Below are 58,634 nucleotides of genomic sequence, written 5' to 3'. Positions count from 1 at the left end.
TTTTCCTAGCTTGAACTAATATCTTCAAAGTTCTTAAAGAACAGTAAGACCCTTAATGGATACTTGTCAGCGGTTGTGTGGAGGCGAGGAAGAGATGACCCCAACGCAGGACTCACTGTGCAGGGTGATGATGATTTATTGGAATGAGTGGATAGACAGAGCAGGAACAAAAGGACCAACAGACTGAAAGACTGAATGGCTGGCTGAACTGAACACAGGCGGGAACGACAACATAACATCAACAATGACACGACAAGGAACAGGTGGAAACTGAGGGTTTAAATACACTGGCTAATGATAACGATTAGGGACCAGTGAGAACACAGCTGATCATAATAGAACTAATAACACACAGGAACCAAACATGAAAACAGGAAATGTGAACAGGTGAATAAACTGAACATGAAACAACTGAAAACACTGACTGGGTGAACACCCAGGAACCCTGACAATACTTTAAAAGAGAAGTTTCAATCCCCAACCAGATAGAGTGTGAGTTATTTGTGACCCAGTCATGAATATAGCACATGTGAGTACTCAATTGATATGTTCTAATATTTGGTAAATCTAGACCCCATACTGAACCTGGGAGTTGTAGTGTAGCCATCATACGTTTGGTCTGCGTTTGCTCCATATAAAAGACCTTAGCCAGCCGTTCAGATCCTTCATCACCGTATTTGAAAATATAACTGGAATCATTTGAACAGGACATAACAGTCGAGGCAAAATATTCATCTTAACCAAAGCTATACATCCTAGCCAGGAAAAGGGTAGGGAATTCCATCTCTTATTATAAATATCCCTAAGTATACAAAACCTGTGGGCGACCACTTGAAGGGGAAAGAAAACAGTCCAGTTGGCACTGAATTAAGGCTGCCAATTGGCATAGCCTTCTACTTAGTCAAATTTACTTTATAACCAGAAAATTGACTAAATGTATCAATAATGTTAAGTAAAGCCGGTATTGATGTCTCTGGATCAGAAATAAATATTAAAACATTATCTGCATATAAACTGATCTTATGCTCATAATCAATTTGCAAGCCCCGTTGTTACGCCCCAGTCTAGGGGTACAGGAACGTAGCATAAGAGTTAAAAAAGGAAGTGACCCCGCCCTGGTCCCCAAAACCATACACAGAAAAAACAATTTCTTAAGTAAATGGTGGTTTATTTATCTACACTGAAAACTAAGCTCCGGGGTAAGCAAAGGCCAAAATAACAAACAAAACAAGCTAAGTCAGGAGAAGAGGTGCCATCTAAAACCCTATGTGAAACAAAAACCAAACAAAAGACAAATTTTGTCTGTTCTTTGTCTGTTGTCTGTAACTCCCTAACTGAAATAAACAGGAGAAAACAGTAGTGATGTATCTTGTGTCTCGAAGCTTCGAAGCGTGTGTCGGGTAATCTCGGGGGAGTTTTTGAGGCTCGCTTTGATTACGTATGCAATGACGTTCGAGGCCTCGCGGGCAGTCCGTACCACGTGACTGATTCAGGAACTGGCTCGCCGGTTCGCGCCAGATTCGAAATAAAATGGGCAGCAAAACACAGCTGATTCCCTCATCACGCTGTGTTGTGGAATTGGATTACCTACGTGCTACATAATAGTTACTTGAGCATTTCTTCTTCGATGGAACCAGCAAGGAAGAGATTTTTTTTTTATCTCATCTCTCCTAATATAGTATGCACACAGTAATAAATATCACAAGTACCATAATATAAATAAACAACACTACAGATCCTATAATCTGATTTCTTTCTTTTAGTTTATTAAAAAGTGAAGCGCCACACACTACTTTGTGTCATTATCCTGATGTACATAAGCATGATTACACAGTTACACAATCATACCAAAACTCCGTGTTGATAGTTTCCACTTTGTCTTTTGTATCAGACATACTGAGACGATATTCGTGATAAATAACCATGAAAACAATTTATTTATTCAGTTTAGCGGTTTACACATCACATCATTATAATCAAAGAGCCTGTTTCACTTGAATCGTCCACTTGATGGCGGAATAGAGCAAATGAAATCACAATGTTTCAAACCATGAGTCGACCAGATGGATGGAAAGCTTCAGTTCATCAAGAGGCTTCATCTCACTATCACTAGAAAACAGTACAAGAAAAATAATAAGGCAGCTCACCCCTTCTGTTTCAGTGTCTATTTACAATGTGCTAGTTACAATTGAAGACTAATTTACACACTATATACAAGCTCAGTAATTCACGAGAATCACAAGCATGAGGCCAGGGTCAGGTCTGCTGCTGCTGTCAGTGGCTGGCCCTACAACAACTGCTGGTGAGGGATTTTGAAAAGAGCCACATGATCAGGGACCAATCAGCCGCCGCCAGCTCTCCAATCGGGAAGGACCTGTGGAGTCTTAAAGACACAGCACAACAAAAGTACAAAGCCGGCCCAGGGCCGTAACACTGTACATCAGGTGCCCTCCCTATAGCCTTGGCTAACGATTCGATGGCAATAGCAAAAAAAATAGGTGACAGGGGGCAGCCTTGCCTCGTTCCTCTAAACAATGGGAAACTATCTGATTTCAGTCCATTAGTCAAAATGGACACCAGAGGAGTATCATACAGAATATTTACCCACTTAATGAAATCATTAACAAGACTGAATTTATTTGAAGTGTAAAATAAGTATGTCCATTCTATCCGGTCAAAAGCTTTTTCAGCTTCCAGAGAAACAACCAAACCACTCATGTTCCTTTGCTGAGAAGGTGCCTGACATTATTACGGGAATTACGGCCTTTTATAAAGCCTGTTTGATCTTCTTTAATAATTATAGGCAAGAGAATTTTGAGTCGAGTAGCTATTTTAGAAAGTATCTTCTGGTCCACATTTAGAAGAGCTATCGGTCTATAAGAGGAACAAGACTCTGCACACTATTAGCTTCCCTTAGAGTCTGAGGTAAACTATTATTCAAGAATGAATAATTAAACATATTGACTAATGGATCTATTAACAGCTCACTGAATTCTTTATAAAATTTACTATTAAATAATGGATTGCAATGAATAATAATGGATTGCATTTATACAGCGCTTTTCGGGGCCCTGAAAGCACCATCAGGTCTTCGGGCATTTCTGTTTTTATAGCGTTTAGTACTTCCTCTTGTTAAGATTCAAAAATTGAGGAAGGGTACAAGAGGTGATCGAAAAATAACCACACTGGTCCGGCCGGGTGAAGTCAAACGAAGATTTTAATTCACATGTGGGAAGATCAAAGGAAACAGCAATTGATCTTCAACTTACTCAAAACATTAAACAGATATTTATACCGTCAGGGCTTAAATTTAATGACGCCCCTTCAACGTCACAGATACATTTTATACATAGATCAAATCAAAACCACAACGACTTTTGACACCGTTTTAAAGAACAATTGTCTCCTATCTTCAACAGGTGCTTCCTGTCACTGCCGGATGCTCGCTTGTCATCTTAACACCTCAGCAGCAGTTCTGCGACAAACTGCTCTTTGCAACATCAGCAAAACATGATTAAACTTTCACCTATAAACCACACACTTAGTTAGAGAATCATCCCTAGGTGAAAGTTCAATCAAGTGTGTGTCTGTGTGCTAACCACAATTGCACCCTGTTTCACCTCGCGACTAGCTCCTGACCTCTAACCAGACAGAGAGACAGAAGCCACTCTGATATGCAACAACTGAAACTATGTATGTGTCCTCTACTAAATAAATGTTTTAATCAAGAACCCCTACTTAAAGCTTAATACAAGAATATGAACATATAAAAGATATTAAAATGAACTGTTGTGTAAGCATGTACTGCAATTCCTTCTATGTTCTAGTTTTCCCTCAACATGGATCATCTAGACACTCTCACTCGATGAAGCTCACAACCATTAATGAACCTGAACATCAACTCAAATAAGCACAGATATGCAATATGTATAAAATAGTTATAACTGCACCTGAAATACAAAGTTAACATCATCATAAACATCTTAAGGCCATCTTAAAACTATCTGTTACATTGTTAAAGCAATGATCATACTGCAGATTATATTATGCTGGTAAAATACTTTTTGTTCATCCCCACACTCTCTAGAAATGGGAGCATTGGGGGTGGTCTGTTGTTTTGTTGGTATGGTAGGCAGATCGAGTCGGGAGAAGAAATCCTCCATTAATTCCAGTGCGTCAACTGGTTGTTCAGATGCATGAATCGGTCTTTCTGACTTCTCTAATTGTATTGTCTCAATTTTGACAACTGCAATGCCTGAAACATGTTTTTGCTTAATATCCTTTGTAGCATGAGTTGTACAGCCATAATTTATGGCTCAGTGTGGAGAGCACATTTGCAGTCTGCTGGCAGTCTGGGAACGGCCCATCTACCTGCCTAGAGCTCTGGTGTTGATAAAGGCAGCGTACAGCGTATGTGGTCCAGCTGGTCTGTGGACATGACCACTGACAGTCCAGGGCATTGTTGTTTGTAGACATGTGCAGTGTAATTTTTCTTTTATAGATTTAAAACTTCAACAGTATCAATATATAGGACCACTATAACAGCAGGTGTTTCAAAGATTTTTCCATGTCACCTTTTGTTTTAAGTCTCAGACAGAAAGGTAATTGTTGTGTTTAAATGCCTCGTGAGTGTTTATTTTATTTTTTATTTTTAGGCCTGCTCACACTTTAGTTTGGCCGCTGTGTTTGGAACACAGCTGAGCCTGAGTATGTGTGTGAGAGAGAGATGGAGCTTCATCTCTAAGTTCTCATTCTTCTTTGTTTCTGTGCGAGGTTTGTTAATACCAGTTTTTGGCCTCATAGTACTCGTTGGATTGATCTCACTGCCCATATGGAAAAGAAATGGAAAAAATGTATAAAAGACTTCATATAGTGAATCATATAAGGCTTATATGATTTACTCATGAAAGTGGCCACTTTCTCATTACTTTCATATATTGTTTTAGTAAGTATCCAAAACATACAAAGTTTCATTTATATAATTTTTCAAGGGATCTTAAATCTGTTTTCACTCTTGTATGCTTTTCATACAAGTTCCACACAAGACAGATACAAACTTTATAAGATTTATATATATCTTTTCCATATGGGTGAGAACGACAGGAAAATCAGGGGAATGCATTGTATATTTACAATATTCTAGAATGACTTGTGAAGCTGTTTATAAGAAAGTGTGACGTCAAAGGTTCAAACAATTGCACTTAAAGACAAATTCTTTAAATTCTTTAAATGTGTCATTCATTTGCTTTAAGAGGAAATTAATTAGGATGATAAGGAACAACCCAGAAATCACCAGGGCTCAAATCTGCCAATCTACAGTGAGGAACCACAGCCAGTACTGAAGATGTCCAGGTAAAGAGTAGAGCTAATGTAGAGCCTTGAAATTGCCATATTTCTAATGGCCACCAGAGGGCAAACCATCTGGTTGACAAAAGTCTTCCTGTTGTATAGACGTTCCTAATTTAATACTGAGTAGAACAAAAAATCAATTTTTGTAAACTGTGTAAACACTCAGAGTCAGAAATGACGATTCCCCATCGAAGCTTTCTGGCTAATGACTTCACTTATCACAGCCTGTTTCAACACACCACGATGGCTGAAGTGATGATGCTTCATAATGAGTCTCGAAACGAGTAGATGACATCACAGTCATGGCCTCTATCTATTAATACTGTCTATGGCCCTTCCACCTGCTTTTTAAAAACATACCTTTTCCCTGAGTTCAAACACTCAATAAAGTTTGGAAATAAATCATCACAGGATGATCAGTGTGGTAGTGAAGATTACTAAATGGTAATCTTAAGCGTGTAATTTAAGGTCTGTACCTGTTGACAGTTACTAAAAGCAGTTTCTGTGAAGCCCACTCATTAAACGCTATTAAAGACAAAGTCACAGGGAAAGTCCTCTTAAATGTGGCCACAGAAGCTGGTCACCAGTAATGTCACTGTTTTATTCTGAGATGTCTTTGAAAGGAAACCACCATGAATTTAGATGTGGGCGGTGCAAACCACTAATAAAACCGACACCCACAGGTCAACAGGAACGAAACTGGTGGAAGATCACGTCACAGAGAGTCCCCGTGCTCAGCCAATGGAAATCCTTTCCACACACCGAGGGAGCATTTATCAATAAAACATATTAAAATACTTCTCTGTATGTAATAAACTAACTAACTTTACCTTTCCTGTCACTATTAAACAAAGTAGTGCAAGTTTCCAACAAGTCAACAAAAGAGTGAAACAAAAACATTCATTCAAACAGATGCATTTAATTCTCCATGTGTTTATTAGAGATGTGCAACAATCCATTTGAACACTGCTGCCCTCAGCTCTGGAAATATCGCTTCCCATAATACACAAAACTGTGTTATTGGAAAACTGTGAAAAAATATCAAAAATAAAAATAATAATTAGTAAAATGTTTCCCTTCAGTGTTAAATGGATTGATTTTACAGCAGCTTATGTTTACGGTTAAACTCGTATACTTGTGTTTCATGTCCAACATTGTATTTAATAAATAATCTGTTTGTACTGGCTGTCGTCTGAAGATCTACGATTCTACTACCACTACTACTGCTGTTAGTAATGTTAATACTACTACTATACATATTAGCATGTTTAAACAAATTACAGACACATTAAGCTGTTCAACAAATTTCAACAAAGTTTGTTGAAACAAACATGAGGAAGGAAGCTGCTCACCACAGCAGTTTATGGTTGGTGTGTTTCCATCAGTGTTTATTTTTGTGTAAATACATCACCAAACAGCCCCTAATTCAGTGACAAGCTACAGTATATAAGATGAGCTGCTGTCACACTTTGACAAGTTCATCAGCTGGTAACAAACCTGTTCACGGCTCAGATCCAGACTCAGATTTGGTGCCTTTCAGCGTCTCAACATGTGTTCGAGTCTCTCCACCAGCCGCCTGATTCTTCTGATCTCCCTGAGTGTGATGATGCTCATCTCTGTATCAGGTACAGTTTTTATTTCTTTGTTGTCAAAGTTCAGTAACACCAGCTAACAGATCAGTAAATTATTTATACAACATCTGAGAGTTCAGCTTATTTCATTGTCCATGATATCTGAAAGGCTCTGAAGAATAATGACAATGTGTGTGATGATGTGCTGCAGGGGCTGACCACGTGGGGAAAACCTGCTATAAAACACATTCTAACAGACTTGTAATAAACATGTCTACACCTAAATGGGCAAAAAACATCATCAGCTGCTTTGAAGACGACAGACATGGCTGCCTTCATGGCTATGTGTAAGTAGAACTTCTTCTAAATACACTTAAACCAAATAAAATGTAGAAATTAATTCTTGATTAAAAATCCACAAACACAACAATGAAAATGAGATTTGCACTGAAACCTTGATGTAGCAGATAAATGTTCCCCTCTCTAACATACAGCACTACTGTTTGCTCTGTGATTGTTTCTAATGTGGTGACGTTGGGGAATCTGTGAGTTTGTGCTTATGAGCTTGGAGGAAACCTGAGCTGTTCTCTCACAGCATAATGCAAAATGGACCCTGCACATGTTCAGTTAACAATAAAGTGAAAATGTCTAATCCTTTGATTTGTCTTCTTCGCTCTAAACTTCTTTCTTTATCCTTCTGTTTTTTTCTTCCAGGGTCAAAACAAGTGGAAATAGAACATTTTTCCTCAGACCAAACACCGAGTGGCTTAAAAGGAAAATAAATGAGGTGAGAAACGAAATATTAATAAAAATGTGGACACAAAGTTTAGAAAAACCAGCAGTGACTTTCTAGCAAATATGTGAAGATTATAATATAGGTAATAAAAAGACACTGTGTGTATCTGTCTAATGGTGCTTCTTCTTTTCATGTCACCTTCATTCTTTTACCACCACAGGGAGCTCTGCTGTGTCCTCCAGTGATTTCTAAATGAAGATGATGGAAACGATGAAACAAAAGCTGTAGGAAACAAGACCCTAGTATTTTTTGCTTGTTAATTCACACTTTAACAGAAATATTTATTAAGAAATGTTGACTTTTCTCAGTAATTACTGATAGCGCTTTAAAAAACAGTTTTGTTTATAATTGTTACAAATTTTATTAAGTATGAATGTTTGAAGTTTTCTTATTCTGTCTTCAATCTGAGAACAAAGATAAATGAATAAAAAAGTTTTTGCAATCAGATTGTTTAATGGTCTGTGTGATTAATTATTATTTGCTGTAGGTGTTATAACTGACAACAAAATACTTATTGTTGTGATTATTTCATGATGACGTCATGATCACAGGACACCAGGAGGCAGCATTTAACCGATATGGCAGAAGTAAAAGTGAACATTCAGAAATAACTTGAAAAGTTATTCACAAATACATATTTTATTCATACTGATTAAGACACCCATACCTCCCTCTCCTCAGCCACCTCCTCCAGCTCCTTTAGGGAAACACTGAGGCGTTCCCAAGTCAGCCAAGAAACATACGTCCTTCCTTAGATTGCAGATAATTAACTCCACTCCTCACATCTTAGTCCCTCCCACTGCAGATGGCAGCAGAGGAGGTATAACTATAGATTTAACAGGATCTTAACAGTCATCTTTGAAACTTTTGTGAAAGTGGTGTCAGTGTAAGAAAGAATAATGTGATGTCAAACCTATTTGTTTGAGTCACAGGAACAGAAATAGTGAGATCAGCTTAAATAACTGAAGCTATTGATCTTTAAAGAGTCCTCCTTCTATTATTGTTTGTATATCTAGCAGAGCCAAAGAGCCTAATATTTTAGGCCATGTATTGTGTCTCTGCTTTTAGGATAACAAACAGGTATGATTCAGTGATTTTGAATCACTGAGAGACAAAATATAAAAATGTAATTACTGTAATTACCTCCCTGCTAATTAATCTTTTTTTTTTTTTTTTTTTTTTTTGGAAGTGACATCAGAAACAGCAGCATGTGACATCACGTGATGGCGGAGCTTCAGTTCATCCTTTGTCATCCTTTTTTTTTTTTTTTTTTTTTTAGGACAGGGGGAAAGAATGAAAGAAACAGGGGGAGAGAAAGAAAGAAAACCAAAGGGGAGAAGAGACGGTGAGAAGGGGGGGAAGAGAGAGAGAGAAAAAAAAAAAAACAAACAAAAAAAAAAAAAAACAACTCCTGGGTCACCTGTATGGAGAGAGAGAAAACAAAAAAAAAAACAGGGGAGACAGCAAACAACAAAGAGCAACATAATAATAGAAAAAAAAAAAAAAAAAAGCACCATCACAATAAACTAGCTAGCAGTAGATATCAATAGTTACTAAATAATAAACGATATTGTGCAGCACGCAAGATAGACAGCGCACAGTGTGCTTTGAGGCAGCAGCCAAGAAAGCTGTAGTCCGCATCTGTGAATACCCATGTGTACACCTGTGTGCATACCTGTGTGGATCAGCATGCTTGTATTCTCCATGTAAGGTTTCTCCATGTAATGATCTGCTATAGAGTGTGGGGAGCCACAGCCCTGTCCTCTATGGTATCAAGCAGGTATGGAGGAGATCAAAACTCCAGACATCCAGAGGCCCCCAGAACACAAGAGACCAAGGAAGACCCACAGAGGGGCAGCTGCGCCACTGTCCCAGTAAGAGCTGAGGAGAGTCCCAGATGAGGGCTCATTCAGCAGCCGCGGAGCAGAAGCCAGGGGGAGTTGCAGTGACGCGCCCTTGAGCTCCGCCGGCAGCCAGCTGTGCCTGAGTGACCGAGCCCCAGGCCGAGAGGCCGGGGGCACCCCACCTCCGAAGTGGCCCGAGCGAGCCCCAATAAGCGGCCACCAAGGAGTGAGCCGGTGTGTACCCGGACGCCCACCCCCAGATACAAAGAACCACCAACGCACCGATACCTGAGGGAGTCCGCCACCGGCAGGGGAAGTGCTAATTAATCTTGCTAGTGTCGTTCTTCAGTTGTTTCAAATCTCTCATCTCCTGCTTGAACGGACTCAAACTATATATATATATATATATATATATATATATATATATATATATATATATATATATATATATATATATATATATATATTTCTCTCTATCTATATATCTATATATATATATATATATATATATATATATATATATATATATATATATATGGAGAGAGAAAGAGAGATGTTCCCTTGGTCTGTGGAAGGGCTTTCCACAGACCGAGCACAGGGACTCTCTGTGACGTGATCAGTTTCGTTCATGTTAACCTGCGGGTGTTGATTTTATTAGTGGTTTGCACCTCCTACATGTAACTTTATGGGGGTTTCCTTTCAACAACCATCTGCAATTAATGGGTGACCCAGTTTTGTGGTCAAATCTGAAAGTACTTTCCTCTATGACTTTTGTTTTTAACAGCTTTTAATGAGTGGTCACCACAAAAACCACCTCTATTCTTTGTCATTTTCAACAAATATACACCATAATTTAGCTTAAGATTACTGTTTTGTTTTTTTTTAGTAATCTTTAATACTCCACTGATCACATACAAAATACATGATTATCCATTTCAAAACTGTATTAATAAATCATTTGAACTCAGGGGAAAATGTATGTTTAAAAAGCAGGTGGAAGGGTCATAAAGAGTATTAAATGACAGAGGAAGCCATGACCATGATGTCTCCAGAGGATGCAGCCGACGTTTTGGGCCACAGCTGAAGAGTCATGAGAGGGGAGAGGAGATGTAACAGACTGGGACATCCTAAATTTGGAAACTTGTCTTAAGGTGATGCCAGTTAAAAGTGACCTTTTCTGAATCATACCCACTGAATGAAACCAGTTATACTTCAAGAGGGCCTCACTTTCCCACTTTCTCAGTCTATTAAAGGTGTTAGGAACTGTGACATCTTTCAACATGGAGCACTGTTGCTAATACCCTTTCTTGGTCTGTGATTTCATGTTGCTGTAGTGTTCTCTGTTTATGATTTGCTATATTCTGAGTTTTCCTATTCATGGCCAGAAACACCTTACCAAGGAGGTGTCTTAGTCAGCTGCTCAAACAACCTCAGTTCTTTCTGTTAGATGTGGGCACTATCAGTTTTGCTGTGAACACCTCCTGAATGATCTGAGGATGAGTCCAGACACCTATTAGACAAAGCTCCTTTCTTCTGCTTTAAACTATGATCTACTCTTTCTAGTCCTCCTTGTCCTCCAGGTGTTGATCTCTGCCATCCCTCTCTATCAAGTGTGTCTGTGTATGATTAATACATTTGAGTTTTAGAGAGTTTTACATTTGCAACACATTCCAAGAGGATTTGGACTTTATAAAGGAGCTTTGGATGAGCTTATCTTGGAGAACTGGGAAAAGTATGCAGTTGAATAAATGAACCATCTGTCTGTGAGTCCTTGCATCAGGAAACACTGAATCTGTCTCCTGAGGGACAATCCTTTACGTTCCCTTTCTCAGTTTCATTAGTTACAATAAGACTTATTGACATTTAACCGTTTTAGTTTGTCAGTTCTAAATCTCTTGGAAACCCCCCGAATAACAGATCTCACACTCAATCACTACCCACAACATGTGGCCAAACGTGAGGGTAGGAACATAAATCAGCCAGTAAATTAATAGCTTTGCTGTCAGACTCTGCTCTGTTACCCACAAACAGAGTAGCACACACAGTCTAACTCAGCACTTCCTTCTTGCTTGCTCTCTCTTCTCTTGCAGAGTCTGATTTGTGATGTTATACACTTTAAGGCTGAAACTGATTTTTAGAAGCTGTGACACACTGACCTCTCACATGAAGTCAGGAAGACTGCTCTCAGACCCACCTCTGCTAGCTGTACACGTAACCCAAGTAGACCTTAGTGGTTCCGGTCAAACAGATGATGTGAGTTAATCTTTATTTTTTCAAATCTTGATTTGTCCCAGGTGAATGTCTTCAGAAGAAAGAGCCAATTTGGTAAGAATATTTTAGAGGATTTATTTTCCATATTTTGTTTTTCTTACTTTAATATAAGCAATCAGAGTAAGCGGTCACACGCTGGTGGTTATCAAACTGAAAAGTCAACCCACAGTTTATCAATCTGGCTATGAATGTGATGACATGTAAGAGGTAATGTTGGCAGCGTGTGACACAGGGCTGAGTTTAAATTTGATGCAACAAACCTGAACATAGTGTAAATGGAAAGGCTTTAGGACCCAGGGGATTTTAGGGAGGGTATAAAGCAGAGGTGGTAGTGGGTGCTCACTGTTTCTCCCTACAGAAGTGACACAGATGTGGTTTGTGGGGACGCTACAAAGTTTTTGATAAACAATATCAGTGTCACGTCTGCACCTCTGTGTTATACTTCTTGTTTTACTTTGACAGTCTGTCATTTGTTAAAGTATTCTGCTTTGCTTCCTTTGTCTAGGTCTGATCACTCCCAGCTTTGCTCTCCTGCTGTGTCGCATTCCCGCGTCACTCTCAACTCAGTTGTTGTGTTGAACCCTCACTGGACTGTGTGTTTCTGCTGTCCTTCTGGTATTATTCAGGTTCTGTTTCCTGGTTTTGTTTTATTTTTTACTTTTATGTTTGTGTTTCTAGTTTAGCTTTATTGTATTTCATGTTAAAGCTTGTCTGATGAACTTGCTTAAAGAAACATATTTAACATATTTAAACGATGCCTTCTCTGTGCAGTTAATGAGTTGTGAAATAAAATATGTCACATTGGCTTTTACATGTCAACACGTGCAAGAAAAAAATAACTTAAAAACCTCTGGAATTAAACAATGGTACAGAAATAATGCCTCATCTGCATAAGAAAAAATACCAGTACTGGGTCTGTATGGATCTGTCGGTAAAAAAAATTGACCATGGCGTTTTGAGTAGAGACCGGCCTACCAGGTATTATAGGAAAAGCCATAAAGCCTTTGAATGAAAACAAACGTTGTTGTGACAGTGATGTGCACTGTCTTGTTGGAATATATGATTTCTATACATTTTACATCAGATAAAAACTTTGTTTATACGATTTAGATAATTAATAAAAGCGTGATATTTTAAATGAGAATCAGAAAGAAAAGGTTTTTTTCGTGCTACACCTAAACTTGTTTTATATCTGACCCAGATAGACTGCAGGTCATAACTTCTTACCTAAAGTTTAGTTCACCTGACACCTGCCTCGAGTCTCTCCTCCTCCTGCCTCACCTTTCCCTCATTCACCCGCTGGCCTCTGTGGAAGCTTCGCCACAGACACCACCAAACAATTCGGTAATTTTTACACATCGGCCACAATCTGGCCAATCCACCACCTTTCATTGTTTATGCCGTTACAAAAACAACAAAACCATCGGCTTGTAAATAACCATTGGGCTCACCGGGCAAATGCACAGAACAAGAGCTCACAAAACAGCAGTTTGGGGATGATACATGGGTCCTCTGTCGGAATACAGGAAAACCCAGATCCATGAAATCCATGAATCATTGATCTTACTCCTTCAGTCAATACTCAATACTATGGCCCCAACTTGTGGCCATAGGTTAGGGTAGGAACATAGAACTCCGCTCTCTCCTTTGGATCAATTGGATCCCAACTACATTTCACTTTCCTCTCTCCCTATCTTGCTCTTTTTCTGGTGTAGTGTGCACTCTGGTAAATGATTTTATGTTTTTAAGGCTTTAATTGGCTGGAAAGGCATGACACACTGTGCTCTTACATGCTTAATAGATTTTTAAAATTCATTTTAAACAGCAGTTTTCATGGCAGCTCTGTGCAGTTAGTGATGTCTTACGGACAGAAAACTGTCGGCCTGATTTACTCTGTAAATGTATACTTTTAAATGAGCTCTGTCTGTAGTCAAAAAGTTACAAAAATGTCCACTGAACATGTAACTTTAACTGTAGGGTGGTGTACTGAAAGGAACAAACCTAAAAAAGGATAGACAATAAGAAAATCCCTTTCATTGGAGGCTTTGCTACAACCACACAGTCAAGCTTTGGATTCTGCTGTTCAAAGCTAAAAATGTGGATCTGAAAAACCCTTCGATGATAACTCCTATTTGGTGAAGAAATAGGTCAAAGTTCAAGGTCCGGCATGAGTACATGCATGGATTGCACATCAGCCACAATTTATCAATCTAGCTATGAGCGTGATGACGAGTAAGAGGTGATGATGGCAGCATGTGGCCAGTTTGAAGAAAGGAGAAGAAAACAACAAACGTGAACATATAAAGACATGAAGAACACACAGTGGGAGTGTTTGTTGCTGTACATCATTTCCTCAGAATACCTGCTCAATTTCCACATTTCCTCTTTTTGTGACAAACTACAGTATATAAGATCACACAAGCGTCAGCCTAACAAACTTGCTTAGAGCACTGATCCAGAGTCAGATTTGGCGCCTTTCAGCTCGTGAAGATGTGTCCGACTCTCTCCATCAGCCGCTGGATTTTCCTGCGCTGTCTGCCTGTCGTGATGCTCGTCTCTGTGCAGAAAGGTACAGCTCTTCTTTTAATGGTGTTTGCAGTGTTTTCACTATATAGAAGGAAACACTATCTTTATTGTATCTCAAACTTTAATGCAACCAGAGAGATGTTTAATATTGTTTTGAAAATGATCAATGTCTTTCAGGAACATTTAATAATCATGAATAATAGCAGTATTCCTAATATTTGTTGAGTTCATTTCATACTTACAATAACACTCGTGTCATGTCATGCTGATTAAGCTCATTGTTGTTCTCTTTTCATGCAGCCCATTCCTCAGCTCAGAGTTTGGATTTGCCGTGCTGCCACAAGGTCATCACCCAGGAAGTAAAGACAATCCAAAGTTGCTTTGAACAAAAACCACGCTATCGCTGCAGGCAACACGCCTTCCTGTGAGCAAGCCTAGATTTAAACACAACTCTGAATTTTCCATGTTAATAACGAGTACATTATACATGTTGCACTGAGACACTGATGTAACAACTTGTTTCAATTGTTTGTGTTTCTGCTTTTAGCATCATCAACAAGCGGCATAAAAATAAGATATGGTGCATTGATCCAAATTCTGAGTGGCTCAAAGACAAAATAGAGAAGGTGAGTCAAAGGTGACATCGCTCAAAGTGACTCTTCTGCAAACAAGATTACTGGATTGAGTTCCACTAAAGGAAACACCCGACTAAACTAAGTTGCCAAACGTCCATCTTCCATCATAGTCAGCACGATACGTTGACTACAGTGAATTTATCACTGGAAAATCCCCTCCCGTCTAGTTTAGTCGCTGCGTCTTTCAGCTGCCTCAAATCTCTCATCTCGCGGTTGAATGAACTCCAGCTCCATCATCTCAAACTGTGCCTGGTGACAGCAGACGTTCTTTTCTGGAAATCCACTGGGAGCTACTGGTTTGGGCCGCTCTAACCAGGACCTGCAGGAGAGCTGGTGTCACTATGCACACGAGGTTGGCGACTGTCACCAACTGTATCCCAGCATGGTGGAGGTGGAGTTCAACTATGGAATTAGGAACTAACTAACAAGGCAGCTGATTACTGCTGTTACGTCTTGTCACAAAATGTTTACAACATTATTGGTTAATTTATAAGAGGATTTTTTATATTAAAGTACATATTTTCAAGTTAAAGCTTTTATTACCCACTTGACTGTGGGTCAGTAAAAGCACTCCACTTATGTAAAAGAGTACGTAGTGACTGTTGTGCTGAGCAATCATCGGGTGTCATTAGCTGCAGCCATTTCATAATAAATCTGCACACCCACACTTTCCAACACACTGTTTCTTTCTCTAAGAAAAATGAGCTATTTTTAGATTTGGCCACAACTGCTGTGGCTCATCCAGTGAAGTCAGTGTTTTATAAAGAGATATGGGATGAAAGGAAACCTCCTCTAAAAATGTAGGAGGGGGAAGCCACTGATTAGCCTCTGCTGGTGTGAAACTGATGGATGATAATGTCAGACTCCCACTGTGAAGTAACATAGAAAGACAAAACTATAGATCAGCCTAACAGACAGTAATAATAAAATATTTCTAACTGTAAATATTTCTCTGTTTTCTTCTCCACAGGGAGAACTGAAATGTCCTCCGGTGATAAGTGTATGAAGCAACAATGAGACCACAAAACATCAGAGCAAAGACAACATTTTGTACTTATTTAATTGTAATTCTTTTTGCAGATGTATTTATTTATTTATTATGTAAGTTATTATTTTAGCCTTTAAGCGATCAACATCATTCCTAATTTGTTGTAGATGACAGTAATAAAAGTTGTTCTTTGTGACTCTAAATAAATATGGATCATGTTTAAAGTAAAATCTAATGCAGTTTGGTGATTCTTTTCTGGGCGGCAGTGCAGAGAAATTTCTGTTCTGACTCAGTGTCACATTTCTTTCAAATTGTTAACATGTAAAATATAACAGGTAGAAATCAGTTCATAACAGAGCTGAGGCAAAACCATTATTTTTATTAATCCTTACAAATAATATTAACGAAAAGCTGATAATGAAAGAAAACTTTCACGTAAGAGGAAACTGAGGAAAAGTGTTGCTTTGGATCATGTACATTATGTGCATTTATGAGGACACTGGGCCATGAAACCTGTATCTGTATAGGGTGACCTGATGTCCCTCTTTAAGCGCAGCTGCACAACATTTTATGTCCCCCTGTCCCACATTTTGACCGACTCTGCAGGACATGCACTTTCATAAGGTCTGGCTTTAGTCAGTGCAACTGAATGGAAACATTTCTTATACTTAAATTAAGTTTAGCCTGTCTAATTCTATACCCACGGAGACTCACAGGGAAAGTCACGAAAGTTACACGCTGTGCAGATTTTGGTAAATATGATGGAAATGAACACAAAGAAAATGATGCAGTAATATAATCTGAGAAACTGAGGGAAAATATGATGTGATGTGACATTATTTGTAAGTCATACTTGGCTAAAAATTGCTAAAATATTCAGAAATGGCTAAAAAAGGCATGTTGATCTATGGACACATCATTACTGAAACCCAAAGACTGTTACCAGGCAGAACAGCTGAATAAAATACAACCTATTGTGTGAGATCATAACAACAAAGTTTAGCCTCCTTTTCTTCCTGTTGTATTGACTTAGCAAGAGAATTTAAAACATTGCATTAAAATATAAGATATTTGACAGCCTCCCTGCTTTGGTAATGTGCTGTTGTCCCACACAAACACTGTGTTTGTCCCACATTTAGTTTATTCATCATAATCTGAAGGCTGAACATAGAAATCCAACAGAGTCAAAATGAAACTGTATGAAGGATTCATTTTACATGCCTTCATTAAATTGTATATACAATAAGTAAATAAGTCAATAACTAAAAACTTTGAAGAGGTCAGATGGGAAGCTGTTGTCAGATTTATCCAGTTTGATGTTGAATGATGGAGGCGTTATGATACCAGAGGTGTCTGTGGCTCTAAAGCTGAGGTAACATCCCGTCTTGCCAAAACGAGTCTAAAATATTAGAATAAAATATGTGATTTTACAGTGACATCACAACAGAAGCTACATTTTCTTGCTGACCAGTCAGGTTATGGTTTTAATCTGTGTTATGCTGTCGACAAAATACACCAACATGTGATGTCCATAACTCGCATTAGAAATTAAATTTGTTTCTTCACTCGTTCATATGTTTTTCATCACCACTAACGTTACCATGGCGCTCATTGTTGACTGTGCAAAGTCATTTCTTGTGGAAATTCAGACACATTTGGTCCTGTGTGTATTCAAGCTGTGTCATGAGATGTTTCAGAGGTGAAACATGCAAAGCTTTACAAGCTCAGGTCTGCAATGACTCTATTTATAACATGTGTATTAGTAAAACCGCTGTCAGTCGCACACCTCTGATGTCAGAGCTGACATGGTCTCTGAGGTCAGTGAACTAGCTGATCAGTTATTTATAACTCCGGTGTTTCTGTCACTGCTGCAGACAGTAAGCATAGAAATACAGTGAATCATCAATACAAAGGAAAAAGAGACTCACCTTTCTAAATTGATCATTTATTCTCAGTAACAACTTTTAACATGAGCCTGAAAATCAGCATTTTTTATTCTATTGATGCTTCTCTGTGGTCGCAGTTTCATCTTCATCCAGGAATTCATATCTGTGTTTGTAGGAGATGCCTTTAGGACACTGTAGTTCTCCCTGTGGTGTAGAGAGTGAGAGAGGAAAGCAAAAGTGGAGAGAGAGGAGAAGTTGTAGTTAGATAAACTGAAGCACTTGGTTCATTTATTCCAAGCAAACACTGTTATCTATCTGCCTGCACTACTTCTTGGTTGGTTTTTCTTACAGACCAAGAAATTTCATATTTTTAATTCTATCACAACTTGTTTTTAACAGTAAAAGAAGAACTTCACTATGTTGGAAAGCGAGGTAACATTTCAGACATGTGCACAGCTTTTAATAACTACTTCTCTACAGTGCTTGATGTCAGTAAGGGTCTTGCAGTGGCGTGGTGGTTAGTACTGTTGCTTTATAGCAAGAAGGTCCTGGCCTCAAATCCAGGACTGTCTTTCTGTGTGGAGTTTGCATGATCCTGGTACTCCTGCTTCCTCCCAAAGACATATATATGGTGCATGTTTGTGGTGACCATAAAAATGTGTGGCAGGATGAATGTTATCCCTCGGTCCAACCCACTTTCAGCCTGGCCCATTAGGGGGCGCTGGTATAAATAGTGGCCATTTGAGTGTCTCTGCATCGTTTGCCTGTGATCTCCTTTTTGGTCACCTGACTTCCTCGGTGTGGTAGAGATCGTTTGTGGGTTACTCCTCTAAAGTCTCCATCGCGGCTGGTCGTAGCTATAGAAGCCTCCTCTGAGCTATTCTGCTTACGTTCTGTGACCCGGCTACTTGGTACGTAATCAACTTTTGTTACGCTCTCTGCCTTCTATTGTTCTTTTATAGTAATTATTTATTATGTTTCGCAGGAAGTGTGGACCTTAGTTTTGCGCCAAGCTACGCGAACTGAAGTGCTGCTGTTTTGCCTTGCTGTGCTTTTACCGTCTGTTCCCGTTGTGAGAATTCTTTCTCTGCTGCTGTCAGCTTTTACAGTGGACGTCGGCGTGGACAACGGCCATATGCATGCCGGTTATCGGAGTCAGCCGGCGTGCATATTGATTGACTGTTAACTTATCGTCGTGTGGACGGCAAGTTGGAGCAGTACGGCGATTCCGTTTGCTCCAGATTTTAGAGTTTTATTCAGATTGTATGTTGTTTTATTGCTTTTTGATTTGTAGTTTGGATTCTCTGTTACACCACTGGTGGGAGGCCCTTTTTCTAGCTGTGGATCACCAGTGTGGTCCTGCAGTTGGGTTATCCCCCGGTGCTACACATTAGTTTGTTGTAATATATTAAAATTTTCTTTGTTTCTTTTATTCAGATGCGGAGTGCCGACGTGGAGGAGACTAGGGTGCCTTGGTGGTGGGATCCCTTGAGTGTACACACCTGCCTTGTCTAGTTTATTAGTGTGAGTGTGTGATAGTGTGTTGCACTTGTGTTTTGGTGTGTTTTCTTTCTTTAGTTGTGTGTGGCATCCCTGCCCCTCCACTGGTAAGCCTCAGCTCTGAGTACCTTTTTAAGCATATTTGTATTTGAATATTTATGATTATGTTTTTATTCGGTGTTTTAAATAATTACCAATAAATTGTCAATTTGTTTATTATTGAACATCGTCTCTGGATTGAGTATAGCGAACCTAAGTGCCTTTTTGGTGATTTAGTGTCATTTCCAGTATTCTCTGGGTGAAATTCCCAGGGTGGCGTTGTCGTTCTTTAAAACTGAAGAGTATTTACCTTATATCCCAACCTCTTCTCTCCACAAAATGGTTAATGGAAATACACCTCAATTAAACTTAAAAACATGAAAACGTTGTTGAAAAACTGATTGAAAGAAAATAGCAAAGCAAAAACCAAAATCATTTAAAAAAATGTAATGTGTATCAGTGTAGTCAAATATTTGGCTACAGCCCTGAAATGTATTCGTATGAAATTGCAGTCAGCCCAGTTGTTTTTGTTTGTATAGTTCTTGATGGGCTCTTGTATGCGACCGTGGCGCAGGAGGTTGGAAAGCCTGGAACCGGAAAGTCGCCAGTTCGATCCCCGGGCTCTCTGTCCTGGTCGTTGTGTCCCTGGGCAAGACATTTCCCCTACTGGTGTTGGCCAGAGGGGCCGATGGCGCGATATGGCAGCCTCGCTTCTGTCAGTCTGCCCCAGGGCAGCTGTGGCTACAACTGTAGCTGCCTCCACCAGTGTGTGAATGTGAGTGAATGAATAATGGAATTGTAAAGCGCTTTGGGTGCATTGAAAAGCGTTATATAAATCCAATCCATTATTATTATTATTATTATTGTATGTGTGGTGGTGTGAAGGAGGAAAACTGGTAAAGGTAACTAAATAGTGTTAAGGGTGCCACCTGGGGAGGGAGTACACCCCAGGAGAGATTACAACAGCCAGTCTAAACGTTGTAACAGTAACAAAAGGCACACAGGCTCGTCATTAACAAGCAGAGGTTTGGCAAGTCAATTTCATAGAAGACAACTTATTAGAGAAACTACCACCAATATAGAGCCGCAGATAAGAAACCGACTTAAATAGCAGGATTAGCAATACCAAACCTTAGATTAAGACATTTCATTAAGACACAAACATTACTTAAAAGAACAAGGTTCGCTGCCACGTGCTGCCCTAGTTAAAAATAGCAGCTCAATAAAATAGTTAATCAAAATGGTGGAGACCGGCCACCTGGCGAGGCAACCTACAGATCGGAGTGCCCAAGGGTGCCACCAATTACTCTACCGTGCAGTCTTTCTGTAACTTAAATTGTGTGTTATACTTGTTTCCCAGTGTGTACACTCATATGCATCAGAGGGAATTCCACCACACGTCCCTAGCCCCCACAGCAAGCGGCCGTGCCTTCACTAAAGCAAAATAAAAGAAACCTATAAATCAAGCAACATAAAACACAAAACAACTCAGTAAATGATAAACAGAGAAAAAGGAACAAACACACACAGGCAACCTTTAAAACCTAACAAAATATAATAAAAAGTTAAGACTAAAACACCATAAAACACAAATAATCAATCAATGCCACACACATTGCCGCTCTTGAGCTTTAGGGGAGATGACACTGATGATTTACCTTTTTAAAGTTTTTTGCCAAGTCGGGGTTTAATTGTGAGTTGCCTCCTTTTTAATGTGTGTCACATGTTGATTTGTTTTTATCAAGTTCACTGTCGCTTATCCTGTCTCTCGCATACTGTGATACAGTTTTATAGTTTTAACCGTATTTAATAAAGTAAAGCTTTTAATTGTTTTAGGTACTACTGTTACATGGTTAATTTTATTTTGTATTAACATGAAACCCTTTTTAACTGACTGTGTGCCTGCAGCTCTGTACTATTGAAATAGGTACCTCCTGCGGGTCACAAACACCTTTTAGATTTCTTAATTCACACACTGATTTTCATAATGAAAACTACTTTTGAGGAATCATTGCAGTCCTTAAACTGTGTGCGGTTTAGTGTTGTCTAACAAACTGTAGCTAAAGGCCTGATTATCTCTAAAAATACTTCTTGAAAGATCATATCCCACAAACTTAGTTTAGAGAGACCACACTGTCTACACTGTATATAGTGAAGTCTGCAGGTGTTTGAACATTGAAATTTGTTTTGTCCCTAAATTATTCTGGAGATCATCAGAATGAAAAGTTATTGGCCATGATTGCACAGCCCCTTTAAAAAAAAAAAGATTCCACAACATTATTGTATGTCAGGTGGTGCTCAGGGCTATCCAGACTGACAAGCGGGACATTCAAGGTCACCACTCCGGTGGGGAGGGAGCCTGAGATTGTCTAAATTGGAGTCTGTTCTATCGCAAATGCAGAACAAAAGGTTTTAAGACAGTAAATAAGTTGGTGCTCTAAAAAACACGATTGTTTGCTTGCAGGACAGCAGCAGGAGATGAGTCCTCTGTCACAGATGGTTGGTCAGTGAAGATGGTCACCTGCAGGTTCAAGCTCATTGCATCTCCAACCCACATCCACTGTCACTGCACTTAAGGGAAGTTATTGTTGGGTTTATCTAAGTACAAACCCTGCTGGAACAATTAGACAATCAACTGCAGCAGCAAAACAAAACACAGCTCTTCGTGTGATCACGCGCGAGGGAGGCCAACTGAGGTCAAGCGCTGTTCCTTCCACTCGAACCACGTCAGAGTGTCTGCAGAAACTCCCGTTAGTGCTCCTTTTATTGCAATTACATGAATATGCATAGTCTCATCTAGAGATGGACCGATCCGATATTACGTATCGGTATCGGTCTGATACTGACCTAAATTACTGGATCGGATATCGGAGAACAATAAAAAATGTAATCCGATCCATTAAATATCACGAAAGCACCTCACAAAACTTGCAACACGCCGTAACTCACCTCAGAACGTTAGCACGTCGGAGCAGTATGCATCACGTGATAGAGCGGCTGTGGCATGCGGGACCTGTCGGTGGTCTGGATAGCATTTGGAGCTTCGCTAGCAACCCGGCATTTCATCTCCGATAAAGTTATCCCCGAGAGAAGTAAAGCAAGTGTGTAAGTCCATCTCTGAATGTTTGTAAAGCATTCCTGCGTTAAGCTTAACAAGCGATATATGGAGCGACTGCCTCTTCTTGCTGCTACTTCAATCATGAAACGGCTTAATGATCAGCTGATCGGCTTTTCTGTCGCGACTCCGTCTCTCTTGTTTGTTTTTGGCCCACTTTGCACCAGAAAGAGGAAACCAGCGGCTGAACAACAGCAGCACGTTTAAGCTTGATAAGCTGTTGTTAGAATTTATTTAATATTACTTTCTACACCAGGATCTTTTTCTAGCTGACGCTGGTAACTGTGCAGGGGCGGATCTAGCAAAGTTTAGCCAGGGGGGCCGATAGGGCATTAACAGGGAAAAGGGGGCACAAAGACATACTTTTCTTTCTTATTCTCATTTAAAATGTCTAGCTTTTAATAAATAATTATCTGACACCCAAAGTTTTAATTTGATGTAAAAGGAATAGAAGTCAATTACTGTATATAGTGACTATTAAGTCTAATATATATACCCTAGTAAGCTATAGTACTTTTTCCTTTGAGAGGGTACCATCTGTGCAGTCTGCAATTTTGTTGAAGAAAGATGTTGAATCTATTTAATATTTCTTGAAAAATAATTGATTTCTGTGCATTTTTTTGATGATATGTTTCCAAATACAAGTGACAATCCTAAATTATCACTCTGACAGTTATGTTCTGTTAAAGACTTTCTTCTGCACTTACATTTGGATCACCTAAATCCACGACAGTCATTTGAGCAGTAATGCCACGACTGGAAACAAGCAATCCCTGAAATATTACAATATACCAAGCTTCTGTGTTTGTATTGTATTGTATTGTATCTTTATTTGTTTCAGACATATAAAACAAAAAACAATATATACACACTACATATATTTTCATTTACAGATGAATACAAAACAAATGTGTTGTGTGATCTAGAGACTGCACTTGTGGCTGAACCGTAAATACATTTTATTTTGATTTTATAAATAATGTAACTTGCAAAACAAAGTTGTGGAAAGCCTTAACTTAGTTTCAGGATAATTAAATCTGAGCCTTTGTTTCACTGTAAGATTCTAACAATGATGGCAACATAACTGTTTGTTGTTCAGCAGAACAGTGTCCAGTATGTTGGCTGGTAGACTTTCTTACATAAAAGTTGGGCTGATTTTAACAGCATTACAAGCTTTCTTGGTTTTTTGAGGCATAAGTTCTGGTAACTAATGAGGTTGTACAGTGTAGTGATCATTTTGAAGCAAAGGGTGATACTGATGTTCAAGAGCCGCAGGTCATTTTGATGTTTGATGATCTTCTAGCATCTTCTAGTGATCATTTTGAATCAGTTGACAATGCTGATAATGTGATTGAAGTTGACACTGTGCAGAGGGGTGGTGGGGTTAGGACTAAGGATAAACCTGATTTTAATTCCAGAGAACTGCAGCAGCGTGTTGATTTTAGAACGATTGCTGTAGATAGTCTAGACCATGTTCCAGCCAGGGTTAGAGGGAGTTTGGGTAATTTAATTGATGAAGCCTTAGATAATGGATTGCATTTTTATAGCGGTTTTCTAGGCACCCAAAGCGCTTTACAATTCCACTATTCATTCACTCTCACATTCACACACACTGGTGGAGGCAAGCTACAGTTGTAGCCACAGCTGCCCTGGGGCAGACTGACAGAAGCGAGGCTGCCATATCGCGCCATCGGCCCCTCTGACCAACACCAGTATGCGGTAGGTGAAGTGTCTTGCCCAAGGACACAACGACCAGGACAGAGAGAGCAGGGGGATCGAGCCTCATCTGTAACCTCCCGTTTACAGATGAGCTTCCCAACCACCTGAACCATGGTCGCCCCAAGCAGATGATGATTATAATACAGATTTATTTCTGGAGGAAATCATGTAAGTGCTTCAGACTAATGATGCATCAATATCTTGGGAGGAGTTGAATGTGATTGTCACAGTTGCTCATAACAGGAGTGGAGGAGGCATTTGTTTGAGACTGGGCAACATGTTGTATGATGACATTTTGTCAAGAAAAGGGAAACATCTATATAATCTCCAAAGTAACGATAGTAACTTGTGCTTTTGTGCCTCGTACACTCTGTCAATGGTTGTGTGTCTGAGGATTAAAAACTACTCTATGCAAAACAGCTACACAGCAATGCAGGACTCGAACTGACCTCATGTCCCATTGTTAATCAGTGGTGCTGGTTTCAGTCATTATGTAAATGTGCTGTTTATTATGTCAGGAAACCTTCATCAGCTGAGACTGAAAAATTCACTTGGATGAGTGAAAAAATGTTTCTCCCACTGAAAACACTACGTGCAGATGAACAGAATCATTGTTTTGAGATTTTACCAGAAAGGCTTTAGGACCCAGGGGATTGAAGGGAGTGTAAAGCAGCGGGCGCTCACTCTTTCTCCGCGGTTCTATCACAGAGGCGTCGCAGTCAGCAGATGTGGTGTGTGGATGTTTAGACGTTGTTGGTAAGCAATATGAAACTGAAAATTAGAACTTGTATCATCCTGTGAGAATATAGCACGAGTGTGGCTCATACTGTGTGTACTTATGGAAGGAGTGCTGAAGTATAACATTTAGATAAGGCTGGTTGGCATTCAGGAGCACGCTCACAGTAAAAGAAAGACGAGGAACAAAGCAAATGTTTTGATGTTTTGGATCATGAAACTGAAAGAAGATTTGAAATGAACTGTGTGTTGCATTTTTTGCATTTAGTTTTTGTCAGTACTGACTAACAAGAAATGAACCACGCTGTGTGGCAGGTGAATCATTCAGTTTATGGCAGGGGCGGAGCGTGGGGGGTGGCTTACTGGGCTTAAGCCCGGGATGTTTTGTCAGAAGCCCGGGGTCTTTTGGAGTGTAATTTTTTCATAGTTAGATGCCTGGCTGACAACTGTATAAAACAAAAAGTGCAAGCAATATTCGAAGCACATAGTGCACACTGTGGGAATTTACGACTGTGCGTGAATCCCCCCTGATATTGGTATGATCCGAGCTCAGGCACTAAGCACTGAGCAAGAGGGTGGGGCAGCTGCTGCCTGTGAGTGCGCTGTTGGAGAAACGGAGCAAGCCATACTAAGGAGAGCTTAAGTTTGACCAGGTACCAAAGCGAATCATTCCTACCGTACAAATAATGTAAATATGACGGTGCATCACGAAAGATTGATATCAAACTGATCACTTGACCAATATTACGTTACTTGCTCTTCAAGTGAATCAACAAACGGCAAAATGAAAATCTGAACAAATGCTATTTGTTTTAGAGAGTATTTAGTATTTAGTATTTATTTATTTATTGTCATTGTCAAGAACAATGAAATTGCGTTTGGGGCTTCCATACAACCCAAAAAAAAAAAAGAAGAAAATAATAAATACCCCTTAAAACCCAAGTGTACATATTTAACCCAGTGTGACTCCAATGCAATAAGACAATCCTTAGCAATAATGTTCGTAGAAACTCAGACAAAGACCTGAGAAACATGACAAAATACAACAATGCAACCCATTCAATATTATTGTACTGTGAGATATGATATCAGATATGATAGTTATCTATTTAAGAAAGAGGGGGGGGGGGGGCAGGAGGGGGAAGAGAATAAAGATATGATGCACCAATGCAGACCAGTTCATTGCTATTAAGAAGTTGGATATGGTTATTGTCCGTGAGAGGGGGACAGAGAGTTCAGGAGCCTCACAGCCTGTGGATACAGGCTGTTGGCCAGTCTGGATGTTCTGGCCTGTATAGACCTGTACCTTCTCCCTGAGGGCAGCAGATGGAAAAGGTGGCGCGCAGGGTGATGTTGGTCCCGCAGGATACTGTGCACCCTCCTCAGACAGCGAGTGGGGAAGATATTACTGATCTCTGGCAGACTTGTTCCAATAGTTCTGCCAGCTTCTTTCACCACCCGCTGGAGTGCTTGCTGATCGGCCTTGGTGCAGCTGGGGAACCACACTAGAAATCCATACGTCAGAACGCTGCTGATGGCACAGTTGTAGAAGTTCAACATCAGAGATCTGGGAATGTGTGCGCTCCGCAGTCTCCTCAGGTAGTAGAGGCGCTGTTGGGCCTTCCGTACAACTGAGGTGATATGGTTGCCCCAGGACAGGTCCTCGGTCACAGTTACCCCCAAGAATTTAAAACTGCTCACCCTCTCCACCGCCTCACTGCCAATGAAGAGAGGCAGATGGTTGTTATGGCCCCTCTTCCGGAAATCTACAATGATCTCCTTGGTCTTTTTGGTGTTTAAGACCAAGTTATTGTCGTGGCACCATGACTCTAGTTGTTGCACCTCTGTCCTATAGTTTGTCTCATCATTGTTGGATATAAGTCCGAGCACTGTAGTGTCATCTGCAAACTTAACAATGAGATTGGACGCGCAGGAGGAAATACAGGAAGTCTTAGCTCAAGTGTGTTTATTTCATATTTTCAGTTCTTACCCTCCCCGACTAAATCGGTTTCAGTTATGTACTGAAATATAAGAATGGACATTAGAGGCTTCTTTCAAAGAAAAAACTCAGGTAAATGTTATTTTATATGTTATGTTTTGTATGTTGTTCAGTATATTTCTATGCAAAACAAGAAGGATTTCAGTACACAGCAGGATATTCACATTTGTAACCAGATATTTACATACACTTTATGGAGAAAACATTTTTACTGTACAACATCAATTTAGAGTAAACTTTTGTTTTAGATAAATATTGAAATATCTTTTAAATTAGTTAAATGTCAGAATAAAGAGAGACAGAGCTGTCTATTTTTTTATCACTTTGATCAAAATTAGGAGTACATATACACTAAGTTTATTGTTAATTAATAAGAAAACTCCAGACGATTCCATTCTGAGCTGAAGAAGCTTCTGATAGGTTAGTAGAGTCCATATGAGTAAACAGGTGGCACAGCTGTGGATGCATATAAGGCAAAACACAGAGCCTGTTTCTTTGACATGGGAAAATCAAGAGATGTCAACCAAAACAACAGAAAGAGAATCGTGGAGCTCCATAAGTGTGGCTCAGTTTGAATACACTTTGGTGCCATTTGCAATTAAGAAATACAGATAGTTTCTCTCTTTACTCTTAAAGTTAACAAATATGTTTTTTATATTTATCAATCTAAAAAAATAAACATTTAGTCTGATTTGATGTTACAATTAAAAACGTGTTTGTGTTTTGATCTGAAGATTTTGTAAATATCTGTATATTTGATGATTGTCAGCACAAAGAGGGAGAGAGAGGAACAGAGAGGGAGAGAGAGGAACAGAGAGGGAGAGAGAGGAACAGAGAGGGAGATGGAGAATGAGGACAGAACAGAGATGAACAAGAGCAGGTGAGACACACATCTTAGTCAAATAGTTGTTTACCAAAAGTATCACCGTATCATAGGTACTCATGTATCTCGTACCTAGTGTTTCTTTTTAGGTTTGCTATTTTTCAAATTCTATATTTATTAAGTTATGCAGCTTGTTTGCACAACAAGGCTAAATAATTATATAAACTTTTCTCAATCTAAATAGTGTACTTTGGTAGAATTAAAAAAACAAGTGTAGTGCAGGTCTATGATGATTTTTAGTGCTACTATCATCTAGTTCTGATTCTGGTTCTGTCTTGGTTAAATCCTAAGTAGTCCTGATTTTGAACTGTTGTAGTCCTGTTTTAATTCTGGATCAGTTCTGGGTCTGGTTGAATTGGGGTTTAGTCCTCGTGTCTTGATACAGCCCCGACTTTGTTAAAACTAGTTTAAGGTGTCCTGCACATGTGATATATATTTTTCCCTATATGAAGTCATTCTTTTTTGAACAAAACTCAAAACAGAGCCTATTAATCTTTCAGTCATTTCTAAACCCCCCCAAAAAATCCCACATGCATACTACCCTTTAGGGCTAAGCCCCGGGTGTTTCAAATGTCTGGGTCCGCCTCTGGCTTATGGTGTGAAATGTCCTGTAAAAACTGTGAACTGTAAATATATACTGGTACAGGTATGCAGCCCAAACTGTAGGATGGCCTCTGTGTGTGATATTGTTTTTCCACTTTTCTCCCTTCTTACTTCTTTCCATTCTACTTATTTGAGTCAGGTCAATGGTCTCGGGTTTACAGTCGTGTTTTCAGTTATTTTGTTTGGCATGGTGCAATACGACAGCCGGGCAAAGTACAATCCCTGAGTGGAGGCTTAATACCTCATTGAGGTTTACCCCTGTGTTCATGAAATGATGACAGGATGCTCTGAGTTTCTCCTGTTTCCAGATGTTTAGTGCATGTAATACCTGCCTGTGTGTGACTGTGTTTATTCTATTGTGTGTTTGTGACTAAAAAAGCTTAAAGGATTCCTGTTGGTGCCATTACTCTTTCTTTTCATATGAGGCTCATTTTAACTATAATTTTATTACAAATGGTTTAATAAAAAAGTTCTGTATATATTTTCTGATATTGACCTCTCGTCACCTTTATTCTGAATTTATTCCTGCATGATTTGAGATTAGATTGCGTATGAATAACATAAAGGGCTTAATGACTATGAAAGGACACACTAAATAACCCTGTGGATGTGCTTGTCGATGGGTGTTTGTTGGTCTCTCAGTAAATGATGACCTCAGAATAGTCTGCTTAAATAATGCAGTTCTTCTTTCTGTGACAAACTACAGTTCAGACACTTTGACAAGTTCATCAGCTGGTAACAAACCTGCTCACAGCTCAGATCCAGACTCAGATTTGGTGCCTTTCAGCGTCTGAAGATGTGTTCGAGTCTCTCCACCAGCCGCCTGATTCTTCTGATCTCCCTGAGTGTGATGATGCTCATCTCTGTATCAGGTAGTTTTTATTTCTGGAGTTTGCTCTGTTGTCAAAGTTCAGTAACACCAGCTAAAAGTCTGTTTCTCAACCTGGTTATAAATCTATCTGGTCTTAATGCAACTTGCTCACTGTGAGCTAACTGTGTGAAAAGAGACTAAAACTATCACAGACTGTAACAGAGCAGCTGTTTCTGGATACATTTAAAATGCAACTATACATTTTATATTACTGATTAAATCCAGCTGTATTTTTGTCAGTTATATAATTTTTTATATTACACATAATAACTGGATCAGTAAATTATTCATACAACATCTGAGAGTTGTTTATTTCATTGTCCATGATATCTGAAAGGCTCTGAAGAATAGTCACAATGTGTGTGATGATGTGCTGCAGGGGCTGACCTCATGAGAAATGTCTGCTATAAAGATCATTCTAACCAAAATGCAAGAACCACGTTTACACCTAAATGGGCCAAAAACATCATCAGCTGTGTTGAAGACAACAGACCAGGCTGCCTTCATGGCTATGAGTAAGTAGAACTTCTTCTAAATACATTGAAACCAAATAAAATGTAGAAATTAATTCTTGATTAAAAATCCACAAACACAACAATGAAAATGAGATTTGCACTGAAACCTTGATGTAGCAGATAAATGTTCCCCTCTCTAACATACAGCACTACTGTTTGCTCTGTGATTGTTTCTAATGTGGTGACGTTGGGGAATCTGTGAGTTTGTGCTTATGAGCTTGGAGGAAACCTGAGCTGTTCTCTCACAGCATAATGCAAAATGGACCCTGCACATGTTCAGTTAACAATAAAGTGAAAATGTCCAATCCTTTGATTTGTCTTCTTCGCTCTAAACTTCTTTCTTTATCCTTCTGTTTTTTTCTTCCAGGGTCAAAACACGTGCAGGAAGAACATTTTTCCTCAGACCAAACACCGAGTGGCTTAAAAGGAAAATAAATGAGGTGAGAAACAAAATATTTATAAAAAAAAAATGTCAACACAAAGTTTAGAAAAACCAGCAGTGAACTTCTATCAAAAGTGTGAAGATTATAATATAGGTAATAAAAAGACACTGTGTGTATCTGTCTAATGGTGCTTCTTGTTTTCATGTCACCTTCATTCTTTCACCACCAAAGGGAACTCTGCTGTGTCCTCCAATGATTTCTAAATGGCGATGATGGAAACGATGAAACAAAAGCTGTAGGAAACAAGACCCTAGTATTTTTTGCTCATTTATTAATTCTTTTTTTCTTCTCTTTTCTTCTTCTTTTCTTTTTTCTTCATCTTCTTTCACCAATTCTTCTTCTCTTTTTCACCACCACAGGGAACTCTGCTGTGTCCTCCAATGTTTTCAAATAAACATGTAGAAAATCGATCAGCTTAAATAACTGAAGCTATTAATCTTTAATGAGTCCTCCCACTATAGTTTGTATATTCCAGCTGCACCACAGTGTTTAGAAGCAGTGACTGTCTGTCCTCTTACATGTCTCGTAGGTTTCTTAATTCACACGCTGATTTTCATAGATTTAATCTAAGTAAAGATGATGAAAACGATGAAACAAAGTTAAAGTAAAGCAGCTGCTGGAAACATTTCTGCTCATTTATTAGTTTACACTTTGACAGAAATATTTGTTAAGAAATGTAAATAATTTTTTGCAAATTATTCATAGCGCTTTAACAGTCTTGTGTTCACATATATATATATATACAATACAATATCATTTTACTTACTTTAACACGTTTAAAAGCAGGGGGTACACCAAATTGCTTCACAGTAAGGAATAAAGAGTAAAATGATGACACTGAACAGTAAGACATTTAAAGAATGTAAAATAGAGAAACAAACAAAGGCATTTGTAAGTAGGGATTGGCAGAATTCATGATAATTTAGAGAAATGAGTAAAGATACAGCAGTTAGTGATTGGTGAGAATTAGCAAATATACTACAAATGTCATTAAATATGAATGTTATTCTGTCTTCAAGCTGAGAACAAAGATAAATCAATAAAAGCTTCTGAAATCAGATTTTGTTTAATGGTCTGTTTGATTAATTATTATTTGCTGTAGGTGTTATAACTGACAACAAAATACTTATTGTTGTGATCATTTCATGATGACGTCATGATCACAGGACACCAGGAGGCAGCATTTAACCGATATGGTAGAAGTAAAAGTGAACATTCAGAAATCACTTGAAAAGTTATTCACAAATTCATATTTTATTCATACTTTCATTAATGTTGCAGGAGCAGCAGACTGAGCACAGACACTCATACGGTCCTCTCCTCCTCCAGCTCCTTTAGGGAAACACTGAGGCGTTCCCAAGTCTGCCAAGAAACATGCGACTTTGTCATTCGTTAGATTGCACATAATTAACTCTATTCCTCACATCTTAGTCCCTCCCACTACAGATGACAGCAGAAGAGGTGAAGACGAGGCATGAGACAAGATTTAACAGGTCTATTGCGGAGGTGTGGTCCCTGGCTCAGCTGCAAGGGCGAAGTAGTACAGTGAGCTCAAGGGGGCGGTGCTGGAGAGGCTGGTGGGGCCACAGCTGGTGGCGTTTGAACTGATGACAATCTCTTTCACCTTTATAGTGAAGCGAGAGACTGGCATGAGAATGGAGAGCTGAGACCGGCGCCGAACAGACTGTGGGTCGTTATATGTGCGTGTAATTATAAAAACTGATATCCAAGAGCACAAACATTGTGTGTGTGGAAGTCCATCTTACAAGGACGTTAACAGACATCATGGAAACCTTGTTTTAAAGTGGTGTCAGTGTAAGAAAGTATGAATGGCAGGTCAAACCTATTTGTTTGAGTCACAGGAACAGAAGGAGTGAGATCAGCTTAAATAACTGAAGCTATCGATTTTTAAAGAGTCCTCCTTCTCTTATTGTTTATATATCCAGCTGAGCCAAAGTGTTTAGAAACTCTCTGTTCACTACTGAGAATGGCATCCTAACTGTCCCATTTTTGTAGGTTTCTACTCTTTCACCTCCTTTGGCAGATGTTTCCTGCTGTTTGCATAACCAACAAGTCCCTTTGACCTGTGCGACTCCCACATCTCCTCCCTATTAGCCATGAGTCACTGCCAATAGGGCGCAGATGGGTGCAGATACCAGAACTGAGGTTTTAGATTTTCTTTAAAGCATATTTGTACGTCTTTACATTTTCTTCAGTACATTCATGATAATATAATTTTTGTTCACATCCCATTTTAAATGATCTTGAGTCGTGTAGTTTATACATGTGGTTTTATAACTACAGCATATTTATGGCAGGTTTGAAACAAACTTCTGCATTAAAACAACATAATAGAAAAACAGCAGAAATCTCAAATATTTACCAGTAATGGTTATTGGAAGTGTGACTAATGTTCTCTGAGTTCCTTCCATTTTTATAATGTTGCTGACTAACAGAGGAGCTAATCATGATGAGTAATCTCATCGCTGACCTCTTTTCTCTCTTTGTGACCAGCTGTGCAGCCTATTCCATCACTCATAGTTTGGGTTTGACCTGCTGTCATAAGGTCATCACCCAGGAAATAAAGACAATCAGACGCTACATTCAACAAAAAAAACACATTATGAGTGCAGGCAGCACGCATTCCTGTGAGCAAGCTGCGATTTAAAGGGAAGTCAAAGATTTTCCATGTGTAATGGCGACTCCCTGTGGAATTATGTCTTCACAGATGACTTATTACCACATCATCTGAAACCATAGAGGTGGTGAATGACTCTTAGCTTTTATTTGATAACAACAAGGGGGAAACTTAATATCTCAGGATAAGATAAATACCATGTCCTAATATTTTAGTATTTATATGATAAAATGTATTGAGTCTCTGCTTTTAGGATAGCAAACAGGCATGATTCAGGATTTTGAATCACTGAAAGACGAAATAGAAAATGTAATTACTGTAATTACCTCCCTGCTAATTAATCTTGCTGTAGTGTCGTCCTTCAGCTGCCTCAAATCTCTCTGCTTGAACGGACTCAAACTCCATCATCTTGACCTAGGGCCACTCTAACCACTGTGCTCATGCAGCTGCAGACTGCCACCAACTGTAGTCCAGGACAGTGGACCTGAGACTTATTAGTGGGGCAGCACACTCTAGAATTATTCTATTTATACTGATAGAACAAAAATCCATTTTTGTAAACTGTGTAAATGCTCAGAGTCAGAAAGGACCATTATCCACGTGTGACGTTCTGCAGTGCAGACCGAGCGAAGGTGTGTGTGGACCCAGGAGCAGACACAGGTGAAAGGCTGAAGACATGCCTTTATTTGGAGCGATTACAAGAGTGCAAAAATAAAAGACACTACAAGAATGGTGACGAGTGCTAAACTAAAACTTAAACTGGGAAATAATAGAAGTGACTATGAGAACCGACTATGGGAAAATAACCGTGACGACTATGAACTAAACTTTGGGCTGGTACATGAACTACAAACATGACCAGCACAAACTCCTGAAAGACACATAACGTGTAATGAACACAGACGTAGCGACGCTGAACACGAGGAGACTGAGGACTTCAATACACACATGAGGACACAGCTGACTCCAATGAAACATAATGACAACACAGGGGAGAGTAACACTCGACACACTAACACGAGACACGGACCTTCAAAGTAAAACTGGAAATATGACAGGCGCAGACTAGACACTAAAGTAAACCTAAGAACAAAACTCTTAACCAGAATAACACTGAAACTTAGGAATATAATAACAGGAAAACTAAAGAATCGGTAAAAACACCTTAATACAAGAAACTGAAAATGCCTGATCAAAATGACCAAAACTGTGACACCATGATATGCTTACTGGTTAACGACTTCACACATCGAAACACCGCGATGGCTGTAATGATGACACTTGATAATGAAAGTCAAAACCAGTGGATGACATCATGGTCATGGCTTCCTCTATCTTCCTCTCTTTATGACCCTTCCACCTGCTTTTTAAACATACATTTTCCCCTGAGTTCAAACGACTTATTAATAAAGTTTGGAAATGGATCATCATGTATTTTGTACGTGATCAGTGGCATATTAAAGATGACTAAAAAACAGTAATCTTAAGCTAAATTATGGTGTATATTTGTTGAAAATGACAAAGAATAGAGGTGGTTTTTGTGGTGACCACTCATTAAAAGCTGTTAAAAACAAAAGTCATAGAGGAAAGTACTTTCAGATTTGACCACAAAACTGGGTCACCCATTAATTGCAGATGGTTGTTGAAAGGAAACCCCCATAAAGTTACATGTAGGAGGTGCAAACCACTAATAAAATCAACACCCGCAGGTTAACATGAACGAAACCGATCACGTCACAGAGAGTCCCTGTGCTCGGTCTGTGGAAAGCCCTTCCACAGACCAAGGGAACATCTCTCTCTCTCTCTCTTTCTATATATATATATATTAACCAGGTGAATTAAAATGCTTGAACATATAACATGGTTAAGTGTCAATATTTACATGAGGGATTAAAAATATGAGTGAAAAATGAATGTGTTGTGCTGGAAAAACAGCTGATTAAATTTATTGCATAGATGCTAATTTTCATAATCAATGTGCAGGCTGAACTCAAACACAGGGCTCAGGAAGGTCACTTTAAGTGATTTTACTTACAGTGAACTATTTATCTTAATTTATTAGTTCGTGAAGATCTGAGCTCAAACGCCAACAGGAGCGGGTCAGATAGCTCCTCCACAGATCCTATTTCAGATTACTGCCTCTCAGGGAAACAAAACAGGACTTCTGCACAGAGGAGAAAACAAGTAAGCTACAGGCAATGTTTCATAGATGTGAGGTGACAACTTAAGAATCATGTGTGTTTAAAAATATTACGAAACATTTAAATACATCATCCAGCAGCTGGACTTGGACTTCTTTGACATACGGTTGACGAAAGGGTGTAAAATTCCCTTTAGGGTGCAGAACTTTCCTCTACACTAATTTCAGTAAATAAATAAATCTTTTAATTCTTACTTTTAGTGCTGCTTATTATTGCAATAATGATGAATCATGCAGATCAGAGCTTGCTTCACAGCAGCTTAATTCGGCTACAACTGCTAATATTGCTGCTACTGCTATAAAATGTCAGTGCTTGTTGGATGACTATTCATATTTGGGTTTATGGTGCATATTATCAGGCTTCAACCCATTACAGAAAATGTTAGCTTGGAACAAACTAAACAACAACCCTCAGCACTGGAGGAAGAAAGCTACCAACCACAGCAGTGTGTGGTTGTCATGTTTCCATTGTGTGTCAATACATCACCAAACAGCCCCTAATTCAGTGACAAGCTTCAGTATATAAGATGACTCACTCTCACACTCTGACCAGTTCATCAACTGGTAACAAACAAACCTCAGATCCAGACTCATATTTGGTGCTTTCAGCGTCTGAACATGTGCTCGAGTCTCTCCACCAGCCGCCCGATTCTTCTGCTCTCCCTGAGTGTGGTGATGCTCATCATCGTATCAGAAGGTAGAGTTTTTGTGTATTTCTGGAGTTTGCTCTGTTGTGACAGTTCAGTATCATCAGCTAAAAGTCTGTTCATCAAAGCGGTTATGAATCTATCTGACCTTAATGCAACTCAACAACTGTCATTAGGAAATGAAACTACTGTAGATTGTAACAGAGCTGGCGTTTGTTGACACATTGCAGCTGACTACATTCGTGAATTTCTTTTAGCTACTTGGAGAAACTCTGGACAAATTTAAAGCACAACTTGAAGATTTTCATGGTTAATTAAAACCACTTGTTTTATATTATACATAATAATTAGTACAACATTTATGAAGCTTTATAAATCACCTGAGAACACAGTTCATTTTATCCTGTGTAAAGTCTGAAAAGCTCTGAATAATAATGAGTATAATGTGTGATGGTGTTGCAGGGGCTGGCCACGTGGAGAGTTCCTGCTATCATGCTGCTGAGTACCCTAAAACTAGGAAAAACAGCCATGTCGCACCTAACTGGACAAAAAACATCATCAGCTGCTTTAAACAAGACCAACAGGGCTGCACACCTGGCTACCTGTAAGCAGAACTTCCTTTGAATGTAAATAAAATGTAGGGCTGTATCCAAATATTAGCATTTTTGCATCTACATACGAGGAGTGAGCCTTTGATTTGCTTTTCTCTCTTCCTCTCTCTATACTTATTCCTTTCTTTTCTTATTCCAGGGTTAAAACAAGAGGAGGAAAGACATTTTTTCTCAAACCAGACACGAAGTGGCTGAAAAAGAAAATAAACGAGGTCAGAAACAAAATATAAATCAAACTGTGGGCACAAAGTCTAGAAAAAACAACATTAACTTTCCAACTGAAGTATTCAGATTATAAATGAATTAAAAGGTTATACAAAGACTGGACTTTTCTAATGTTGCTCCTTCGTGTCTTCTTTTCATGTCACCTTCTCTCTTTCCACACCACAGAAAACTCTGCAGTGTCCTCCAGTGATTTCTAAAAGAAGCTGATGTGGGAACAAACAAAGTTGAAGCAAAGCAGCCACAGAAGCATTTTCCAGTTCAAACCTTTACAGAAACATCTGCTGAGAAACGTTTTATTATTTCTGTAAATTATTTGTAGAGCTTAAAAATCAGATTTTATGGAACTGTTTAGTTAAGTTGTTTGTAAATATGAATGTTTCAAATGACCTTATTCTGTCTTCAAGATGAGATTGATGTCAAATTCTAATAAAAGTATTTAAAATTCTGATTTGTTTCATTAGTCTGTGTGAGATTATTTATTATTTGCTGTCAGGATTTAAAGTGACAACACAACACTAACTGTCATAGTTAATGTGGGGAGGTACCCAGGGGCAATTTTAGACCATTTTGGGGGTGCTTCAGCAACCGCAAAATGAATCAAAGCACCCCCAAAGATTTCTTACTTTTTTGACAATATTTGCTGTTTGTGTGACACACTACTAAAAATATAAAAAGCATACAGTACTTGGTTGAGATGGAACATTTTAACAACAAAATTATAGATAACCCTCCCCCCCGCAAAGTGGTTTGTTCCAGCTCACCTCTCCCCTACTCTGGCTCTAGCGCCTTTCTGCCAGAGCGATGGTGGCTGAGACGCAGCAGAGCGGAGGTGTAAGTGCCTGGCCTAAAACATGTTGGCTGCATTTAACCTTCAGTTACTCTTTATATAGTTAGGTAGGAGTCAGTCCATGTTTCTTTTTAGCTGAAAAACATTACACCCCATGTTTGCTGCCCTACAATCCGTCCTGCTCTGTAGTAAAATCAGCAACATATGACCGTCCTGTTGCTCCCATTGAAATTTATACAGCCTATTTAAAATCTAAAACTTATAATTGTCCGCAGCCTTCTGTTGTTACCACTGTCCTGTTTGAAATGGATACTAACTAGCTAACTTACTGGATGCCCATTAACCTTATAACTCCTGTTGTGTGTGTGCGTGTGTGTGTTTGTGTACAGAGAGACAGCCAGGTTCATAATGGATATAAGGAAGTTTTTTCAAAAAAAGGAGCCACATTCAGGTAAAAGTGTAAAATCAAATGATCCGTCAAACAAGAATAATGTTGGATCAGTGTTTCAATGTTTATCTTTTATTAGATGTTCGTGTGGTTTGGTTATTTGCCTTTTGGTTGAAAGTACACTGAGAGAGGACTTTTTGTTAGTGATCATAATAGTATTTTTTATATCCATCCATCCATCCATCCATCCATCGTCATCCGCTTTGTCCGGGGTCGGGTCGCGGGGGCAGCAGCCTAAGCAAAGAGGCCCAGACCTCCCTCTCCCCAGCCACCTCCTCCAGCTTGTCCGGGGGAATACCAAGGCGTTCCCAGGCCAGCCGAGAGATATAATCTCTCCAGCGTGTCCTGGGTCTGCCCCGGGGCCTCCTCCTGGTGGGACATGCCTGGAACACCTCACCCAGGAGGCGCCCAGGGGGCATCCTTGTCAGATGCCCGAACCACCTCAGCTGGCTCCTTTCGATGTGGAGCAGCAGCTGCTCTACTCTGAGCCCCTCCCGGATGGCCGAACTTCTCACCCTATCTCTAAGGGAGAGGCCAGCCACCCTTCGGAGGAAGCTCATTTCTGCCGCTTGTATCCGCGATCTCGTTCTTTCGGTCACTACCCACAGCTCGTGGCCATAGGTGAGGGTAGGGACGTAGATCGACCGGTAAATTGAGAGCTTCGCTTTTACACTCAGCTCCCTCTTCACCACGACGGACCGGTGCAACGTCCGCATTACTGCAGCTGCAGCCCCAATCCGTCTGTCGATCTCCGGCTCCCTTCTCCCATCACTCGCGAACAAGACCCCGAGATACTTGAACTCCTCCACTTGGGGCAGGAACTCATCCCCGACCCGGAGTGGGCACTCCACCCTTTTCCGGCTGAGAACCATGGCCTCAGATTTGGAGGTGCTGATCCTCATTCCCGCTGCTTCACACTCGGCTGCGAACCGTTCCAATGCGAGCTGGAGGCCTTCACCCGATGAAGCCAACAGAACCACATCATCTGCAAAAATCAGAGATGAGATTCTGAGGCCACCAAAGCGAAAGCCCTCCGCCACTTGGCTGCGCCTAGAAATCCTGTCCATAAAAATTATGAACAGAACCGGAGACAAAGGGCAGCCCTGGCGGAGCTCATCACCCACCGGGAACGAGTCCGACTTATTGCCAGCAATGCGAACCAAGCTCTTGCAACGGTTGTATAGGGATTGAATGGCCCGTAGCAATGGGCCAGACACCCCATACTCCCGCAACACCTCCCACAGGACACCCCGAGGGACACGGTCGAATGCCTTCTCCAAGTCCACAAAACACATGTAGACTGGTTGGGCAAACTCCCATGCACCCTCAAGTATCCTGGAGAGGATAAAGAGCTGGTCCAGTGTTCCGCGACCAGGACGAAAACCGCATTGTTCCTCCTGTATCCGAGGTTCGACTAACGGACGAACTCTCCTTTCCAGCACCCTGGCATAGACTTTCCCAGGGAGGCTGAGGAGTGTGATCCCCCTGTAGTTGGAACACACCCTCCGGTCCCCTTTCTTAAAGATGGGGACCACCACCCCGGTCTGCCAGTCCACAGGTACTGCCCCTGATCTCCACGCAACATTGCAGAGGCGTGTCAACCAGGACAGCCCTACAACGTCCAGAGCCTTCAGGAACTCGGGGCGGACCTCATCAACACCAGGGGCTCTGCCACCAAGGAGTTGTTTAACTGCCTCAGTGACCTCGCCCCCGGAAATTGGCGGGTCATTCCCCTCATCCCCAGACTCTGCTTCCTCCTCGGAAGACGTGTCAGTGGGATTAAGGAGGTCCTCGAAGTATTCCTTCCACCGCCTGACAATTTTCTCAGTCGACGTCAGCAGCGCTCCGCCAGCACTATACACAGTGCAGGTAGAGCACCGCTTTCCCCTCCTGAGACGTCTGACGGTTTGCCAGAATCTCTTCGAGGCAGTCCGAAAGTCTTTTTGCATGGCCTCTCCGAACTCCTCCCACACCCGAGTTTTTGCTTCAGCCACTGCCCGAGCCGCATTCCGCTTGGCCTTTCGATACCTGTCGGCTGCCTCCGGAGTCCCACAGGCTAACCAAGCCCGATAGGACTCCTTCTTCAGCCTGATGGCTCCCTTCACCTCTGGTGTCCACCATTTGGTTCGGGGATTACCACCACGGCAGGCACCCACCACCTTGCGGCCGCAGCTCAATGCAGCAGCTTCGGCAATGGAGACGCTGAACATGGTCCATTCGGACTCAATGTCCCCAGTCTCCCTCGGAATGCTGTTGAAGCTCTGCCGGAGGTGTGCGTTGAAGATCTCGCGGACTGGGGCCTCTGCTAGATGTTCCCAGCACACCCTCACTACGCGTTTAGGTGCACCAGGTCTGTCCAGCGTCCTCCCCCGCCACCTGATCCAACTCACCACCAGGTGGTGATCAGTTGACAGCTCAGCCCCTCTCTTTACCCGAGTGTCCAGAACATATGGTCGCAGGTCTGCTGATACGATTACAAAATCGATCATCGACCTACGGCCTAGAGCGTCCTGGTGCCACGTGCACTTATGGACACTCTTATGTTCGAACAAGGTGTTCTTTATGGCCAAACTGTGGTTAGCACAGAAGTCCAATAACAGAGCACCGCTCGGGTTCAGATCAGGGAGGCCGTTCCTCCCAATCACGCCCCTCCAGGTCTCGCTGTCGTTACCCACGTGAGCATTGAAGTCTCCCAGCAGGACAACAGAGTCTCCAGGTGGAGCACCCTCCAGCACCCCCCCAAGGGACTCTAAGAAGGCTGGGTACTCTGAACTGCCACTCGGCGCATAAGCGCAGATGACAGTCAGGACCCGTTCCCCGACCCTAAGGCGCAGGGAACAAACCCTCTCGTCCACCGGGAAAAACCCCAACGTACCGGCAGCAAGCCGAGGGGATATTAAGATACCCACCCCAGCCCGCCGCCTCTCACCAGGGGCAACTCCAGACTGAGACAGAGTCCAGCCCCTCTCCAGGAGACTGGTTCCAGAGCCCAAGCCATGTGTAGAGGTGAGCCCGACTATATCTAGCCGGTACCTCTCAACCTCACGCACTAACTCAGGCTCCTTCCCCACCAGAGAGGTGACATTCCATGTCCCTATTGCCAGTCTTGGCAGCCGGGGGTCAGTCCGCCAGGGCCTCCGCTCCTGGCCGCCACCCGACACACAATGCACCCGACCCCTATGGCGCCTCCTGCGGGTGGTGGGCCTGCGGGAGGATGGGCCCATGTCTCCTCTTCGGGCTGTGCCCGGCCGGGCCCCATGGACTAAGGCCCGGCCACCAGACGCTCGCCCTTGGGCACCCTCCCCGGGCCTGGCTCCAGGGCAGGGCCCCGGTAACCCTATCCCGAGCAGGGTAAACTGTTCCCTCGGTGTCCTTTTCATAAGGGTCTTATGAATCGCTCTTTGTCTGGTCCCTCACCCAGGGCCAATTTGCCATGGGAGACCCTACCAGGGGGCAAAAGCCCCCAGACAACATAGCCCCTGGGATCCCTGGGACACACAAACCCCTCCACCACGATAAGGTAGCGATTCAAGGAGGGGAGTATTTTTTATATATTAATTTAATTTTAATTAAACTTTTTATATATTAATTTAATTTTTCATCTAATTGAATACAATCTATTTGTATATGATTGTCAGTCCAAAGAGGGAGAGAGGAAAGAGGGGAACGTGAGGAGAAAGTACAAGGTCAGCAAGAACCAGATAAGGAAACAGACAGGGAACAGTGACAGGCACAACAGAAACTGTTAAACTGACAAAGAGAAAAAACCTGATTTTACTCACACAATCTGGAAGTTGTGTTCTCCCTATATTAAAGCTGCTGTACAGAATCTGCAAAACAAACTGGGTTGAAACATTTTTGACCCTCTTTAACAACATTCCAACATAACATTATCATTGATCGGGCAGACTAAAATTAATTATATATTTTTATGTGTTTCAGCCACAACTCTACTAAAACCTCAGCCAGTAATAGGTAGGCCAGCTTTTGGACCGTCCAGTTGTCTGTATGACTGCTGCAGTACGTACATCACATTTGCACATTATCAGAAAGAGCCAAACAGCCCTGGTGGAGTGAGAAGCTGCAAAGAGAAGCAGATGCTCTGTTTATATTCTACAAATGTTTTAAGCTTGTTTCAAAGATTCTGTACTGCAGCTTTAAATGTTTTCCAAAAGCACACATACACTTATCAGTGTTTCTCAAACTTTTTACAGTGTGGACCACCTGAGAAAATGTCAAGCTCTCCTAAGGACCACTATGAAAGCATGAAACTCATAAATCTTACAACACAAAATTAGTATCTGCAATAAAGATTTTTTCTTCCATTGTATACATTCTACCACAGGCAAATTTGCCTCCATTTTTATATTCTCTTTTTTTTTTTAAATATTTTGTAATAATTTATTTGTAATAATTTATTCTGTTTTGGGAGTGTTTTTTTTATGTATCTGTATTATATTATACATACGCATTAAAAGTGAATCTCTGTCCAAAAAATGCACTCAGTTTACTTTTTTACTCACTATGAGCATCACTTATTATTCCCCCCCCTCAGTAATTAAGGTTAGGAAATTTTTTTTTTATTCCAATCCATTCTTCTTTAGCAGCATTTAAATAACCTTTATCTGATTTGATGGTTTTGTTACAGACTTTTCAAAAAATCTTGATGATTTTAAGAATCTTATGGCTTAATAAAGAAATTTGCAGACTTGCACAGAGATGGTAAAATTACGATGACTGATAAAGGAGACTAAGACAACAGACGATGAGGACAGGGAGGATGCAGGGACCGAAAGAGACAGGGAAGAAGTCTCATTGTGACGAGTAAAGTGTATCTCAGCTGGCCGGGCAGCTCTCTGGGTGCTCAGCCCCCCCAAAGCTCTGATCCTAGAATCGCCCCTGGAGGTACCCAAACACAGACATCAGAGGCCTGTACAAAGCAGGATGATTCAGGCTTATTTAGTTAACCCTGCGTTCTCTGTGCAACCAAAGTGCTTCACTGTTTATCAGCGTACATCACCATGGTAACTTATGCTCCTCTCCTTGCACCTTTGCCCCTCCCACTACAGTTGCCAGCAGAGGAGATGTAACAGACTGGGACATCCTCACTTTGGAAACTTGTCTTAACGTGATGCCAGTTAAAAGTAACCTTTTCTGAATCATACCCACTGAATGAAACCAGTTATACTTCAAGAGGGCCTCACTTTCCCACTTTCTCAGTCTATTAAAGGTATGTTAGGAACTGTGACATCTTTCAACATGGAGCACTGTTGCTAATACCCTTTCTTGGTCTGTGATTTCATGTTGCTGTAGTGTTCTGTGTTTATGATTTGCTATATTCTGAGTTTTCCTATTCATGCGAATGCATCCCATAATCTCCAAAGTTGCCAGAAACACCTTACCAAGGAGGTGTCTTAGTCAGCTGCTCAAACAACCTCAGTTCTTTCTGTTAGATGTGGGCACTATCAGTTTTGCTGTGAACACCTGAATGATCTGAGGATGAGTCCAGACACCTATTAGACAAAGCTCGTTTCTTCTGCTTTAAACTATGATCTACTCTTTCTAGTCCTCCTTGTCCTCCAGGTGCTGATCTCTACCATCCCTCTCTATAAAGTGTCTGTGTGTGATTAACTCAGCTAGCCTTCTCAAAAGTGCTGTCCATTCACATTTAAGCTGGCATACCCTCATCATCCTCACCTGCAGCATTGCAGCATGCACTGCTGTAGTATTGTTCTGGCTTTTTAACTTGTGTTTCCTGCATTTACCTATAGCTTGCCCTAGCATGTTTCTTCGTAATAGATTTGAGTTTTAGAGAGTTTTAGTTTTTGGGAGTTTTACATTTGCAACACATTCCAAGAGGATTTGGACTTTATAAAGGAGCTTTGGATGAGCTTATTTTGGAGAACTGGGAAAAGTATGCAGTTGAATAAATGAACCATCTGTCTGTGAGTCCTTGCATCAGGAAACAACAATTCTGTCTCCTGAGGGACAATCCTTTAGGTTCACTTTGCATTATCTCAGTTTCATTAGTTACAATAAGACTTATTGACATTTAACCATTTTAGTTTGTCAGTTCTAAATCTCTTGGAAACCCCCCGAATAACAGATCTCACACTCAATCACTACCCACAACATGTGGCCAAACGTGAGGGTAGGAACATAAATCAACCAGTAAATTAATAGCTTTGCTGTCAGACTCTGCTCTGTTACCCACAAACAGAGTAGCACACACAGTCTAACTCAGCACTTCCTTCTTGCTTGCTCTCTCTTCTCTTGCAGAGTCTGATTTGTGATGTTATACACTTTAAGGCTGAAACTGATTTTTAGAAGCTGTGACACACTGACCTCTCACATGAAGTCAGGAAGACTGCTCTCAGACCCACCTCTGCTAGTTGTACACATAGTTGTACACATTAGTGGTTCCGATCAAACAGATGATGTGAGTTAATCTTTATTTTTTCAAATCTTGATTTTGTCCCAGGTGAATGTCTTGTCTCGTACTTCAGCTAGAATAGAAAAAAAGACACAAAGCTGGAGTTATTCTGTGTCTTTGCTGCACAGCTGCCTCTTCTTCTCTCATCCTCTCCCTGTGCCCTGTGTTCCTCTGTCAGTTGTCATGTTGTGACCTCAGCAATTTTTAGACAAGAGAGAAGATTAATTTTATTTTGATGTGGAGCAGATGGAGTGAGTTCCTCCTGAATGATCTCTGAGTCTGAGTCCAGAAACCCTTTTCAGCTGCTTGAATCCATGAATCATTGATCTTACTCCTTCAGTCAATACTCAATACTATGGCCCCAACTTGTGGCCATAGGTTAGGGTAGGAACATAGAACTCTGCTCTCTCATTTGGATCAATTGGATCCCAACTACACTTCACTTTCCTCTCTCCCGATCTAGCTCTTTTTCTGGTGTAGTGTGCACTCTGGTAAATGATTTTAAGTTTTTAAGGCTTTAATTGGATAGAAGGCATGACGCTGTGCTCTTACATGCTTTATAGATTTTTAAAATTAATTTTAAACAGCAGTTTTCATGGCAGCTCTGTGCAGTTGGTGTTGTCTTACGGACAGAAAACTGGCGGCCTGATTTACTCTGTAAATGTATACTTTTAAATGAGCTCTGTCTGTAGTCAAAAAGTTACAAAAATGTCCACTGAACATGTAACTTTAACTGTAGGGTGGTGTACTGAAAGGAACAAACCTAAAAAAGGATAGACAATAAGAAAATCCCTTTCATTGGAGGCTTTGCTACAACCACACAGTCAAGCTTTGGATTCTGCTGTTCAAAGCTAAAAATGTGGATCTGAAAAACCCTTCGATGATAACTCCTATTTGGTGAAGAAATAGGTCAAAGTTCAAGGTCCGGCCTACTTTGAACAGCACGTAGTCATTGAGCTAAAATGATACATGCATGGATTGCACATCAGCCACAATTTATCAATCTAGCTATGAGCGTGATGACGAGTAAGAGGTGATGATGGCAGCATGTGGCCAGTTTGAAGAAAGGAGAAGAAAACAACAAACGTGAACATATAAAGACATGAAGAACACACAGTGGGAGTGTTTGTTGCTGTACATCATTTCCTCAGAATACCTGCTCAATTTCCACATTTCCTCTTTTTGTGACAAACTACAGTATATAAGATCACACAAGCGTCAGCCTAACAAACTTGCTTAGAGCACTGATCCAGAGTCAGATTTGGCGCCTTTCAGCTCGTGAAGATGTGTCCGACTCTCTCCATCAGCCGCTGGATTTTCCTGCGCTGTCTGCCTGTCGTGATGCTCGTCTCTGTGCAGAAAGGTACAGCTCTTCTTTTAATGGTGTTTGCAGTGTTTTCGCTATATAGAAGGAAACACTATCTTTATTGTATCTCAAACTTTAATGACACCAGAGAGATGTTTAATATTGTTTTGAAAATGATCAATGTCTTTCAGGAACATTTAATAATCATGAATAATAGCAGTATTCCTAATATTTGTTGAGTTCATTTCATACTTACAATAACACTCGTGTCATGTCATGCTGATTAAGCTCATTGTTGTTCTCTTTTCATGCAGCCCATTCCTCAGCTCAGAGTTTGGATTTGCCGTGCTGCCACAAGGTCATCACCCAGGAAGTAAAGACAATCCAAAGTTGCTTTGAACAAAAACCACGCTATCGCTGCAGGCAACACGCCTTCCTGTGAGCAAGCCTAGATTTAAACACAACTCTGAATTTTCCATGTTAATAACGAGTACATTATACATGTTGCACTGAGACACTGATGTAACAACATGTTTCACTTGTTTGTGTTTCTGCTTTTAGCATCATCAACAAGCGGCATAAAAATAAGATATGGTGCATTGATCCAAATTCTGAGTGGCTCAAAGACAAAATAGAGAAGGTGAGTCAAAGGTGACATCGCTCAAAGTGACTCTTCTGCAAACAAGATTACTGGATTGAGTTCCACTAAAGGAAACACCCGACTAAACTAAGTTGCCAAACGTCCATCTTCCATCATAGTCAGCACGATACGTTGACTACAGTGAATTTATCACTGGAAAATCCCCTCCCGTCTAGTTTAGTCGCTGCGTCTTTCAGCTGCCTCAAATCTCTCATCTCGCGGTTGAATGAACTCCAGCTCCATCATCTCAAACTGTGCCTGGTGACAGCAGACGTTCTTTTCTGGAAATCCACTGGGAGCTACTGGTTTGGGCCGCTCTAACCAGGACCTGCAGGAGAGCTGGTGTCACTATGCACACGAGGTTGGCGACTGTCACCAACTGTATCCCAGCATGGTGGAGGTGGAGTTCAACTATGGAATTAGGAACTAACTAACAAGGCAGCTGATTACTGCTGTTACGTCTTGTCACAAAATGTGTACAACATTATTGGTTAATTTATAAGAGGATTTTTTATATTAAAGTACATATTTTCAATTTAAAGCTTTTATTACCCACTTGACTGTGGGCCAGTAAAAGCACTCCACTTATGTAAAAGAGTACGTAGTGACTGTTGTGCTGAGCAATCATCGGGTGTCATTAGCTGCAGCCATTTCATAATAAATCTGCACACCCACACTTTCCAACACACTGTTTCTTTCTCTAAGAAAAATGAGCTATTTTTAGATTTGGCCACAACTGCTGTGGCTCATCCAGTGAAGTCAGTGTTTTATAAAGAGATATGGGATGAAAGGAAACCTCCTCTAAAAATGTAGGAGGGGGAAGCCACTCATTAGCCTCTGCTGGTGTGAAACTGATGGATGATAATGTCAGACTCCCACTGTGAAGTAACGTGGAAAGACAAAACTATAGATCAGCCTAACAGACAGTAATAATAAAATATTTCTAACTGTAAATATTTCTCTGTTTTCTTCTCCACAGGGAGAACTGAAATGTCCTCCGGTGATAAGTGTATGAAGCAACAATGAGACCACAAAAACATCAGAGCAAAGACAACATTTTGTACTTATTTAATTGTAATTCTTTTTGCAGATGTATTTATTTATTTATTATGTAAGTTATTATTTTAGCCTTTAAGCCATCAACATCATTCCTAATTTGTTGTAGATGACAGTAATAAAAGTTGTTCTTTGTGACTCTAAATAAATATGGATCATGTTTAAAGTAAAATCTAATGCAGTTTGGTGATTTTTTTCTGGGCGGCAGTGCAGAGAAATTTCTGTTCTGACTCAGTGTCACATTTCTTTCAAATTGTTAACATGTAAAATATAACAGGTAGAAATCAGTTCATAACAGAGCTGAGGCAAAACCATTATTTTTATTAATCCTTACAAATAATATTAACGAAAAGCTGATAATGAAAGAAAACTTTCACGTAAGAGGAAACTGAGGAAAAGTGTTGCTTTGGATCATGTACATTATGTGCATTTATGAGGACACTGGGACATGAAACCTGTATCTGTATAGGGTGACCTGATGTCCCTCTTTAAGCGCAGCTGCACAACATTTTATGTCCCCCTGTCCCACATTTTGACCGACTCTGCAGGACATGCACTTTCATAAGGTCTGGCTTTAGTCAGTGCAGCTGAATGGAAACATTTCTTATACTTAAATTAAGTTTAGCCTGTCTAATTCTATACCCACAGATACTCAGGGAAAGTCACGAAAGTTACACGCTGTGCAGATTTTGGTAAATATGATGGAAATGAACACAAAGAAAATGATGCAGCAAGAAACTGAGGGAAAATATGATGTGATGTGACATTATTTGTAAGTCATACTTGGCTAAAAATTGCTAAAATATTCAGAAATGGCTAAAAAAGGCATGTTGATCTATGGACACATCATTACTGAAACCCAAAGACTGTTACCAGGCAGAACAGCTGAATAAAATACAACCTATTGTGTGAGATCATAACAACAAAGTTTAGCCTCCTTTTCTTCCTGTTGTATTGACTTAGCAAGAGAATTTAAAACATTGCATTAAAATATAAGATATTTGACAGCCTCCCTGCTTTGGTAATGTGCTGTTGTCCCACACAAACACTGTGTTTGTCCCACATTTAGTTTATTCATCATAATCTGAAGGCTGAACATAGAAATCCAACAGAGTCAAAATGAAACTGTATGAAGGATTCATTTTACATGCCTTCATTAAATTGTATATAAAATAAGTAAATAAGTCAACAACTAAAAACTTTGAAGAGGTCAGATGGGAAGCTGTTGTCAGATTTATCCAGTTTGATGTTGAATGATGGAGGCGTTATGATACCAGAGGTGTCTGTGGCTCTAAAGCTGAGGTAACATCCCGTCTTGCCAAAACGAGTCTAAAATATTAGAATAAAATATGTGATTTTACAGTGACATCACAACAGAAGCTACATTTTCTTGCTGACCAGTCAGGTTATGGTTTTAATCTGTGTTATGCTGCCGACAAAATACACCAACATGTGATGTCCATAACTCGCATTAGAAATTAAATTTGTTTCTTCACTCGTTCATATGTTTTTCATCACCACTACTGTTGCCATGGCGCTCATTGTTGACTGTGCAAAGTCATTTCTTGTGGAAATTCAGACACATTTGGTCCTGTGTGTATTCAAGCTGTGTCATGAGATGTTTCAGAGGTGAAACATGCAAAGCTTTACAAGCTCAGGTCTGCAATGACTCTATTTATAACATGTGTATTAGTAAAACCACTGTCAGTCGCACACCTCTGATGTCAGAGCTGACATGGTCTCTGAGGTCAGTGAACTAGCTGATCAGTTATTTATAACTCCGGTGTTTCTGTCACTGCTGCAGACAGTAAGCATAGAAATACAGTGAATCATCAATACAAAGGAAAAAGAGAGTCACCTTTCTAAATTGATCATTTATTCTCAGTAACAACTTTTAACATGAGCCTGAAAATCAGCATTTTTTATTTTATTGATGCTTCTCTGTGGTCACAGTTTCATCTTCATCCAGGAATTCATATCTGTGTTTGTAGGAGATGCCTTTAGGACACTGTAGTTCTCCCTGTGGTGTAGAGAGTGAGAGAGGAAAGCAAAAGTGGAGAGAGAGGAGAAGTTGTAGTTAGACAAACTGAAGCACTTGGTTCATTTATTCCAAGCAAACACTGTTATCTATCTGCCTGCACTACTTCTTGGTTGGTTTTTCTTACAGACCAAGAAATTTCATATTTTTAATTCTATCACAACTTGTTTTTAACAGTAAAAGAAGAACTTCACTATGTTGGAAAGCGAGGTAACATTTCAGACATGTGCACAGCTTTTAATAACTACTTCTCTACAGTGCTTGATGCCAGTAAGGGTCTTGCAGTGGCGTGGTGGTTAGTACTGTTGCTTTATAGCAAGAAGGTCCTGGCCTCAAATCCAGGACTGTCTTTCTGTGTGGAGTTTGCATGATCCTGGTACTCCTGCTTCCTCCCAAAGACATATATATGGTGCATGTTTGTGGTGACCATAAAAATGGTTAATGGAAATACACCTCAATTAAACTTAAAAACATGAAAACGTTGTTGAAAAACTGATTGAAAGAAAATAGCAAAGCAAAAACCAAAATCATTTAAAAAAATGTAATGTGTATCAGTGTAGTCAAATATTTGGCTACAGCCCTGAAATGTATTCGTATGAAATTGCAGTCAGCCCAGTTGTTTTTGTTTGTATAGTTCTTGATGGGCTCTTGTATGCGACCGTGGCGCAGGAGGTTGGAAAGCCTGGAACCGGAAAGTCGCCAGTTCGATCCCCGGGCTCTCTGTCCTGGTCGTTGTGTCCCTGGGCAAGACATTTCCCCTACTGGTGTTGGCCAGAGGGGCCGATGGCGCGATATGGCAGCCTCGCTTCTGTCAGTCTGCCCCAGGGCAGCTGTGGCTACAACTGTAGCTGCCTCCACCAGTGTGTGAATGTGAGTGAATGAATAATGGAATTGTAAAGCGCTTTGGGTGCATTGAAAAGCGTTATATAAATCCAATCCATTATTATTATTATTATTATTATTGTATGTGTGGTGGTGTGAAGGAGGAAAACTGGTAAAGGTAACTAAATAGTGTTAAGGGTGCCACCTGGGGAGGGAGTACACCCCAGGAGAGATTACAACAGCCAGTCTAAACGTTGTAACAGTAACAAAAGGCACACAGGCTCGTCATTAACAAGCAGAGGTTTGGCAAGTCAATTTCATAGAAGACAACTTATTAGAGAAACTACCACCAATATAGAGCCGCAGATAAGAAACCGACTTAAATAGCAGGATTAGCAATACCAAACCTTAGATTAAGACATTTCATTAAGACACAAACATTACTTAAAAGAACAAGGTTCGCTGCCACGTGCTGCCCTAGTTAAAAATAGCAGCTCAATAAAATAGTTAATCAAAATGGTGGAGACCGGCCACCTGGGGAGGCAACCTACAGATCGGAGTGCCCAAGGGTGCCACCAATTACTCTACCGTGCAGTCTTTCTGTAACTTAAATTGTGTGTTATACTTGTTTCCCAGTGTGTACACTCATATGCATCAGAGGGAATTCCACCACACGTCCCTAGCCCCCACAGCAAGCGGCCGTGCCTTCACTAAAGCAAAATAAAAGAAACCTATAAATCAAGCAACATAAAACACAAAACAACTCAGTAAATGATAAACAGAGAAAAAGGAACAAACACACACAGGCAACCTTTAAAAGCTAACAAAATATAATAAAAAGTTAAGACTAAAACACCATAAAACACAAATAATCAATCAATGCCACACACATTGCCGCTCTTGAGCTTTAGGGGAGATGACACTGATGATTTACCTTTTTAAAGTTTTTTGCCAAGTCGGGGTTTAATTGTGAGTTGCCTCCTTTTTAATGTGTGTCACATGTTGATTTGTTTTTATCAAGTTCACTGTCGCTTATCCTGTCTCTCGCATACTGTGATACAGTTTTATAGTTTTAACCGTATTTAATAAAGTAAAGCTTTTAATTGTTTTAGGTACTACTGTTACATGGTTAATTTTATTTTGTATTAACATGAAACCCTTTTTAACTGACTGTGTGCCTGCAGCTCTGTACTATTGAAATAGGTACCTCCTGCGGGTCACAAACACCTTTTAGATTTCTTAATTCACACACTGATTTTCATAATGAAAACTACTTTTGAGGAATCATTGCAGTCCTTAAACTGTGTGCGGTTTAGTGTTGTCTAACAAACTGTAGCTAAAGGCCTGATTATCTCTAAAAATACTTCTTGAAAGATCATATCCCACAAACTTAGTTTAGAGAGACCACACTGTCTACACTGTATATAGTGAAGTCTGCAGGTGTTTGAACATTGAAATTTGTTTTGTCCCTAAATTATTCTGGAGATCATCAGAATGAAAAGTTATTGGCCATGATTGCACAGCCCCTTTGAAAAAAAAGATTCCACAACAATATTGTATGTCAGGTGGTGCTCAGGGCTATCCAGACTGACAAGCGGGACATTCAAGGTCACCACTCCGGTGGGGAGGGAGCCTGAGATTGTCTAAATTGGAGTCTGTTCTATCGCAAATGCAGAAAAAAGTTTTAAGACAGCAAATAAGTTGGTGCTCTAAAAAATACGATTGTTTGCTTGCAGGACAGCAGCAGGAGATGAGTCCTCTGTCACAGGTGGTTGGTCAGTGAAGATGGTCACCTGCAGGTTCAAGCTCATTGCATCTCCAACCTACATCCACTGTCACTGCACTTAAGGGAAGTTATTGTTGGGTTTATCTAAGTACAAACCCTGCTGGAACAATTAGACAATCAACTGCAGCAGCAAAACAAAACACAGCTCTTCGTGTGATCACGCGCGAGGGAGGCCAACTGAGGTCAAGCGCTGTTCCTTCCACTCGAACCACGTCAGAGTGTCTGCAGAAACTCCCCTTAGTGCTCCTTTTATTGCAATTACATGAATATGCATAGTCTCATCAACATGTGACAGTTTCAAACGGGCATGTGTGTGTGAACAGAGTATATGCCTCTATGTGTGAGTCAAAATATGACCCTGTGAAACCTGCTCAGACAGGCCTAACCATATTTTACTATGTTGTCTGCAAAGAGATGCAACTCCCAATATGCCCGGTGCCAGGAGCCTCCCTTGCAGCAGCCCAACTAAGACAAACTAGACAGATATAGAGTGTGTGTTCCGCCAGACCATATATCACAAAACAAGATGCGACCTTCCCGTGAACTTCCCGTGAATGCGTATGAGCTATGCCAGAACAACAGAAGGGAGTGAACGTCCTCCCCCGTCATGGTGCACCCAGACCCTTAGCAGACCTAAATAAGGATGAGACATTTTATCAACATACAAACGATTATATATCTCTAAGCATAAATGATGATATGTTTCCAAATACAAGTGACAATCCTAAATTATCACTCTGACAGTTATGTTCTGTTAAAGACTTTCTTCTGCACTTACATTTGGATCACCTAAATCCACGACAGTCATTTGAGCAGTAATGCCACGACTGGAAACAAGCAATCCCTGAAATATTACAACATGCCAAGCTTCTGTGTTTGAATACAAAACAAATGTGTTGTGTGATCTAGAGACTGCACTTGTGGCTGAACCGAAAATACATTTTATTTTGATTTTATAAATAATGTAACTTGCAAAACAAAGTTGTGGAAAGCCTTAACTTAGTTTCAGGATAATTAAATCTGAGCCTTTGTTTCACTGTAAGATTCTAACAATGATGGCAACATAACTGTTTGTTGTTCAGCAGAACAGTGTCCAGTATGTTGGCTGGTAGACTTTCTTACATAAAAGTTGGGCTGATTTTAACAGCATTACAAGCTTTCTTGGTTTTTTGAGGCATAAGTTCTGGTAACTAATGAGGTTGTACAGTGTAGTGATCATTTTGAAGCAAAGGGTGATACTGATGTTCAAGAGCCGCAGGTCATTTTGATGTTTGATGATCTTCTAGCATCTTCTAGTGATCATCTAGAATCAGTTGACGAGGTCGGGCGTGCTCAGGGTGGTATGGCTGTAAGCAGGGTGCCGCCGGTGCATCGAGCCACCTGGGGGGCTCTTCAACTGGTGGGGAAGATTGTCAAATCTTGCAGGAGCTTTCCTCTCCTCAGGAGCTCTCTCTGCAGGAGGGGGAGATACAGGAGAGGTGGAGGAAGATCTCAGCCTGGGTGTTTATTGTCTTATGTAGTCTGGAAGATGAGTGGATGGTGGGGTGGGTGCAGTTTTCTCTGTGGTGGGGTTGGGTGGACTGTCCCGGGCTCTGTGGGGCCGGGCGGCGCTGCTGTTCTGGGCCCCGGTCCGGATGGGCCTGGGCCCCCTTTCCCTGGCGGGTCGCGGAGTATGGGGGTGCCTACTGGGGTCAGCGGGGGAGCTGGCCCCAGGGAGGGGTCACTTGCCCCTCCCTTCCTTCCCTCCCCATCTCCAGCTGCCTCCCTCTTCCCGCTCCACCACAACCACCCACACATGCAGGACCTTGGAGTTAGGGGTATGTCACCAGGGTGCAGAGGAGGCTACCCCCCCCCCCCCCCCCCCCGTCCCCTTCTGGCTGCCTCTGCCTCAATTTTATCCCACAACTTAGACATTCACATTACTCACACTCTCATTACACATACATATAGGATCTTGGGGGTGGGCACGATACACGGAATCCAAAGTACCATCAGGGTGTACACCCCACCCCTGGCGTCGTTGCCCACCCCTCAATGTTAAATACACGTAGACATTGAGGGCTAGCAGGAGGGACCATGCGCTTACCTGCTGCTCTCTGGCAGGTAGCTCCATGCCCTCCTGGGTTTTAAATGCACCTTAGAACACACATGGCCATCCGACTGCGGTCTGGAGTGTGGGGCCTCCCTGCTGTGGGGGGTGGTCTGCCTCCCCCCACCGCAGGGAAAAGGGTAACACCACCTGGGTCTGGGTGCAGTTCCCCCCTCCAGGGGCAAGGGTACCTAGACCCGGTTCGTAGAGTACGCTTGGGGAGTGTGATCGTGTGTACAGCATCTCTTTATGTCTGTCTCCACGTTGGTTGTGTGTGGAGTGAGTGCATATGAGAGCATGAGGGTGGGAATGGATGTTTGTGTCTGTGTGTGCCTGTATGTCTGTGTCTATATGTCAGGTTGGGTGTCAGGCGCCACCTCTCTGGGGACATCTCAGGCCCTCCAAGGTTTGGAGGCCTATCTCCCCCCACCACCACTTCCCCTGCCAGTGGCGGACTCCCTCAGGTGTCGGTGCGTTGGTGGTTCTTTGTGTCTGGGGATGGGCGTCCAGGTACACGCCGGCTCACTCCTTGGCGGCCGCTTATCGGGGCCTGGAGCCTGGGGCTCGCTCGGGCCACTTCGGAGGTGGGGTGCCCCCGGCCTCTCGGCCTGAGGCTCGGTCACTCAGGCACGGCTGGCTGCCGGCGGAGCTCACGGGCGCGTCACTGCAACTCCCCCTGGCTTCTGCTCCGCGGCTGCTGAGCGAGCCCTCATCTGGGACTCTCCTCAGCTCTTACTGGGACAGTGGCGCAGCTGCCCCTCTGTTGGTCTTCCTTGGTCTCTTGTGTTCTGGGGGCCTCTGGATGTCTGGAGTTTTGATCTCCTCCATACCTGCTTCATGCCCTGGAGGACGGGGCTGTGGCCCCCCCACACCCTCTAGCAGATCATTACATGAAGGAACCTTTTAAAAAAACAAAAAAACAAGCGCGTCCATGCTCACAGGTGTACACACGGGTGGTCACACCCACAAACTGCACCCTTTTTGGCTTCTACCTCAAAGCACACTGTGTTCTGTTGATCTTATGAGCTGCACAATAATGTTTAACATTTAGTATTTACTGTCATATTCCCATATATCATTGTGATGTTGTTTATTCTATTACTCTTGTTCTCTTCTGCTTGTTTTCTTTTTTCTTTCTCAGCAGGTGATCCAGGTGATTGATATATGCATTTTTTTTCTTTTTTTTTTCTGCTCATTCTGTTGGTTTTTGTCTTTTGCCCTTCTCCCCTGTCCCTCTTCTCAGCCGTTTCTCTTTCCCTCTTTCTTTCTCCCCTTCTTGCAATACGACAGCCGGGCAAAGTACAATCCCTGAGTGGAGGCTTAATACCTCATTGAAGTTTGCCCCTGTGTTCATGAAATGATGACAGGATGCTCCGAGTTTCTCCTGTTTCCAGATGTTTAGTGCATGTAATACTTGCCTGTGTGTGACTGTGTTTATTCTATTGTGTGTTTGTGACTAAAAAAGCTTAAAGGATTCCTGTTGGTACCATTACTCTTTCTTTTCATATGAGGCTCATTTTAACTATAATTTTATTACAAATGGTTTAATAAAAAAGTTCTGTATATATTTTCTGATATTGACCTCTCGTCACCTTTATTCTGAATTCATTCCTGCATGATTTGAGATTAGATTCTGTATGAATAACATAAAGGGCTTAATGAGTACGAAAGGACACACTAAATAACCTTGTGGATGTGCTTGTCGATGGGTGTTTGTTGGTCTCTCAGTAAATGATGACCTCAGAATAGTCTGCTTAAATAATGCAGTTCTTCTTTCTGTGACAAACAACAGTTCAGACACTTTGACAAGTTCATCAGCTGGTAACAAACCTGCTCACAGCTCAGATCCAGACTCAGATTTGGTGCCTTTCAGCGTCTCAACATGTGTTCGAGTCTCTCCACCAGCCGCCTGATTCTTCTGATCTCCCTGAGTGTGATGATGCTCATCTCTGTATCAGGTAGTTTTTATTTCTGGAGTTTGCTCTGTTGTCAAAGTTCAGTAACACCAGCTAAAAGTCTGTTTCTCAACATGGTTATAAATCTATCTGACCTTAATGCAACTTACTCACTGTGAGCTAACTGTGTGAAAAGAGACTAAAACTATCACAGACTGTAACAGAGCAGCTGTTTCTGGATACATTTAAAATGCAACTATACATTTTATATGACTGAATAAATCCAGCTGTATTTTTGTCAGTTATGTAATTTTTCATATTACACATAATAACTGGATCAGTAAATTATTTATACAACATCTGAGAGTTGTTTATTTAATTGTCCATGATATCTCAAAGGCTCAAAGAATAATGATAATGTGTGTGATGATGTGCTGCAGGGGCTGACCACGCTGGGAAAACCTGCAATAAAACATATTCTAACAGTGGTGTAATAAACATGTCTACACCTAAATGGGCAAAAAACATCATCAGCTGCTTTGAAGACGACAGACATGGCTGCCTTCATGGCTATGAGTAAGTAGAACTTCTTCTAAATACATTGAAACCAAATAACATGTAGAAATTAATTCTTGATTAAAAATCCACAAACACAACAATGAAAATGAGATTTGCACTGAAACCTTGATGTAGCAGATAAATGTTCCCCTCTCTAACATACAGCACTACTGTTTGCTCTGTGATTGTTTCTAATGTGGTGACGTTGGGGAATCTGTGAGTTTGTGCTTATGAGCTTGGAGGAAACCTGAGCTGTTCTCTCACAGCATAATGCAAAATGGACCCTGCACATGTTCAGTTAACAATAAAGTGAAAATGTCTAATCCTTTGATTTGTCTTCTTCGCTCTAAACTTCTTTCTTTATCCTTCTGTTTTTTTCTTCCAGGGTTAAAATAAGCAGAGGAAGAACATTGTTCCTCAGACCAAACACCGAGTGGCTTAAAAGGAAAATAAATGAGGTGAGAAACAAATTATTTATAAAAAAAAATGTGGACACAAAGTTTAGAAAAACCAGCAGTGACTTTCTATCAAAAGTGTGAAGATTATAATATAGGTAATAAAAAGACACTGTGTGTATCTGTCTAATGGTGCTTCACCTTCTCTCTTTCACCACCACAGGGAACTCTGCTGTGTCCTCCAATGATTTAGAAAATATTAGAAAATCTGATCAGCTCAAGTAACTGAAGCTATTAATCTTTAACCCTGGAGAAACCATGGGGTCAAATTTGACCCCATGGTTTCCATAGTGAACCAATGGGGTTGGATCTGACCCCATTGGTTCACCAGGGTTAAAGAGTCCTCCCCCTATAGTTTATATATTCCAGCTGCACCACAGTGTTTAGAAGCAGTGACTGTCTGTCCTCTTACATGTCTCGTAGGTTTCTTAATTCACACGCTGATTTTCATAGATTTAATCTAAGTAAAGATGATGAAAACGATGAAACAAAGTTAAAGTAAAGCAGCTGCTGGAAACATTTCTGCTCATTTATTAGTTCACACTTTGACAGAAATATTTGTTAAGAATTATTATTCATAGCGCTTTAATAGTCTCGTGTTCACATATATATATACAATACAATATCATTTTACTTACTTTAACATATTTAAAAGCAGGGGGTACACCAAATTGCTTCACAGTAAGGAATAAAGAGTAAAATGATGACACTGAACAGTAAGTCATTAAAAGAATGTAAAATAGAGAAACAAACAAAGGCATTTGTAAGTAGGGATTGGCAGAATTCATGATAATTTAGAGAAATGAGTAAAGATACAGCAGTTAGTGATTGGTGAGAATTAGCAAATATACTACAAATGTCATTAAATATGAATGTTATTCTGTCTTCAAGCTGAGAACAAAGATAAATCAATAAAAGCTTCTGAAATCAGATTTTGTTTAATGGTCTGTGTGATTAATTATTATTTGCTGTAAGTGTTATAACCGACAACAAAATACTTATTGTTGTGATTATTTCATGATGACGTCATGATCACAGGACACCAGGAGGCAGCATTTAACCGATATGGTAGAAGTAAAAGTGAACATTCAGAAATCACTTGAAAAGTTATTCACAAATTCATATTTTATTCATACTTTCATTAATGTTGCAGGAGCAGCAGACTGAGCACAGACACTCATACGGTCCTCTCCTCCTCCAGCTCCTTTAGGGAAACACTGAGGCGTTCCCAAGTCTGCCAAGAAACATGCGACTTTGTCATTCGTTAGATTGCACATAATTAACTCTATTCCTCACATCTTAGTCCCTCCCACTACAGATGACAGCAGAAGAGGTGAAGACGAGGCATGAGACAAGATTTAACAGGTCTATTGCGGAGGTGTGGTCCCTGGCTCAGCTGCAAGGGTGAAGTAGTACAGTGAGCTCAAGGGGGCGGTGCTGGAGAGGCTGGTGGGGCCACAGCTGGTGGCGTTTGAACTGATGACAATCTCTTTTACCTTTATAGTGAAGCGAGAGACTGGCATGAGAATGGAGAGCTGAGACCGGTGCCGAACAGACTGTGGGTCGTTATATGTGCGTGTAATTATAAAAACTGATATCCAAGAGCACAAACATTGTGTGTGTGGAAGTCCATCTTACAAGGACGTTAACAGACATCATGGAAACCTTGTTTTAAAGTGGTGTCAGTGTAAGAAAGAATAATGTCATGTCAA

General features: G+C 40.7%; 4 protein-coding genes and 1 long non-coding RNA gene across 6 annotated transcripts; all 5 read left to right on the top strand.

Moving 5' to 3' along the window:
* The first annotated feature begins 6,819 nt into the window (after window positions 1–6,819).
* On the top strand, window positions 6,820–8,035 carry LOC146701588 (uncharacterized). The gene is made up of 4 exons (XM_085467880.1): window positions 6,820–6,974; window positions 7,132–7,267; window positions 7,635–7,707; window positions 7,877–8,035. The coding sequence occupies exons 1-4, from the start codon at window positions 6,899–6,901 to the stop codon at window positions 7,910–7,912; spliced, it is 321 nt and encodes a 106-aa protein (XP_085324006.1). The 5' UTR covers window positions 6,820–6,898; the 3' UTR covers window positions 7,913–8,035.
* A 5,922-nt stretch (window positions 8,036–13,957) lies between these two features.
* On the top strand, window positions 13,958–16,112 carry LOC146701587 (uncharacterized). The gene is made up of 4 exons (XM_085469187.1): window positions 13,958–14,400; window positions 14,658–14,781; window positions 14,905–14,983; window positions 15,963–16,112. Exons 1-4 carry the CDS (start codon window positions 14,322–14,324, stop codon window positions 15,996–15,998), a joined length of 318 nt encoding a protein of 105 aa, XP_085325313.1. The 5' UTR covers window positions 13,958–14,321; the 3' UTR covers window positions 15,999–16,112.
* Window positions 16,113–19,027: 2,915 nt separating this feature from the next.
* Window positions 19,028–19,590, top strand: LOC146701586 (uncharacterized). 2 transcript variants are annotated; one of them, XR_014922373.1, is made up of 2 exons: window positions 19,028–19,083; window positions 19,304–19,590. It is a non-coding gene; the product is annotated as an uncharacterized LOC146701586 (long non-coding RNA). The 2 variants fall into 2 exon arrangements; XR_014922372.1 differs by having other exon boundaries at window positions 19,035–19,129.
* Window positions 19,591–24,921: 5,331 nt separating this feature from the next.
* On the top strand, window positions 24,922–57,854 carry LOC146701584 (uncharacterized). Its single transcript, XM_085467881.1, has 5 exons — window positions 24,922–24,995; window positions 55,888–55,972; window positions 56,350–56,485; window positions 56,853–56,925; window positions 57,086–57,854. The coding sequence occupies exons 2-5, from the start codon at window positions 55,897–55,899 to the stop codon at window positions 57,113–57,115; spliced, it is 315 nt and encodes a 104-aa protein (XP_085324007.1). The 5' UTR covers window positions 24,922–24,995; window positions 55,888–55,896; the 3' UTR covers window positions 57,116–57,854.
* Window positions 25,546–31,348, top strand: LOC146701585 (uncharacterized). The gene is made up of 7 exons (XM_085467882.1): window positions 25,546–25,627; window positions 26,958–27,045; window positions 27,743–27,853; window positions 29,166–29,331; window positions 29,710–29,845; window positions 30,213–30,285; window positions 30,648–31,348. Exons 4-7 carry the CDS (start codon window positions 29,256–29,258, stop codon window positions 30,705–30,707), a joined length of 345 nt encoding a protein of 114 aa, XP_085324008.1. The 5' UTR covers window positions 25,546–25,627; window positions 26,958–27,045; window positions 27,743–27,853; window positions 29,166–29,255; the 3' UTR covers window positions 30,708–31,348.
* Window positions 57,855–58,634: the final 780 nt, after the last annotated feature.

This window comes from Copadichromis virginalis, linkage group LG9 (genome assembly GCF_057382275.1).
Source record: "Copadichromis virginalis isolate Kocher_CV1m ecotype Utaka linkage group LG9, C_Virginalis_male_GT1.1, whole genome shotgun sequence".
Classification (NCBI taxonomy): Eukaryota; Metazoa; Chordata; class Actinopteri; order Cichliformes; family Cichlidae; genus Copadichromis; species Copadichromis virginalis.
Note: the sequence above shows the minus strand (reverse complement) of the source record. Positions and strands in the feature narration are given on the sequence as shown.

Excerpts from the sequence above, each read along its gene's own strand:
- LOC146701585 (XM_085467882.1), top strand. The coding sequence starts at position 29,256 with ATGTGTTCGAGTCTCTCCACCAGCCGCCTGATTCTTCTGATCTCCCTG. Across the intron at positions 29,332-29,709 it reads GATGCTCATCTCTGTATCAG|GGGCTGACCTCATGAGAAAT; the intron begins GTAGTTTTTATT and ends GATGTGCTGCAG. Across the intron at positions 29,846-30,212 it reads GGCTGCCTTCATGGCTATGA|GGTCAAAACACGTGCAGGAA; the intron begins GTAAGTAGAACT and ends TTTTTCTTCCAG.
- LOC146701584 (XM_085467881.1), top strand. The coding sequence starts at position 55,897 with ATGTGTTCGAGTCTCTCCACCAGCCGCCTGATTCTTCTGATCTCCCTG. Across the intron at positions 55,973-56,349 it reads GATGCTCATCTCTGTATCAG|GGGCTGACCACGCTGGGAAA; the intron begins GTAGTTTTTATT and ends GATGTGCTGCAG. Across the intron at positions 56,926-57,085 it reads TTAAAAGGAAAATAAATGAG|GGAACTCTGCTGTGTCCTCC; the intron begins GTGAGAAACAAA and ends TCACCACCACAG.
- LOC146701587 (XM_085469187.1), top strand. The coding sequence starts at position 14,322 with ATGTGTCCGACTCTCTCCATCAGCCGCTGGATTTTCCTGCGCTGTCTG. Across the intron at positions 14,401-14,657 it reads GCTCGTCTCTGTGCAGAAAG|CCCATTCCTCAGCTCAGAGT; the intron begins GTACAGCTCTTC and ends CTTTTCATGCAG. Across the intron at positions 14,984-15,962 it reads TCAAAGACAAAATAGAGAAG|GGAGAACTGAAATGTCCTCC; the intron begins GTGAGTCAAAGG and ends TCTTCTCCACAG.
- LOC146701588 (XM_085467880.1), top strand. The coding sequence starts at position 6,899 with ATGTGTTCGAGTCTCTCCACCAGCCGCCTGATTCTTCTGATCTCCCTG. Across the intron at positions 6,975-7,131 it reads GATGCTCATCTCTGTATCAG|GGGCTGACCACGTGGGGAAA; the intron begins GTACAGTTTTTA and ends GATGTGCTGCAG. Across the intron at positions 7,268-7,634 it reads GGCTGCCTTCATGGCTATGT|GGTCAAAACAAGTGGAAATA; the intron begins GTAAGTAGAACT and ends TTTTTCTTCCAG.